This window comes from Crocodylus siamensis, chromosome 3 (genome assembly GCF_052110815.1).
Source record: "Crocodylus siamensis isolate JL-2025a chromosome 3, ASM5211081v1, whole genome shotgun sequence".
Classification (NCBI taxonomy): Eukaryota; Metazoa; Chordata; order Crocodylia; family Crocodylidae; genus Crocodylus; species Crocodylus siamensis.
Window position 1 is genome coordinate 154,439,714 of NC_143397.1, and position 72,089 is coordinate 154,511,802.

Sequence of the window (72,089 nt, forward strand, 5' to 3'; positions counted from 1 at the left end):
ACCGAAGCCCGGAGGGCAGCATGACCCACAGGTGGGGTACTGGGGCTACGGCGGGCGGAAGCGGCCGCACCAGGCAGGAGAGACTCCAGGAGAGCCCCAAAGGGATGGGCTGGGGTGGGCATCGCCGCCAAGGTCCGAGGCAGTGAGCCGGAAGAAGGGCCAGGAAAGCAAGGGGCCAAGGACGGCCTAGGAGGGAACCAAAAGTGTGTAGAATAGGCTGCTCAACAAGTACAGTAGCTGAGCAGTTAGCTTTTCCTTTTAAAGTTTAAATTATTGAGTAACCCTGGCTGAAGGAGCAGAGCTGGGGCAGTGCCTTTATAAAGTAAGGTTAATGGGGTCTCGGTGAGACCAGAGTCTGCATGAGAAGTCCTGCTCAGTCCAGGACTGGGAGTAGGCGAGGAGGTCCATGGGTCGTGCTTGCAAGCGAGCCCCATGACTGGGGTAACGGTCATTTAGAAACAGACCAGATGGTATCATTCTACAGCTGGGGAACAAGGACCAACGGAGGAAGGAGGTGCTAAAGGTGGCGTAAGGTCGGGGTACAGGGGTGGTGGAGCCCCGTGGAGTGACCATCGGGGGATCCTGGGCCACGGAGTATACTGGGAACCGACCCTTAATACTGAGGAACACCAAGTCGTGGCGGGTGAGAAAGAGGTCGGGGACACGGGGAAAAGAGAACTGCTCCGACACATAAGAGATCCCCACAGGTGTGTGACATCTACGTACAGGACCAGAACTGCCTGAAAGTGGGTAATCGAAGCCCAGCAGTCACAACCTGTATTGTTGGAGTTGATGTCCTGTACCTCTTGGTGCTCTGGCTCAGACTTTTATGGCTGCAGGACAGGGGCGGTATTTCTATCCCGAGCGCTTCCTATAGCCCCCTTTTCCTTCATTTATACATTGTCCAGCTTTGGTACTGTTACATCCCCTGGTGTGTTGCCTCTTTCCCGGGTTCAGTACTTGCCGTCAGTCAGCCGTGTCTGGATTCTAGTACTGCTGGGTCCTACCGGATTTCAGTTTTCATTGCAGGCTTCCTCTGTCCACATCAACCCTGTAAGTAAATCCTTAGGCCCTCTCTGGCCCTGTGGTCTCGTGGAGACCCCTTCCTGGGGTAACCACCAGGTCTCCTCATTGGGACTGCCTGCTGGCTCTGGCCCCTCTCGGCCAGTTGGAGACTCCACTTACAGTCCCCTCCACTTGTCTTCTGCCTGGTCTTTTATCCCAGACTGGGGGGTCTGGCTGACCAATTGGTCCCAGCACACTATTATAAAGCATGCCCGCACCAATGAGGGAGCTGGTTCTGGCTCCTTTGGGCTCGGACTTTTTTTTCCGTTTTGGCTTTTACCTACAGCTCCGCCCGCTGTGGTTTCACTTTTGCCACATTTGTCTTCTGGTGCAGTGTCCCACCGCCTCCGCTCCTCATCCAGTAAGTGTTTTCCACAAATGCAAACACACGTCTATTGCCAGCTCTAGTTCTCATGTAAGCTCTGTTGTGATCAGATGTGATATGGAGTGACACCTAAACCCTATGAACACTCCTAGAGTAGCCTACTTATGTCAGGATGCTCAGAGCATGCATGATGCACACCAACTAAGCCCAGCAGAAATTGCAGCAGTTGGGCTGGCCAAGGTAGGTGCTGCCACCTACCTCCTGTAAAACAGCCTACTGATTACAATGCTCACCCAAGAAGTGGGACAGCTAGCTATCAGGCCCATCTTAGAACTAAACTCTTCTTCCATGAGAAAGTTCCAATTAAAATAAACTAACCCAACCCTGCCCCTCACCCCCATTCCATGAAAAAAAACATGTCTATATCTGATTCTGGAGGGGCCAAGGTATCTCTTTTGAATTTGCCCTTAATCTTAAAATATGTTGCTATTTGTAAAAGGAAAAGCCCACATCCTTTTCCAAAAGATTTTATATACAAAAAATATATATATTAAAGTTGGGGCCTGGGCTCCTCTTGTGGTGTTTTATATTTGAGATGTTCTTGACTTTAATGGAAATACTCCTGATTCATGCCAGAACAATTAAGAATACTGGGACTTTTATTTCCAGTACCAGTTACTGGAGGTTGTGGGTCTTGGCTCCTATTCATTGTAAAAACTGACCCTTTGCTATAATCACTTGCGAGTTTATACAGTCATAAGTCAAACCCTCCTACACATAACGAGTATTAATTCATTTAAAAGATATATGCTGCCTCACAGTAACTGATAAAGGTTCAGGAATAACTTTAAGGAGAGAATATATTGAAAAGCAAATAAGCATTTGCAAACACTGCATTTGAGTATTCCACCAGCACAACAGGAGAAGAGTAAGATGTAAAAGAAAAGCTAGCAAGCAAGAGAACTACATTGTATCAGAGCAAGGCCCTTTGGGGCCAGAGTCTCAGGGTGCATACTAATATTCTCTTCACTGGGTCTATTGTCATGCAGCTTTAAGCTGTGTTAGCATAGATTGGAGCATCATGTATAGGCTTTTGCTGGTGCCAAGAGCTGTGTGGGAAACCCAACGTAAGAAATGCAGAGTGGTGGGAGAAACTGACAGGGGCTGGTGTGTCCGCAGGGGGATTGTTTGTTTTAGTGTGTAGGGGCTTGAGGGGGCTAAAAATAGCCAAGTCAGCCTCGGGGGGTGGGGGGGGAGGAATAACATAGTGCCAGGCCTGGAGTGAATGTCCAGGCTTTCTCAGCCCAAGGGTTGCCCTGTAAATGTGTGCAGACACTCGTTGAATTGGGTTAAACCTACTCGGGTAAACTAACTTCAACCAGGCCTGCCAGTCTCCCACCCCACCCTGATTTAACCCCCCCGAATGTCTGAACAGACGGACATTTAGATCAAACCATCCCTAGTTAGGTCCATCTAAATGTAATGTCTGCATGTACCCTCTGGTACAGTTTAGTACAGTACTAGACTTTAGGCCATCTCCAGCAAAACCTTTAGAAGCCTTATATTTTGAAATCTTCAAGATAGTTTTCCTTCAATCATGTGTTGGAACAGATGATACATTGCTGAAATGTACTCTTGATCCTGCTTGCAGCATCTGGGCACTATTGTCATGTAATGCTGGAATTAAATTAAGTATAAAAATTTTTATAATGCTAAGGCTTACATCTTAGCAAAAGTGAAACTGGGATTTTGAGCACTGTGGGTGGTAGCCACACATGGGGCCAGTTCCCTGGCTGCAGTGGTGTTGTTATTGGAAGCACAGCTGCTGCTCTTTTTGTGCCACCGTACCCCCAGCCAGGGTCCATAGCTGAGGCTGGTGCTCTAGTTTCCCCACCCCCTTTATTGCGCTACTGCATCTTGGAGTCAATGTCTTTGGTGCCAGGTCCTCACAGTCGCACATAGCCACAAACACAGATGCTGCATATTGTAGTACAGGCTTCTTGTGAGGTACAGCCATGCCTAAACTGCCTTGTTTTTGAAACTGAAGTGGAATTATTGCATTGCATCTCAAGGAAAGATAATCAAATGTTTGATACAGGCACAGGATTTGGTCAGGGCCTAGGTGTGATGGCACTACACGGAGCAATGATTATAAGGGACTAGGCATGTTTCTAGCAGAACAAAGTAGAGTGAGAATGTTCATCTCAGGAAATGAATCCGTCTTAAGAAACATAGAGGGATATGAAATAAACTGCTTGAAAGAGAGGGAATGCATGCCAACCCAACATCATTTATGCTGAAGCCAGAAGCTAGATTAACATGTTATTTAAGCATTTTTATTTAAACAAACATTCTTTAAATACTTTTCTCTTTATATATATCTTTTACTCTTCCATTTGTTGTGCATGATGCAGGATGTACACTTCCTTCAGATATGATTCATACAATCTGCCGCCCCGACCCCTTAGCCCGGGAAGTCTGCTGCTTCCCGGGGGCCCACATCCGAGACATTGTGGAGAGGATCCCGCAGCTCCTCCGGCCCACAGACCACTACCCCATGCTCCTTATTCATGTGGGCACCAATGACACGGCTCGGAGCACCCCCAGCCAGGTCATGAGGCGCTACAGGGAGTTGGGAGTGGGGCTTAGGGGTCTGGGAGCTCAGGTGGTGTTTTCGTCGATCCTCCCAGTCTCGGGCTATGGGCTGAGGAGGGAGAGGAGGATCCACGCGGTGAACCAAAGACTGCAGCGCTGGTGTTATCGGGAAGGCTTTGGCTTCCATGACCACAGCCCACTCTTTGGCGAGAGAGGCAGCGAGCTGCTGGGAAGAGATGGCCTCCACCTCTCTCCCCTGGGGAGGAGGCTCTTCTCAGCCAGGCTGGCTGACCTGCTCCACCGGGCTTTAAACTAAGCCCGCTGGGGGATGGGGGGACTACTGCCCCTGCTGGCCCACTGAACGGCCCTTGCAAAGCCAGCGGACCAAGGCACTTAAGGGGGCACTTAAGGGAGCCCACCCCTGCCCCAGCCCTGGCACAATCTGTGGGCAAGGCAAGAGCCCCCAAGGGCACACTTGCCTGCCTGTACACTAATGCCAGGAGCCTGGGCAACAAGCAGGACGAGCTCGTTCTCCTGCTCAGTGCAAAGAAATATGATGTCATTGGGATAATGGAGACCTGGTGGGACTCCACCCATGACTGGACCACGGTTATAGAGGGCTATACCCTATACAGGAGGGATCGTGTTGACAAAAGGGGCGGGGGTGTAGCTCTCTATGTGAAGGAAAGCTACATGTCCCTGCAAGCTGATGTTGGCGACTGGCATGGACAGCTAGAGACCCTCTGGGTAAAAATTCGTGGGGAATTCGGCACAGGGGACACAACGGTGGGAGTCTACTACAGATCTCCCACTCAAAGTCCCGAGCTTGACCAGGAGATCGCCCGGGAACTGACTGAGGCTGCTTGCTCCAGGACCTTGGTCGTCATGGGTGACTTCAATTACCCGAACATCTCATGGGAAGATCACTCAGCTAAATCTGAGCGGGTGCAAAGCTTTCTCTCGTGCGTGGATGACCTCTACCTGACTCAAGAAGTCTATGGGCCAACGAAAGGCAAAGTGCTGCTTGACCTGGTACTGGCTACGGGGGACGATCTAATCGGCGACCTAGTGATCGATGGGAAGTTGGGTGACAGCGACCACGAGCTGATCACCTTCACCATCCGCCATAAAGCTGGCAAGTCAGTCAGCAACACAGAAGTCCTTGACTTCAGAAAAGCCGACTTTGACAAGCTCAAGAGGCTAGTCGGTCAGGCCCTCAGGGACCATGACCCCAGGGAGATGGGAGTTCAAGAAGAGTGGTTGCTTCTCAAGGAAGCGATCCTCAGTGCACAAGCTAAATCTATTCCAACACGGAGGAAAGGCAGCAAGAAGGCACAGCAGCCCCCCTGGCTCTCCAGAGACCTAGCGGACCTACTGTGGCTAAAAAGGAAAGCCTACAAAGGATGGAGGACAGGATTCACCTCCAAGGACGATTACTCCACGCTGGTCCGGTCCTGCAGGGAGCAAACCAGGAAAGCCAAGGCTGCAACTGAACTCCAACTAGCTTCAGGCATCAAGGACAACAAAAAGTCCTTTTTCAGATATGTGGGGAGCCAGAGTAAAAGCAAGGGCAATGTTGGACCCCTGCTAAACCAGATGGGGCAACTGACAACTGACGCCCAGGAAAAAGCCAAGCTATTAAATAGGTACTTTGCGTCAGTCTTTCATCAGTCACACGGGATGCCCATGCATGCTATGGGACAGGGAAATCTGGGTGAGGGGGATCCCCTACCCTCCATCAATGCTGACCTCATGAAGGAACACCTTGAGAAGCTGGATACCTTCAAGTCAGCCGGCCCTGACAATCTGCACCCCAGGGTACTCAAGGAGCTGGCGAGCGTCATAGCCCAGCCCCTGGCACGGATCTTTGAAAACTCCTGGCACTCTGGTGTAGTGCCCGAAGACTGGAAGAAGGCCAATGTGGTGCCGATCTTCAAGAAAGGGAGGAGAATGGATCTGGCTAACTTCAGGCCCATTAGCCTGACTTCTATCCTGGGGAAGATCTTAGGAAAGTTTATTAAGGAGGCCATCCTTGATGGACTGGCCCAGGCTAACATTCTAAGGGACAGCCAGCATGGGTTTGTTGCAGGTAGGTCTTGTTTGACCAATCTCATTTCCTTCCATGAGCAGGTGACCTATCACCTGGACAAGGGAGAAGAGATTGATGTCATATATCTTGACTTCAAAAAAGCTTTTGATCTGGTATCCCATGATCACCTCTTGGCCAAACTGCCCAGTTGTGGCCTTGGCTCCACCACGATCCGCTGGCTGGGAAATTGGCTTCATGGTCGGACCCAGAGGGTTGTGATTGATGGCAGTCACTCATCATGGTGCCCTGTGACCAGTGGGGTCCCTGAAGGCTCTGTCCTGGGACCCATCCTGTTCAACATCTTCATTAACGATGTGGACATTGGAGTCAGGAGTGGACTGGCCAAGTTCGCCGATGACACCAAACTTTGGGGCAAAGCATCCACGCCAGAAGATAGGCGGGTGATCCAGGCTGACCTGGACAAGCTCAGCAAATGGGCAGACGAGAACCTCATGGTGTTTAACACCGATAAATGCAAGGTTCTCCACCTTGGGAGGAAAAACCTGCAGCACCCTTATAGGCTTGGCAGTGCTACGTTGATTAGCACTACAGAAGAAAGAGACTTGGGGGTCATCATTGACCACAAGATGAACATGAGCCTGCAATGCGATGCTGCGGCTAGTAAAGCGACCAAAATGCTGGCGTGCATCCATAGACGCTTCTCGAGCAAATCCCGGGACGTCATTCTCCCCTTGTACTCGGCCTTGGTGAGGCCGCAGCTGGAGTACTGCATCCAGTTTTGGGCTCCACAATTCAAAAAGGATGTGGAGAAGCTTGAGAGAGTCCAGAGGAGAGCCACGCGCATGATCAGAGGTCAGGAAAACAGATGTTACGATGACAGGCTGAGAGCCGGGACTCTTTAGCCTGGAAAAGCGTAGGCTCAGGGGTGATCTGATGGCCACCTATAAGTTTATCAGGGGTGACCACCAGGATCTGGGGGAACGTCTGTTCACCAGAGCGCCCCAAGGGATGACTAGGTCGAACGGTCACAAACTCCTGCAAGACCGTTTCAGGCTGGACATAAGGAAGAATTTCTTTACTGTCTGAGCCCCCAAGGTCTGGAACAGTCTGCCAGCGGAGGTGGTTCAAGCACCTACATTGAACACCTTCAAGAGTAAATTGGATGCTTATCTTGCTGGGATCCTCTGACCCCAGCTGACTTCCTGCCCTTTTGGCAGGCGGCTGGACTCGATGATCTCCCGAGGTGCCTTCCAGCCCTAATGTCTATGAAATCTATGAACTCTATTCTTTAAATCACTTGGTATTTTCTTTTGAACTCAGATGAACGCTGCCATGCAGTATGTGGCATCTCAAACATGTCTGCGGCACCACATACCTCACGTTCAGTTCTCTGTGCTGCAAGGGAACAGTGGAGAGTGCTTTTCTGACCCCTGGATATTCAGGAGGCAAAAAAACCTGCAGGGAAAAAAAACCCAGCGTGAGCCACCCAAAGCCAGAGACTGGCTGGCCGAAGCTGCGCTCTGCTTACAGTCAGGCTTCAAACAGCAGGATTGTCACTGTTGCAACCCTGGGAGGTCCTCAGGACCCCAGGTAAGGTTTCTGGGGCCAGCCCAGTGCTGGCCCCAGTCTCCCCTACCCCACCTGGGCTAACTTGCCACACACCAGAGGGCACATGGCATAGGCATTTCCCTGAGACAACTAGCAGCGGCAGAAGGTGTGCTGTTGCTAGTTGTCCCCACTGAACGTAGCATCCACACATGTCTGGACATGGCCACAACTCAGATGTCCAGTCACTGTACTAAAACTTACATAGGACTCTATTCAGGTGAAGTGAACTATAGCTTAGATTAAGACTGCCCTCAGAGAATCTAGGTTTTCTGGGTTTGAAGGAAAAAGAACGGAAAGAAAAAATTGTCCAGTCATACCTGTGTTTAAAACAAAAAGTCTAAGCACTTCCAAAGTCAGGATTCTTCTCTAGTTTACCTGCAGGAAAGGCCATGCTAGGAGAGGAAGGAAAATGGAAAGGCAGCTTTTATTTGCAAGTGTACAAATAAACCACAAAACCAAGCTTGTTACTGTGTTAGTATTTTATCTCAGGAGAGACTTAATTGTCTAGTGAGAAGACTCCTTTATAAAGTAGTCCTGAACCTTAAGGATGGGAGCAATTAGCTGTACAGTAGTATTATTATTAAGGAGGAAATCTTTCTGATTTGTAATAGAAATACCTTATATTTTCTTTATGCATTCTTCTACATCCACAGCCTAGATAGCAGCCTTCCTTATCTTAGATTTCTTTGATTTTGTACATCCTCCTTCTTCCTGCTAACAAATTAAAGCAGGAAAACAAGATTTGTGTTGAGTCATGCTTCATCAACAGCTAAGGTGGCAATGCTAGAGAAACAGAAAATATGGCTACAAGGGACTAGTCCGGGGTGGCCAATCTGTGGCATGCATGTCACTGTGTTTGTAGCACACAGGGGATAGGGGAGGGGCAGGGAGCAAGAAGCTAAACAGCAGATCAGGGGAAGGAAGGCAATTCCTCTAGTCTACAGAAGAGAAGATTGAACAGGGGTTTGATAGCAGCTTTCAACTACCTGAAGGGAGGTTCCAAAAAAGATGGGGCTAAACTGTTTTCAGTGGTGGCAGATGACAGAACAAGGAGCAATGGTCTCAAGTTGCAACAAGGGAAGTTTAGATTAGATATTAGGTAGAATTTTCTCACTAGGAGGGTGGTAAAACACTGGAACAGGTTACCTAGAGAGGTGATAGAATATCCATCCTTGGAGGTTTTTAAAGGCCCGGCTTGACACAGCTCTGGCTGGAATGATATAATTGGGAGATGGTCCTACTTTGAATAGGGAATTAGGCTTGATGACCTCCTCAGGTCCTTCCCAACCTTAATGTTCTATGATTCTATGACTCGGGGAGGGCATGGGTCTTAATTTGTGGCATACCTGGGGGTGATATAGTCCATCCCCACTGCACCAAGGAAGAATAAACTATACCTTTAATTATAGCAATTTTTATTGTCTGGTAAAAAATGAAAAGTTAAAACGCACTTTAAATATATGACAAATTACTTTTGATGGATCTGTGTAAACAATATTCAAAATGTAGGAATAATATAATACAGTGGTAAAAAGGAAGATGAATTTTTAACTGTTGGGCAAGCTAGTAGCTAAGATTTCCAAAAACAACTGGTCATGTTTGCAACCCTCAATATTTGGATGTCCTATTTGAGATTCCCTAAATGGAGCCTAATTTTCAAAATATGGGCATTTAACTTGACAGTGTGCATTTGGCAGGGAGGGAGAAGGGGAAGAGGCAGGGTGTGAAGAGCAGGGCAATAACTGTCTTCCTAAAACAGAATGCTGGTCCCAGAATAAATACAAACAATGATAAATAATAGGATCCCAGTTATTTAATATATTAATAGTTTGGAAAAGGGAAAACATATTAAGGTGACAACATGCTGATGATGCAAATTATTTTGGATGATGAAACGTGTAAATGACAAAAGGGAATTTAAGAGGGATCTCAAAACAAGATTAATGGGAATGAGATGGCAGGTGAAACTTACTGTTGAAAAACAAAAGCTGAAAGGAACAATTTGAACTATTCTGTGTATTTCTAAATCCTAATCAGTGGTTTTCAACCTTTCTTTGTACCACTACCCATTTGTAAACTTAGATGGCCAGTCCCAACCCAGTGCCCTTCACTCCCAACCTGTTGCCCCCTGTGCCCAGGCCCTAGCCCCCATATCATGTGGGGCAGGGGGAATCCCAACCAGCCCCTTGCAGGCTGCACCTCTGCCAGCCAGCAAGGGAAAAGCCACAGTTTCCCATAGTTTTTCCTCCTTTATAGGAGAATCCATTCTTAAAGTTTGTTCATGATCCTTTCATATATTCTTGTGATCCAGTTTTGTGACTGGGAAATCTCACTGCAAATTCTTAGAGGGTAATGGATCCCAGTTGCTTGAGGAAGAATACAAAAGGGTTAAAAGGAAGTATGGGTATGTCTTATCTGCCTTTAGCTCCCTAAAAGGAAGAAAACTTTTTGGGAAAAAACAGTGTTTCCAGTAATTTGCGTTGTGTTTGTTACTATTTGTAAGATAATAAACACACCTAGGTGAAAGAGCCTTAAAATGACTGAACTTTGAGACTTACTTTTGTTCCCTAGCTGGTGAAACTGACCAGCAACTTACAGACACTCCAGATACATTCAATTTGTTAGAGTGCAACAAGAATGAAATGGAAAACACAACTAGAAACATTATATACACTACTTCAGAAATGTGAGGCATACCATCACATTGCATACTTTTTTCTCCGGTCATATATCAAAAATTGATATTGTTATACAAATTGACTTTTTGCCTGTTGCTTTTAATCTTACATATTTTCTTGAGTTTCGCATTGCCTTAAGAAACTCCATTTTATATTGTTCTGTAGCTTGACATAAGTGCTCCACCTTTTACTCTTTTGTATGCTGTATGGGTGAGAGTGTGTTTGCAGAAAAGGAAAACATCAGCTGGAGACTGGCTGCAGAATGCAGCCAGGTAAAAGACCAAACAAGAAGAATCTGCCCCTGAATAGTGATGAAACAATGGCAATTGACCTTCAAGAAAGAACACAGTGATAACCCAGCAAAAGCCCAGAGAGCTGGGTGAATTGACAAGGCTATAAAAGATGGGGTGAGACATATCAGTTTTGGGTCTTGTTCTGTATGTCATCCTACAGCATCAGTTTGTCTGATGAGATGGACTGGCAGAAGCCCGGCTCTTACCCATGGTCAATTTGGCTGGCCACTAAATTAATCTGAGCACTGATAAAACTGGTAATGTATACCAGAGCAGAACAGAAATTAGGGTACGACTGTGGTGTGTGTATGTGTATTAAGTGCTTAATCAATAAACGTGGCACTTTGCCTTGTCCCCTGCTTATAAGGTCTTGTTTGTGATTTGAGCAATTGGCAATTTGTGTAACAATATCATAAAAATAGAAGTGGTTCAGAATAAAGTGAGATTGAAAAGATTAAGAGGGAGGGAGGGGAGATGGGGACAGTGGCTTTGACTCCAACCCCAAGTCCAGGGAAGGCCAAAGTCAGAATCACAGCAGGTGCCTTCCTCCTCCCACCTCCTCTTCCTTCACAAGGCATGTTAAATAGGGAAAAAATGTTGTCTTGGATTTGAGTACATATGCTATACCACCATTACCAGGAGGTTTAATGAATCACAATTAAGTTTATATTCCTATGAATGTATTTTCCTACACTTTTTTTTAGTGTAGAATAAGAAAAAGCAAAATATACATAAATTAAAGAGAACTGTTAACCTTTTTAGTTAATATGTGTAGAAACTGATATTGAATTTCTGAATGAGTGTTTCAAAATGTTAGAGTTGGCAAAAAAAAAAATTCTGAACCACGCAGAAATGAAATTAAAAAAATGTAACTTCATCAAATGGTCAGGAGTTGGTAAGAGACTTTTTGCATTTCCTGTTTTGTAAAATTAGATAGTATGCTGAATTCAGAAAGTATATATTTTCCTTCATATTGCTTAGTTCAAATCCCTGTGGATGTTATTAAACTTTTCACCTGTTGTCTTTTGCCACATCCTTTCTTTGAAACTTCCTTAAAGTGAATCCCTCCTTTGGAGTAAATCTGCTTTGAGTCCACTGTTTCGTACTGCAGAGGGTCTGTCACTGTAAACATCTTAAAATAGAAAATTTGGTCCTTCATTAAGTAAAATATACACCTATTGCAATTGTTAGAACAGCTCAACTTCTGATTAATGTTTTTTTTTGCTGGATCTCACCATTATAATCCATCCTAATCTGTAACTTTTATTGGCCATTAACACCACCATGAATTATGCAGTTAAATCTATCACTTGCTGTCCAAAGAACATACCACTATCTGTTGGAATCTTATTTTATTGCTGCTCCTCCCAACACTAGCAGCAAAGCCGTGCATGTGACAGTACTAATAAGCCAGAATCCCACATTTCTACAGGCTTTGACATTTTAAAAGACAATAGAAATGAATGAAGAACTGTGGAGAAGACAAATGTCAAGCTATAAAATCTTACAGTCTACCAAACTGATCCTTACAGATGAATTAGATCTTTATAGCATATGTGAGAAATACACAGTCTATCCGGTACAGCTTTAAAGAACATACAACTCAAATAACCTCAGTTTAGATACAATTGGGAAGTACTAATAAGTATTATTTACTGTACCTGCTCACAGTTTAATTGTGAGTGATGACTGGTTGTCTTAGCATTATATTTCTTTGATGGTTGCAATGATTCTCGATGTTCTTCCCTTTTGACAGTATACATTGTACTATTTAAATCCAATCTGTGAATATTTGACTCTACTCCTTTAGTTTGGCTCTTTGTTTGATGCTGCAATATCCTGGAATTCGTAATTTTTTTGTCTGACTTGCAGATCGGCAGATATATTTTCTTTGACCCAGGCCTTTCACCAAGAATTTGTGTGGTCTTTTGGTTTACAAATATTTTTCCTCTTTTTGTACAGGGGTTAAGGCCTACAGGTATGTTCAATTCTAGATTGGCACTTTCTGTTTGAAGTCCCAATTTGACACTACCAGACAACAAATAGTTTTGCTTTCTGAGTTCAGCTTCACTTGAATTACTATCTGATGCTGAGCCACTAGAAAGAAGAGAATTCATCAGCTGCCTTCCAGGTTCTGTTTTATGGTCACACAAAGATCCACCATGCTTTACTTTGGCACTTGCAGCCGCTCTCGGAGGAACATTGCTATTAGTAAGACTGATTGACATATTTTGGACAGATTTATATACCTGAGGTAAACTGGGTTTGACTACAGATATTTTAGAGGCTGTTGCATCCCTTACAACCTTTGGGGAATGTTGTAAAACAGTCTGCTTTTTATTTCCATCAATGGCTCTTGTGGAATTTATATTCATTTGCAGCAACTTTCCTTTAAAAATTGGTATAATTCTGGTGGCACCTTTCCTTTGAGACTCCACAGCTGAATTTTTAGACAGTTTTAAAGACTCAGCCAAGTGAACTGGCAGCTCTGATGTTCCAGGAGTCTGTTGTGGTTGCCTTCTATGGATTGTTTTCTTCATGGCCTCAGCAATACCTTCCTCTGTACATTGACTGAGATTTGAGAAGATACAAGTTTCTGGGTGATTGATCAAAAGCTCCATCCTGTGGTTGATTTCTGTATTGCGTGATGAAGAACTTAGATTCAAAGTCTCTCTCTTTGAAGGAGCCTGAGTCGGAGAGACCTTGCAAATCCTTTTACCAGTCAGAATTGTGGGCTTGGGTTTTGCTCCCTGCAACACATGTTTATCAGAGAAAGAATGCCTTACAAGCAAATCACAAAGCTCACTGCAAAATATATATAGGATTACTTCAGACACCCCGTAAGTGGAAAATACATAATCAAGCCTGGTAGTAGAGACCAGAACCCAGAACTCCCCTCTTTATGCATGGCATCTTTCACTGCACCACAGAATCATATACCCAGTTTCTGCCTCTGAACTGTTTTATACATTTTCCAGAAACAAAACAGAAATAATCTCGGCACAAAGGAGTCAGAATCCAGCACTCCCCTCTGCTTCCAGAGAAATGCCACTACCACTGAAGTAGGAGTCACACTTCCTCTTGCTTGCTTTGCTTGTGGCCTCATGAATCTTGCTTTTGTGACTTCCCAGGGTCTGCTTCAAGAGAAGGGTGGACAAAAACCTAAATGTGAAACTCTTATCCAGCCTACCCCACAGCGTGGTGCTTGGGGGAACTCTATCAGAAGTAGAAGATCTCCTCATAGTAAACTGTACCTAGAACTCTACTTTCTGACCTCCTAGGTAAAAGTGAACAGGTGGTACTGTGCTTTATTTTGAACCAGTACTATTGTCAGTTAATACAGTGGTGCTCAACCTCCCAGCCCCCTGGCCAAATGCAACATGGGATAGGTGTACAGGATCTGTATTTGGGTATGGTCCCATATGTCGGATGTAGCCATCTGCTTGCCTCATGCACTGGTGCATGGGACTTTCATCTGGCCTGTTGGGCTCCTTACAAGACTAGAAAGTTGCTGGTGGTGGAGTGGTAGTAGTGTTATTTGCTGCAGCTCTGGAAACCACAGCAATTACTACTCTCAGTGCTGCACAACGCCTGTGGAGAGACTCATGGGATGGATGACACCACCTCACAGGCCACGGAATTAGGGTTTAATGCAGGGGTGGGCAAAATGCGGGCCAGGAGCTGGATGCAGCCCACGAGGCCATTCTATCCAGCCAGTGCGGCCCCCCCCAAAATTTAGAAAATTAATATTTATCTGCCCCTGTCATGCGGCCCTTGATATCTTGCCAAAACTCAGTAAGCAGCCTTCCGCCCGAAATAATTACCTGCCCCTGGTTTAATGCTTCATGTAGCTATCTTCCGTTTGAGTGATCTGGAACCCAAGAAAAAAGAAGCACTTTCCATGTAGCCCAAAGTCAGATGTTTAAACTCCAAGGAGAAGTGGGAATTCAGACGTTCCCTGTGCCTGTTTCCTACTGGCTACCCATAAACACTTCCTTGCTAGGTGACCAAGCAATCTGGACTGCTTTCAGAAACCACGTAGGTCTCCCCATTCACTTTATAGGAAGTTTAACCATCTAATTTGTAAATCTGGATTATCCTCCTGGAGCAAGTTGCTTACATTTTAGGCACTGGGGTGCATCAGAGGAGGCACATTAGAGGCTTGTTACGATCTGTCCTTTTATTATCTTAGTTTAGTGCTTTCAAAATTTAAACTTATAAGAAGTTGGCAGATTGTCCTCTTTGTCTGCGGTGACTTCTACAGACATCATTATACATGACAGTCCAGATAGCTGTAGAAACTGCAGGACCAGGAAACCAGCCTAACCTTCCTCAGTAGAAAAGAAACAAACAGAAGCCATGTACGGAAGCCATGTTCAGAAAACAGAATATAAAATTTTTAGAATCTCTCAAATCTCTATTGAATTCTACATAATTTCAGCTTTTGTATTTAAATTTGTTTCTCCCCCGCACCACATCCAGTATAATTCTCAAAGTGTGAAACTCAAATTTTCTACAACCCATTTATCTAAACTAGCTATGAATTTTGCCTTGCTCAAGTCCCATCAACTCTTAAGTGTGACCTTTAAAATTTGATTGGAACTATTTAAAGGCTTAAAATCCCAAGCCATTTATTTTTCTCTGATTTTTCTTTTTAAAAAGAAAGAAATTAAATAAAAATTTTGATGTAACATTATGATACTGAGATAGGATATGTTTCTGAAAATGGAAAACTCAGGTCCAAAAGAATTATTAACTTGGCTTCATAGCACATCAATTTACTTTCCTATTTAGTTATATATTTGTGGCAGAAAACATACATACCAAGCTCAAACTGTATTGTACGAAGCTATACATTTTCCTAAAGTATTAACAGTTGTTCATTGTAGGACATACATTTTTATGTTTTCACAATGTTCTGAAAAACTCCATGAGATGGTACACTTCTTACCATGAACAACAGGCTATTATATACATGTAATGATTTTCACCATTTAAAGGGGACTGAAGCTGTCACTTAATACATGTGGGTGGCTTTAGAGTGCTTTTAAAATGCCAGGAATCACCTTAATTAAAGCTGTTGCATGTGTTTTAAATGCAAAGCGAAATGGGGTAGTGGTGTCAGAACACCTCATTTGCCTTTATTGCATGTATATTTAACCAGGGCTTTCTAAGTGGTAAGTACTAATTGCTACCACCAGGTGTAGCTAGCTCTACAGTCAGCCCAGTATCAGCATGGTTCAAATCATTCTTCTTCTTTTGTGTAATTAAAAAAAAATAAGTCAAAAATAAAAATAATCAGCTTTGTCTATGTGGGTTTTATTTATTTATTCAAAATGTACTATTGGGTAGAGGGAAGAGGGTACAAAAGGGGATAATAGAGGGCCAATTTCCCCATTGCCACCCAGGTACTACAGCCAGCACTGCAAGCTCTGCCCTGCGTAGCCAGCAAGGGAAGCCTTCTGTTGGGTCCCTGAAACCCTCCCACCTTAATCACTTTCAGACCCCCTGCACACCTCCCCACATAAGACCACCTACAGCTCTCCCAGACTCCGGGCAGCATGGATGACAAATAGGAGAGGCATGCCCTCCCAGATCTAGTCTGCCAGCACAAAGGTGTGCTCCATGTTGCTCATAAATGCCGCGTGCCCCCAGAGGCTGGGGGGGCATGGTGATCACCTGCAGGTGGTGGCAGTGTCAGTGGTATGGCACCAGGGAGCTCCCACAGGCAACAATGGCGGTGTCGGCAGCAGGCTGAGTGGGGAGCTCCTGCAGGTGGCCATGGTGTTGGAGGTGTGGCGGGGTGGCAAGCGCTAACCAGTGCTTGGCAACCCCCCACAGATGCTACCGGCAGTGGCAGCGGAGGGAGGGGCAGGGATGTGGTGAGTAGTGACCACCCACCGGTGCTGCCAGCAGTATCAGCAGCATGTTCCCCTGGGGTTGCACTGCCAATCTCAGGGGGTGCATATGCACCTGCATGCACTGCCTACACATTGCCAGTGATGTTGCTGCTGCCACTGTTGCTCCAGATGGCAGAACTGAGGCTTGCTCAGGCTGGTGCCAAGGCTTACATCTCAGATCCTCTACACTGCCCCTTCTCTCCAGCTCCCATGTGTGCCTTGCACAGCCGGAGGCAGCCCCCAGCAGCTCGGAGAAGCAGGGAGTACTCAAACCCCAGGGAGAGGAACCCCTCCCATGAGACTGCCTCAGGTCCAAACACCCCAGGGTCCCATAAATGTTGTAAGAACCAGGCAATGCCCCACCCCCCGCATCACTGCAGGGAGAGCTCAAACCCCCGTAGGGGAGAAACCTCTTCCCACAAGATGCACTGGAGCCCCAGAAACCCCAAAAAGCCCTCCCCCTCCAGGGTCCCATGTATATTAAGATGCAAATTTCTTACATGCATTAGAGGCTTGGCAAGTTCCTGTGTAGCATATAGTTGTTTACTTGTTATCTGTACTGGAAATCCACATAGGTGAGGAAGATTAGACTTCAGGTCAGAAAGAAAGGTATTTAATATACCTTCTAAATGTACTCTAGGAAAATACTGTACTGGTTGGCTTCTGATGCAATTGATAGGGTACTTGAATAAGTGTTAAGGACAACATAACAAGACCTTTTGTATTGTGTGTAATGAAAGTATTAATCCTTTTATTTAGAGGATGACCCTATTAACACATTAAGAAGTCTTCAATAGCAAAACAAACAAACATGCCTATTTTTGCTATTTTAAAAAAATATTTTAAAGTTTTGAAATTTTTACTCTACTTAGACAATATTCACCTTCACTCCCTCTGAGTAATACTTTACCCCTTGGGCAGCCCTGCCCCCAAATCAACAAGAATTCTTGAAAAATAAAGATAATATACTTGGTATAAATCGAAGCATTGAAACTGGCTATTTTTTTGCTATAACTAGGTAGAAGCTTAAATATTTATATTCTCTTTCAAGCTGTGTTCAATTTGTGGTTATTTAAAAAAAAAATCTCTCTCTGGAGGATCTCCAAATTAGGCCTGTGCAAAGTGACTAGTATTTGCTTCAGATTCGGATTCAGCTGATTTGGGGGACAGTGTTCTATTCAGTGATTCGAATCACTGTGCCGAATCGATTTGGCTAAATCTGATTTGGAGATTTGGCGACCACTGAATTGGCTCCATCCCTACCCACTCTCCCAGCTCTTTGAGAAGAAAAGCCCAGCACTCACCAGCTGCTAACTCCCGACCCCTGCCTGCTCTCCCAGCTCCCCTACCACCACTGCAGCTGCCCTGCCTGCCCCAGCTCCCAACTCTTTAAGAAATTTAAAAAAAAAAAGCTTGGCACTCACTGGCTGCTGCCAGGGCGGGGGGGTGATCACCACTGCCTTATGCTGCGTGGGGACCCCCAAGGGTGCTACAGCCGCCAGTGAGTGCAGGCTTTTTTTTTGTTTCCCTTAAAGAGCTGGGAGCTGGGGCAGGCGGGGCAGCCATGGGGAGGCTGGAAGAGTGGGCAGGGTTGGGGGGCTAGTGGCAGAGCCCCCATGCAGCACAGGGCAGTGCAGGGCATTGGAGATCACTCCCTGACTGACAGCAGCCAGTGAGTAGGAGCTTTTTTTTAAAGAACCAGGAACTGGGGCCAGGAGGGGCAGCCATGGGACAGTCTGGGAGAGCAGGAGGGGGTTGGGGGGTACTGAGGGAGGCTGAGGGAGCAGGCAGGGGATGGGGCCTGGCAGAGGTCCCCCCATGGTTCTCTCCATCCTTCCTCAAGCCCCCACTCCCCTGCCTCCTCCAAATCTTTGAAGTTCTCCGAATCTTGCCCGAATCGATTCAGAGAGCTTCGAATCAGTTTGGATCTTTTCATTGGTCTCCTTATTCGGTACAGATTTGGAGATTCAGCTGCCAAATAGGGCTGAATCGCCTCTGATGCAAATCAGCTTTGCACAGTCCTAATCCAAATATGTTATCTTCCTTTTTTAAATTTTTTTTTAAATTATTTACACTTCCTTAAGCATCCTTAATTAGGTCAACATGTTTCTCAAGGGTTTCCTAATTGTCCTGACTACCCTCTGCTAGTAACCACTTCAGACAAAATAAAATATCTGAAATAAACATTGCCGATCCCTGCTATAAATACTTTTGGCCAGTGCCAAGAACACCCCAACCCTAACCCATGCCTTGACTTGGCATGCCAGGGATAGATCACAGAGGCCTGATCCTTACTGCTGGTGGTGGCTGCATGCACACATACTTCCAGGTGAATGGCGGGTGATGGGCCAGCCTAGAGGCTCATTTGTAGCTGCTGCCACCGTGGAACCCAGCTAAAGGCTCTGGAGCCCAGTGCAGGTGTTTGCAGCCTTCCAACAATTTACCATAGTCAGCCTGGGTGCTGGACAGTTTTAGCAGCTGGTGGGCAGGCTGCAAACAGCTGTGCTGGGCTCTAGAGCACTGGCACCAGCTCTGTGGTGGTGGCTGCATGCAGGTCTTTGGGTAGATGGTGGGGGAGGGGCCAGGGTTGCACTGCCCCAGAACCCTCTTCCACTGTCTGTCTGGAGGTGTGTGTGCAGCCACTGCTGCCACTGAGCCAGTGCTGGGGCTCCAGAGCCCAGTGCAGCTATTTGCAGCCTCCTGGCTGCTGCCGGCCCAGGTGCTGGGCAGGTGTTGCCAGCTGCGGAGCCTGGGTTGGTTGCAACAGGGCTTGCAGCCTCCTAGCTACCTGCTGCAAGCAGTCCCAGGCTCAGTAGCTGGCAGCAGCTGTTCACAGCTCATGCTGGCTGTGGCATGCTGAGCAAAACGACCTTGCATGCCATGCTCTGGCATGTGTGCTGGGTGTTGCTGATCCATGATTTATAGTATATATTTTGCAGTATCTGAATAATTGATTGGGGGATTTAAAAAAATGATATACAGAGTATGGAGGATTCTTCTTATCAGATTACAAAGATTGCAAGGCAAATAAAAAATGAGATCTTATCTTAGATGAGAGTGCCCTCTTTAAAGAGTGGGTTGGACAGAAAAGAATTCAGTCAATACTATTTATTTTTTTCCATAGGTCTGAAATGATTTATTTTTTTTTAAAGGGAGTTTTTGTGATTTCTTTTTTCAGATTAATTATGATGTTCTCTATCTTGTTTTCATGGATGATTATTGAAGGCTGAGGAACATGTAGGTTTATAACTTCATGGGTATTATGGAAATAAATCTGACTCCAGTTCTGATCTTGCAAATACTTATGAACGTGCTTATCTTTAAACATATGTACATGTTTAAATGTTTGCAGGATCGATGCCTGAGAGGAGAAGTAATTTTTAAAGACTGTACAATTCTGTTTTGTTAAAACTGATTTAATCCAGTGGCTGTACAACGTGAAAGAAAATCTATTTCAGTTTTCATGACCCAGTAAGAACTCCTATTCATGTATCAGCACTACTCAAGAAAGATCTCCAGCAAAGCAGATTAGATCAGATCTGATATCACTCATTAATAAAACCAGGTTCAGAATAAAACAGGGCTCAGAATAGATATTTTGGACTAGATCCTCTATGGAAATAATTCCACTGACTTCAATGAAATTACACCTGCAAAAAATTTGATGCTTAGTATGGATTAAAGTTTGTATCTTGACCAGCATACTAAAGGAAAAGGAAATGAAACATAAGTAAATTGTATTAAAAGGATATGTAAAGAGCTGTTCTCCTATCAATTTGAAGTAAACGTTGCAATATGTTTTTGTTTCTCCATGATCCTCTGGAAGACTATACCCATACTAAAAAGAAAATGCATATAAAATGGCATACTGTATAAAAAATTTGGCAAATATAAAAACATGTCTCAAAAGCGAAACAAGATTAAGAAAAGCCCTTGTGTTTTTTCTTACCAGACTCTTCCAGTGCATCTGGAAGTCTTTATATGAACGAAAAGGAGACTCTGGTGGACTTACGTGGCTGATACTAATGATCTGACCCATTTTCAGGCTGTATGCATGAAGATAAAAAAAAGTGCCATATATCACTAAGATCACATACAACATATTTAATAACACTTAGAATGTTTTAAGAGCAAAGTGCAGAAATGTCACTTGGTTTGGTATGGAAGCTACATAGTCCGTGAGTCTACACAAGGCGCTGACTGCGCATTATCCTAATAACACTGCACAGTAGTGTGGTGGTTAAAACTGTGCTCATAGCCTACTGTGCAGTGTTATTAGACTAATATACAATAAGCATCACAAAATAATTGTGCACTGGCATTACTGTGCAGAAACTCTAGTTATTGAGTACTAAAACTCTAGTACTTTATTGAGTACTAAACTACATATACAGCATCTAAGGCACATTAATGAATGTGTAGATGCACTCCCTGATTTTATTTATAACTTTATGGGAATTATAGAGACCAAATCAACCTGACACTAGTGCAGGATGGGGGTCTGATAGGGGAAGCAATTTTATTCAGCTTGTATACAACTTTCTTTTGGTTAGAACTTGTTTAAACCACTGCCTGTACAAACTATGGAACTAGGACATTTGTGCTCGGAATGTCATGATGACAGAAGTTCATTTGTGAAACAATATCAATTTTAATACAGACCATTTGTTTCTTAGAATATAAAACAATAGTTTGGTAAAAGTGTGACCTACAGTTTTGTATTATTATTTGCAGCACAATTATGGTGTGTGCAGAATAAATAAAACAAAAAATTAAATTGTACCCCTCCCCCCGCTTTTTTACAGTGATATAATGAAAGGGGCATGTGAAACAGGAACAGCTTGAAAAAAGAAGTGGAAATATTTTTCTTTTAAGTAGTACATTCTGGTAAAACAGAGGAGAAAACATTTTTTCTACATCATAACCATGCATTACTAAAGTTAAAAGGTTAAAAAAAATCCAATTTACCATTCACTTTCTATATATTGCATACATACATACATACAATATTACTTTTAACACTGAATCATTGTTTATATGCTTTATTTATAATCTGTATTTTTTAATCTAAGTAAGGGAAATAGATTGGTCAGTTTCACTTTTGTTTAAAGCTGTTTCCCAGGTTCTAGTCACTAATTCTAACTTCACAGTTTTTGTTGCAAACAATGCAGGTGGCTGTTTGACTCTGTTAAAATTTAAATAAAATCCTACCTTGGTAAGACATAGCACCAATTACTTAAAATGGAATGTCTCTGAATGACTGAATTTTCATTATTGCTGAATATCTTTATGACTTGTGTTGAAATATCAAAGTCTTCCAGCTTTAAAAATAAAATATTAATTATTTTTAAAAAACCTGCTAAATTTATGCAAATGGAAACTTAAATGCCTATAAATATGAATATATGGTTATTCATTTACTACTCACTTAATACTTACACTTTCAGGAATTCTAAATGTTAAAAGTTGAGGGGCAAGTCTTATGGAAATTAATAAGTAAAGATACTGAACTCTGCATAAAGTTCTGCAGATAAAGAGCAGTCCCATATTATCTCATCAGTTCTTTTAAATGCAACTCAGAAAATAACATGTTCTAGCCTTAGGCTACCTGGAGACTTAAATAGATAAGCATAAAAGCCAAGCAAAAAGTACCCAGCAACTATGTGCCTTTGCCCCTCAGGAAAATCAGCACCCAAAAGTCTTGCTAAAGGACAAGCTGAAGTTAAACACTTTTTTAAATAAGGAGAGTTATTGAGAGTCAGCGCACTGCCTGTCATGGCTTGCATCCATCCAGGAACAAGGAAGTCCTTGCTATCAGCATGATATTTTCAGTCTGTAAGGAAAAAAATCTCCCACGCTAGGATTGTACTGAGTTAGTAGTGTAAGTAGGGTGGGATAAGCAGGGCACCAGCCCTGGGCAGTGACTTGGAAGGGGCACCAAGACTCCTCAGGTATGTTTTCCACGGCAGGGGTAGCACAGCCACAGGAGCCAGGCAGACGCATCCCCACGCTTTGTAGGGTATCTGTGGGAGCGGGGAGAGAACAAGATGAGTGGAATGCAACCTCACCCTCCCCCAAGTAAGACTTTGCCACAAGAGGCAGTTGTGCACCAGAAGAATATCCAGGCAGAGGGGGGCAACAAATGGGGCACCAGGAGTCGCCCCGTGATGTCTGTGCTAGCCAAGATGCTACACCAGCATGCTGTGAGCCCATTTCTCAGCTGCAACAATTTAAGCTCACTGCCTCTGCTCCTCAGTGGTCAGCATAATTCCTTGCCTCCCTAGCTGTGTCCCAAGCACTGAAATATTTTCCCACACTTCTGTACTGCATCCATAGTTAATGATGAAACCATACCCAGACAATTTCCATCACTATTGCTTCTGTCTTTTTCAAGGTCAAATTGTATGTTGCTCAACAAGAGGAAAAAGTGGAACCCCTTTCTTCTGAGAACCAAGACTATTTGAGAAGACAGAAGTTTCGACTGCAGTCTAGTAATCAGTGCACCAGATGATTAAGTATGCCAAGCTGGATTCAGCAAAGGTGATATCTTTGTCAGAACCAATACTATTTTTTTATTCTGAAGCAAGATTGTTGTTAACCATATTTAGAGTACAGCCCACACTGCTCCGATTTTGGGGGAAAACAGGACCTCTTTGGTTGTTCTTAATAAATGACTGAGGATAAAATGTTACTTCATGCTGTTAATGGATGAAAGTGAAGGAAAGATTATCTCCTGGGAAATATAGTCTTGTAAAAATACCTGTGCCTGATAATCATGGTCATACTATTTTTTTCTGAAGGTTTCTTTAAGCAATAACTCAAAGAGAATCTTCCTCCCAGAAAGATCTGATTGGCATGACTGTGGCACTTCTATGGGTATAGAGACTAATACATGGTATATTTATTTAGTAGAAGATGAGAATAATGGGACAAGACTAGGAGCAACTTACCCTCCTGCTAGCTGACACCAACCCAGACATAGTGGGGCTCACTGAAACGTGGTGGGACCCAACACACGACTGGGCGGTAAATATCAAGGGCTATAGGCTGTACAGGAGGGATAGGACAGGTAGGAAAGGTGGGGGTGTGGTGCTCTACGTCAAGGAGAAATACACATCCTCAACAAATAGCACAGGGTCAGAGGAGGGGCACACTGAAGTGCTCTGGGTTAGAATACAAGGAAGTTGAGGGGAAAGGGACTTAACGGTGGGGTCTACTACAGACCACCCAACAAAGGGGAAGAGCTAGACCAGGAATTCTTAAGTCAGCTCACAGAGGTAGTTAGGTCAAAGGACATGGTCATCATGGGTGACCTGAACTTTCCAGACATCTGCTGGGAAGTACAGTCAGCCAGGTCTGACCACTCACGTAGGTTCCTAGCTGAGATACAGGACCTCCATCTAACCCAGGAGGTACACAGCCCCACCAGAGGCCCACGCTTGTTGGACCTGGTCCTGGCCACGGGTGAAGACCTGGTGAGGGGTCTGCAGGTGCTCAACCACCTGGGCGACAGCGATCATTGCCTGCTGGAATACACCATCCAGTGCAAGGTGGCAAAGGCCTGCAGCAAGGCAGCAGTCCTGGACTTCAGAAGGGCGGACTTCAATGAGGTAAGGAGACTAGTCAGGGAGGCACTGAGGTCCCGGAGGGGAGAGGAGTCAGGTATCCAAGAAGAGTGGTTGTTCCTTAAGGTGACGACCCTCCAAGCCCGAAGTGAGGTAATCCCAACACGGATCAAAGGGGACAAGAGGGTGCAAAAGCCCCCATGGCTCACCACAAGCATACAGGAATGTTTCCTAGCTAAAAAGCAGGCGTACACCAAATGGAAAAGAGGGGCTATCACCAGGGAGGACTATACCTCGGTTGCTTGGGGCTGTAGGGGGGCAGTCAGGAAGGCCAAGGCAGAGATGGAACTGGGATTAGCTACCCGGATCAAGGGACACCAAGAAGTCCTTTTTTAAATACATAGGGTGTAAAAAGAAGGTACCAGGTAATGCCAGGCCTCTGCAAGATGCACTAGGAAATCTAGTTGTCGCACCAGACAACAAAGCTAACCTATTTAACAATTTCTTTGTCTCCATTTTTATGAGCAGGAACCAGGTCACTCCCCACATCGGGACTCCTGTAGGCTCTGGGGGTGTGCACCCAGGCCCAGAGTCAGTGAGGACCTAGTCAGGGAACTTCTGGAGGGACAGGATGTATTTAAATCAGCTGGTCCTAATGATCTCCAACCCAGAGTGCTGAGGGAATTAGCAGAGGTCATTGTGGGACCCCTGGCACAGCTTTACGAGTATTCGTGGTGCTCTGGCATGGTGCCAGAGGACTAGAAAAGGGCCAATGTGGTTCCCATTTTCAAAAAAGGGAGGAAGGAGGACCCAGGAAACTAGACCAGTTAGTCTTACCTCAATCCTGGGTAAGCTTTTTGAGAGAATTATCCTGGCACATGTCTGCAAGGGGACAGCAGGGGAGATTATGTTTAGGGGCAACCAACATGGGTTCATTAGAGGCAGGTCCTATCAGACCAACCTGGTGGCATTCTATGACCAGGCCACAAAACTCTTAGATGCAGGGGTAGCAGTGGACATAGTATTTCTGGACTCTAGGAATTCCTTCAACACTGTCTCTCACCCCATTCTCATTAAAAACTAGGGAACTGTGGTGTCAGCACCTACACAGTCAAATGGATCACTAACTGGCTGGAGGGCCGCACCCAGAGAATGGTGGTGGACGGGTCTTATTTGACCTGGCGAGATGTGGGCAGTGGGGTTCCCCTGGGCTCCGCCCTTGGGCCTGCACTGTTCAACATCTTCATCAGCGACTTGGACGAGGGGGTAAAAAGCACCCTGTTCAAATTTGCAGATGACATTAAGATGTGGGGGGAAGTGGGCATGCTAGAAGGGAGGAATAGGCTGCAATCAGACCTAGACAGGTTACAGGGGTGGGCGGATGAGAACAGGGTGGGTTTCAACACTGACAAGTGCAAGGTACTGCACCTGGGGGGGAAGAACCAGCAGCATACCTACAGGCTGGGGAACTCCCTTCTTGTCAGCAGGAGGAAGAAAAGGATCTTGGAGTCATCATGGATGCCAAATGAACATGGGCCAACAGTGTGGGGACATGGTCAGGAAGGCAACCGTACCTTGTCCTGCTTCCACAGATGCATGTCAAGCAGGTCCAAGGAGGTGATCCTCCCCCTCTGCGATACTGGACAGGCCCCAGTTGGAGTACTGCATCCAGTTCTGGGTGCCACAATTCAGAAGGAATGTGGACAACATGGAGAGGGTCCAGAGGAGGGCCACTCACATGATCAGGGGGCAGCAGGGCAGGCCCTGCAAGGAGAGGCTAAGGGAGTTGAACCTGTTCAGCTTCCATAAAAGAAGGCAGGGGGGGCATCTAGTCACTGTTTACAAACTGGTCAGGGGGACCAGCACGTATTGGGGGAGTCCTTGTTCCCCTGAGTGCTACCAGGAGTGACTAGAAATAACGGCCACAAGCTGGCAGAGGGTAGATTCAGGCTAGATATCAGAAGGCGCTACTTCACTGTCAGGGCGGCTAGGATCTGGAACCAACTTCCAAGAGAAGTGGTGCTGGCTCCTACCTTGGGGGTCTTTAAGAGGAGGCTAGATGAACACCTTGCCAGGGTCATTAGACCCCAGTACTCTTTCCTGCCATGGCAGGGGGTCAGACTTGATGATCTGCTCAGGTTCCTTCTGACCCTACCAACTATGAAACTATGAAATGGCCTCAAGCTTCAGGATGGGAAATTTAGGTTGGAGATTAAGAGGAACTTTCTGACTATGAGGATGGTCAGACATTGGAACAGACTACCTAGAAGTTGTGGCATCTCTATCCCTGGAAACTTTGAACAGCAGGTTAGACAGACACTTTGCTGGGATGGTCTAGTCAGGGGTGCTCCTAACTTAAGCAGGGGGCTGGACTAGATGACCTGATGAGGTCCCTTCCAACCCTACTTTCCTATGATAAGAAAATAGTTTGAGTAATGTCCAAAAGCAACAGGGAGTAAACACATTTTCCCTACTGGTTATTCTTAAATAAAGTATTGTAGATAAAATAAGACCATAAAGAAGCATACAGGATGAATGAAATGATTGATAAAAGTTCTGTACCTCAGGTGGCGGTAGTCGAATTGTGAAAGCCTCCAAACTGATGCAAACTTGGGTTTCTGTTACACTGAGGTCCATAACTGTATTAAAAGTAAAGCCCCCAAAACTGTTTACTAATGTAATTTTCTCAAATGCAAAGCCAATGTGCTTATATTAAAGGAACCACTTATGATTCTGCTCATTGTAGTGGTTTGAAAATCTACAAGGTAAGAATTCCTTAACACTGAAAAACAATTAATTGCATTTCAAGTCTTAAAAATTAAAACAAACTGTGGTCTCTATTTTCTAATATCAATGATTAAACTGCATCCATAAAATTATGTACACACACATAAATCCATCAATAACTTAGTTTTGTGCACATGGTGGTGCTTGGATACAAATGCCTACTTGTACAAGCAACTCCGACTTCTGAACATAATTCCCTCTTGCAAATTTAGGTGGCAGCATTTGCAAATGTAGTCTTTAGTGAGGTTTTGAAATATAGGGGAGGTTTTGCTAGAAACTATTTTATTCCTATGTATTCTTTCATAACAGGTTAATTAATTAACATATGACCTGATGTTTTGAATACTGTAAATTTAAATGAATGGGTAAAAAGGCTCCCCTCTGTTTCCCTCTTGATATGAAAACTCCCGCCTCTACATGTGCAGTAAAGGCACAATGGTATCTAATACATGATCCACCCAATTGCACTTTCTGCCATGCCACATATGCATGGCAGGAGGCATGATTGTGGGATCACACATTAGATCCCATCATTCCTTATTGCCTGTGCAGGGGGAGCCTGATCATGGGCTCCCCCTGCACTGGCAGGAAGCAAGCTGGGCAAGTTGAGGGGGCTCCCAGGGCTGGAGAATCATGATAGCCACTGTTTCCCAGGCTCGGGGGTGCATGAAACCCCCACACCTTGGGGATTGTGGTTGCCTCAGGGCTCATGGGTTTCACACACTCCTGAGCTCTAGGGACTGTAGCTGTTTCAGTCCCCAGGGCCCGGGGGTTTCATGCTGGACATGGTGCACCCCTGAGGTTGGGACTTTCAGCCCAGGGGAGACCCTACTACACGTGCCAATGAAAGCTCGATAGCAACCAGCTATAGAGTTAGTATATGTTTTTGAGGTCTAACTTTATGGCTAGTTGGAGCTTTCTATTGTGTGATAAGTACTTTGCATATGTAGCTGGTTTTAAGGTAATTAGTCAATCAGTTAATTAACTGGTTATGTCCCAGTTAACCAGTTAATTGCACTATAGCTGTAATGAGTAGAGGGGGCCATAGAGACATACAACACAGGGATTATGTGATTGATATTGCTATTCCCATATTTCAAAATAAAATCATAGCAGCTCTAGAAATAATGTATTTTTGCTTAAGTGCAAGCATACTTAATATTTTAACAAAATATTCTACTTACCAACAGCATTTTGTTTTCCCTTATGAGACATGAAATCTCTCCCTTCATAAATAAAAGAAATGTACATTATTTTTATAAAATATATGTCCAAAGCCTTTATTTAAAAATGTCTTTATGTACGGAAGGAGAAAGTGCCTAACTTATTTTGCTTGTCAGATTTGTTATTCTTTATACAAAAAGAAAAATGCATATCAATTAATTTTTCATTGAACTACAAATAAAATAGCATATAAACAAACACTGAAATATGTATGAAAACATATTATGAACTACTATTTACATGAGTGGTTTTTTCAATGAGAAATTTGTATATGAATTATTTTTATTGGGTAACCCTTAACAAATTCCTCAAGCTCAAAAGAGGAGTTGGAATGAAATATTACTCTAGATTCAATCATCCATATAAACCTACTGATAGAAACAAAATTTTAAGAATAAATTTGATTTTAGATGGTACTATAAGAATTAAGAACAAAATTGTTACTTTATTTGCACAAGGGAGCACAAAGCAGAAACATGCAGAATACATAAGAAAACACCATGTCTTTGGGGCAAAATGTTCCACAGTGGGTACATCTACATGTGAAACAAATGCAACACAATAAACTCCATATAAAGTACATATCTCACTGGAGTCTATTGCTCCTGGACACTGTGTTTACATGTGTGCTTGGACTGCAGCATATTGAGCTGGGTTGGAGGAGCCCTGGCTGGCAGGAGGCCTGGTGGGGGTCAGCCTGCCAGCCTGGGGCTGCTCCAAACCGGTTCAGCGAGCTGCAGAGGGGCTGGAGGGGGCACAAGGGTGCTCCATTGCGGGGCTAGCTGGCAGGCAGCGCCTCACTGAAGCACCCATGTGCCCCAGCCAGCCCTGTCAGAGTCTCCACATATGTGGAGCATGAAAGAATGCTGCTGTAGGGCAGTACTTGTGTTTACAAGTACTAACCTATGGCAGAGTTAGTTTCCTGTGGCCTAATACAGCCACATGTGTAGACGCTGAGACTTTACTGAAGAGCTAATTAGGCTAGTGTGTAATATTTCTCTTCTGTCTTTGGGACCACAAGATTTTTTGGTAATACCATGTGTGGGGCATGTGCAGTGTAGTTAGTGGAAGGAAAGAAAACTCTTTGAACCCTATTCTTCATTAGCAGAACAAGCTACAATTTAGTCCTTAAATTGTAAAAGACCTTCTGTAGATATATATCGATAGCTCTTTGCTACTGTTAAATGTTTGCTTAAATGAAACTAGTTCTCTCTTTTACAATTTTTCTTATTGGGTTTTAAATCTGGAATTAAAAAAATAATAATAAAGAAAAAGTGATTCATATTAAAGAGTCCGATAATATTGTACCTTAAAATATAAAACATCAGTTTTATATCAGTTTAAATGGTATAATATTCTATACATTTCTTCAGTGAGAATGTGAGCAGTGTGCAGCTGTGTTAGAAATGTTAACCAACTGTATCTGACTATACTTTGCTACTCTGGTAGGTGAGTAGACTACTGCCATAAGTATGATGAAACATAGTGGAATGAGATTGTCTTCAAGCATGTCCCTTTCAGTTTGGATAAGAGAAATGTGATCTCTCTCTCTCTCTCTCTCTCTCTCGGCACCATATCCAAACAGGACATTGGCAACTATGGTCTTCCACAGTTCTCTTCTCTTAAGGCATACAGAATTTCCAGTGTCAATACATTCATCTATTTAGATAGACTCTTGATGTAAGTCAACCTCTGTCTTCCACGATTTCTCCTTCCTTCAGTCTTTCCAGTTGCAACCAGACTTTCGGTTTCCTCTTTCCTCATAACATATCCGAGAAACTCCAACTGTCTCTTTCTAAGGTTAATCATCAGCTTCCTCCACAGCCTGCTCTTGACAAAATATCTTAATTGGAGATATGACTTGTCCAACATACCTTCAAGATGCACCTTAAGAACCACAACTGAGTTGCTTCAATTCTCTTTTCCATACTTGGCAATAGTGTCCAGCATTCTGACGCATACATGAGGACTGGTATAACATAGCAATCCAAAACGTTAAGTTTGTCCCCATAGAAATGTCAATATCTTTTTCATTTTCAGAAACGCATCTTTTTCAATCCCTAATCGCTATTTTATGTCACGATCCCATTTACCATCTGATGTTATCCAGCTTCCCAAGTAGTTAAATTTATTGACCTGCCTTATCTGTTCCTTATCTACTTTAATGTTACACACAGGGACAATCTTCTTCTTTGTTATTACTGTACATTCTGTTTTTCTACAGTTGATACTTAGCCCCTTCTTCTCACTTTCACTAACAATTTTATCTAAAATTTCTTGCAGCTTCTTTTCTGAATCAGCTATTAACACTGTGTCATTAGTATAATGCAAGTTGTTCAAATTCTGTCCACCAGTGATCACCCTTGGTAAATCTTCAATCTTCATCAGTATCTACTCATTATACAAGTTGAACAAGTCAGGTGAAAAGATACAGCCTTGCCTCATGCCTCTCTAAATTTGGACAAAATCACTTAGTTCATTTTCTATCTTCACTGCTGCAGTTTGCTCCCAATAAAGTTTTCTTAAAATGCTCAAGTTTTTATCATCAATATCCAGGTCTTCTGGCATTTTCATTAATTCCTTATGCTTGACTCTATCAGAAGCTTTGGTATACTCATTAAAATATATGAAAATGTCTTTCTTCGTGTCTATTGCCCTCTCTGAACACATTCATACCATAAAGATAGCATTTCTTGTACCTCGATCTTCACCAAAACCACATTGAACTTTTGCAATCTCCAGTCTATTCTACTTCTAGTTCTTATCATCAGCACCTGCAGGAGGATCTTTGTCACATGGCTCATTAAACTGATGGCTCGATGGAATTCACATTCAATGGCTCCAGGTCTTTTGGGGAGCCCAATAAAGATTGATTTACTGAGATCCTCAGGTATTTCTCCGCTTTTGTAAATCTCATGGATAACATTTATTAAGTTTTCTATACCAGACTCTTCCAAACATTTTATTTGTTCTACTGCAATCTCCTCTGGTCCTGTAGCTTTATTATTTTTCATTCAGTTGATAACTGTTTGTACTTCTGACTTAAGAATTTTCAAACTTTTCATGTTCTTCTTAATAGATGGCACTTCTTCTCAACTGTCATGGAATAAATCTTCAATATACTTTGTCGATCTTTTCAATAATTGTTCTTGTTCCATGATCACGTCACTATTCTTGGCTTTTATAGTCTCCCAGCAGTGCATCTTCCTTTACCTGTGATGTCTTTGATATTCCTATACATCGATGTAATATCTTCATCCTTTTGTTTTTCTATCTCTGTATATTTTTCATTAAGCCATTTCTCCTTTTCTCTATTGCATGTTGATCAAATTCTTTTATCCAGTTTCGTATACTCTGCCAAACTACAGGTTTTCATCTTCCTTTTTTCTTGCTTAAGTTCAAGGATTTCTTCAGTCATTCATTTCTGTTTCTTTTGCCTTACTTTGATTGAATAACCTCCTTGGCTGTTTCAGTGAGTGCTTCTTGGAAAATGTCCCAGTTTGACATATTTCGTTCACCTTCAAGTTATTGAAAATGGTTTTTGACTGCAACTGTATACGTTTCTTTAATCAGAACTTTTTCCATTAGAATTGAATAATCAAGCTTCTTTGTCACTTTTGGTTTCTTAGGTTTCCTCAACCTTATCTTGTACTACAAATACATGATCAGTTTTTGGTAGTTAAACTGCATTTCTGAATCTTTTGTTGATGGTGATGATGTAATCAATTTGGTTTCTATCGTTATCACCAGGACTTTTCCATGTATGCCTTCTTCTCGGGTGGTGTTCAAACCAGGTGTTCATAATGACTTGATCATTTGCAACACACCAATCAATCCATCTCATTCCTCTTTCATTTTTCTCTCCATGTCAATGAGGTCCAACAATATTATCCGCTCAGTCACAACCAATTTGCATTTAGAACTCGCATAACTATGACTGCTTCTTGAGGTTTGGATTGCTTTTTCACTTTATCAAGGTTTTCATAAAAATGATCAATGTCCTCTTCCCCACTTTCAGCTGTCGGTCCATAGACTTGTATTACTGCAATATTGAAAGGTTTAGCCTTTATTTTCACAAGCATCACTTTATCAGGCCCAAAAATCATGCAAACATTTTGAGGTTTCTTCATCCAAAATCAACCCAAATCCTCTTTTGTGCATCTGGCCTCCTGAGTAAATGACTGTCACGCCTTCTTCAATAGTTTGCCACTTCTTGTTGCAGTTTCCAGTGTTCAGCTAACTTGAGCAAGTCTCCTCTATTGTTGTCCCAGTTGTACCAGGCATCCACCAAATTAAATGATCTACCGTCCTGCGCACCCAGTGGCTTCAACTGTAACTCTGGTAAAGGAGGGTGGGCGCAATGCCTTGCCTAAGGGGCAACCCAGAGACTGCAGTAGCTAGAGAGTACTTGTCTCACTATGTAGGCCACTGTATTCATTGACCTCTTGGTGACCCTGCAGCTTGCAGACAGTGGAAAAAATCCAGATCTAGCTCTCTAAGGCTGAGTCTGCTCAGATGCAGAAAGGGTGGTGCATAGATTTTGGTGCCGTGGGAAGTGTCAGTTTGTCTTGGTGTGTTGTATGCAGTTCCTGCGAGAGAGTGGGATTTTTTTTTTTTTTAAGAGTGTTCAGGAGGAGGTTTCTGAGGGTAGCCATGGTGCACAGCCCCTGGTGTCTGAGGAGTTTGATGTTTAATTGAGTATTGTGAATCCTGGTTGTCTGGCTGAATGGTGAAGAGTGGAGTGTTTGTTGGTTAGTGAATAAGTATTCAAATTATATTGTGGATTCTACTTACCTGATGCTGTCGGATCTAACAATAGGAGAAGTTCATCAAAGATACTGCAACAGGATGTTGTTGGAGCCAGTCCCAGAATATACTTACTTTCCCTCTGATGGTATTGGTTCACAACACCTGAGGTAAATATTACCCTTTGCAAGTGTTTTGTGTGTGTAGGTGCGTCTTGTGTTATTGTTATAATTTGTATATATGTATGTTCTTTTAGGATTAGTGTAAGCTAAGTACAGTATAGTTGTATAGGCAATTATATAGCCATTGTAGTAATTATAATTGCTGAATTTAGATATTGTTTTAATAAACTGCTGAATTCATTAACTGTTACCTTGAGTTTGTGGAGATTTTTACTGCTTAATTATCTCTGATCTCCACTCAGAGTACCTATAGGGTGCAGCTGATAGACGCTGCACGTTATAGGTAGGTCATTAATCCACCCCACCAAATCACTTAAGTGGCTAGAAGTGGAATCTTGTCCAAACTTTGTCCAAACCATAAGCCACCTGCATTGATTCTAGCCAGCAACTATTATCCTGACAGTCAAAACTGTCCTACTGCTGGATGCTGTTTAATGTTATCCCCAGGACTGTTGGATGCAATTTAACGTTATACCGAGGACAGAAATGTGCTACTACTGTATAAAAATATGTTCATTATGAAATTCCAATTTTGAAAAATACATCCAGTGTTTGAAGAAGATATTTACTGTACTACATATTAATGTGTATGCTATGGTCAATTTAATTGTGTATTAAATCAATTCACAAAGTAGAAGGAAGATAGAAACAATAATTACTAGTCCTTTTACATTATTCATTAAACGGGGATAAAGGAACAGATATGCAAACATATTAAAAGAACATAAATAATCAAAAAATAGACAGCATACGCATAGATAAAACACTGAAAATCAAAGGGTCAGTCTCTGATTTAGTAGAGTCAGATACCTTGTACCAGAAGATGACCAGCCTTATTCCAGCTTGGGGCAAGTCTGGCTATAAGAGTGTAGGAGAGGCAGAGTTGAAGAATGGCTCGACTAACTCTTTGTGGAGTTTCCATCTAATTAATATGAAAAAGAGGGGAAATCAGAAAATCTTGTGTGCAGACCAGGAGCACACACATTTTTTAAAGGTCATAGATTTCATAGATATTAAGGCTGGAAGGGAGCTTGTGAGCTCATTGTGTCCAGCCCCTGCCCAAAGAGCAGGAAATCAGCTGGTGTCAGATGACCCCAGCACGGTGAGCATCCAGGCATTTCTTGAACATCTATCTAGAGTAGGTGCTTGCACCAGTTCTGGAAAGAATCTATTCCAGATACTGGAGACTCGGATGGTAAAGAAGTTTTTCCTTATGTCCAGTCTAAAATGGCCTTTCAGCAGTTTGTGACAGTTAGGCCTTGTCTTCCCTTGTGGTGTTCTGGTGAACAGATGTTCTCCCAGTTCCTGATGCACACCCCTTATATACTTATAGGCTGCCACCAAGTTTCCCCTGAGCCTTCTCTTCTCCAGGCTGAAGAGTCCCATGTCTCAGCCTCTCCTCATAAGGCCTGCTCTCTTGACCTCTAATCATATGTGTGGCTCTCCTCTGGACTCTCTCAAGCTTCTCCACATCCTTTCTAAAGTGTGAAGCTCAGAACTGGATGCAGTACTCCGGCTGCAACTTCACCAAGGCCAAGTAAAGCGGGAGGATGACTTCCTGCGTCTTGCCTGAGATGCATTGGTAGATGTAAGCCAGAGTTTTGTTTGCTTTGTCAGCTTCAGTGTCACATTGGTGGCTCATGTTCATCTTGTGACCCATCATTACCCCCAATTCTCTTTTGGTCATGGTGGTAGTGAGTGTAGCACTGCTGAGCCTATAAGTATGATGTAGGTTCTTTCTCCTGAGGTGGAGCACCTTGAATTTCTCTATGTTGAATGTCATCAGGTTTTGATTTGCCCACCTTGCGAGCCTGTCCAGGTTGGCCTGAATTGCCAGCCTATCCTCCAGTGTGACTGCACTTCCCCATAATTTGGTGTTGTCTGTGAACTTAGCCAGTCTGCTACTGACACCCAAATCCAGATCCAGGTCTCGATGCACTGGGGCCAATCACATCAGTAGCGGCAGGTAAGAGGAGCACCTGCCCCAGGCATAAAGTTAGGAGGGGCCAGAATTGTTCCCCTAAAGAGTCTGTATTGCAGCAGCATACTCATGCCAGAAACTCCAAAACAGCCCCCAACTGCTGCTGCTTTAAGAGGAACACCTGGATCAGGACGAGTGGCAGCAGCTGCTCATCCAGAAACTGTTTAGGAGTTCCCAGCATGGATAAGCCTGCTTCCTTCCGCTCTTGGAACTTGCTTGTCCCGCCACTCTCAGAAATGTGCATCCCCCACACTCCTGCAAGATCTGCCTGGCCACCTGCTCTGCTTGTTATGCTGCTTACTGAGGCTCCAGGACTGGGGACAGGTTCCCAGAATCCAGGATCCTCATGTGCCAGGGATGTTAAAAAAACATGTTTTAAGTGTAACATCTGCCTGGAGTCACAGAAACATTAATTTTATAACTTGCAAGTTTTGACAACAAGAAATGTAAGTATAACAGCATAAAAAATCATGACATATTTAATAACTTACTGTAGCTTCATGTTTCTCTGTGTAAGCCTGACATTTTCCTGTTTTGTAAAGAGATATCTAAATCAATAAGAAAAAAAAATTCTTTCAATGTCTGAACATAGAAGGAGTATATAAGAAGCACCTGATAGCACAACCTTACATTTCTAACCTGTATTAACCACTCCACTGGAGCAAAGTCTTTGATAACAGTCTTAATTTATTATTACTAGTTACTTTTATTGCTATAATAGACCATTAATTATGGAGTAGGATGCCATTTGTGGCAGAGGCATCAAATAAAACTAACTGCTCAGGACGCTAAATGTCCTAAAGCAGTGGTGTCAAACTCAGCCTGTGCCCTGGGCCAGATCTAGAACATGAGGCTCCTTGCGGGCCAGATCTGCAGGGCAAGCAGCAGAGGTAGTGAGGCCAGCAGCTGCAGCAGAGCAAGCAATGGTGGCCAGAGGGCAAATAGAGGTGTGCTAAGTGGTTACAAGTCAAGCAGCTGTGTGGCATGTGAGCTATATCAGACTACCTGTCTGCCACTGATGGTCATGCCCATTGGGGACCTATATCCCTGGAGACTATGTCCTCCTGGCAGCCCCACCTCAAAATTCACTGGCCTACTCAAAGCCCAGAAAGCCAGATAAAGCAGGTCTGCAGGCTGGATCTGGTGCATGGGCAATTGAAATCTCGGTTCTAAAGTACAGATAGTATCCCCCAAAAAAACAGAGGACAAAGGATAATTGCTTTCAGTCTGTTACCTGGGCTGACAAGTCCGTTTTCAAGTGAGTCACGAAGAACTATTTTATTCTATGTCCTTAACTAACCACCAAAGCTAAATTAATGCAGTTGTGTGGAAATGTTTTATTGACAAGCTGATTTTATGTTTTGTAGAGTGTTAAAAAACATATGAAATGTAGGTTATCATCTGTAAATGCTTCAAACCATTGTTCTCTTCACTCTGCCCCTGCTTATTATTATGCTAGGTTATATCCTACCTGCTTTGAGCCACAGTGAGTCGATACCACACACATGCACAGAGTATAAAATGTATAGTTATATGTTATATTAAATAACATGGAAATTTAGTTTACTATGGGCATGTCTACCCAAGATGGTTACTGCAGATTAGCCTAATAACAGCACAGTAGCACGTTACAACACAAACTGTGTTATTAGCTTACTGTGCAGTGTTATATTAAGCTAATGCACGGTAAGCATCACTAAATTACTGTACGTTGGCACTTCTGCACAGTAATTCTAGGTACTGCGCATTTAGTTGGTACTTCATTAAGCAAGCACTAAACTAAATGTGCAGTGTCTAAGGAGTATTAATGAATGTGTAGACATGCCCTGTGAAAGCTATTTAAGAAATCAGCCTTATCAGACAAAGGTTGCCCCAGCATTTTACATGAAATCTTAAGTTCTTTGATTTCAATATGTCCACAGGTACATTCAGTACAATTATTGCTATAATAGACCATTAATTATGGAGCAGGATGCCATTTGTGGCAGAGGCATCAAATAAAACTAACTGCTCAGGACGCTAAATGTCCTAAAGCAGTGGTGTCAAACTCAGCCTTGTATTTCGCATTTAAGTGCATGTGGAAAGTATATCATCATCACTATCCTTTCAAAGAGCTATTTCTTCAACAGAGGAATAATATGCCATATATACTGTTAGTGTTCAGTTGTTTGTTTCACGTGAGCACACTTATACTTAAATTGTATCACATATTTTCTGATATTAGTTTTGATAAATAGGCCTCTAAAAGGAGCTACATATATCACTCTCTATATATGTTATGCTACTACTGACCGCCATTACAGCTAAAATTTCATTCAGTGTTCCAGGTACAGGTGAGGAGAGGATGTCTTGATGAAGAAAGAGCAATTGCCTATGAAGATAAAACTTTCAAAATTAAGTATAAAAATAATATCCTTTAAATTGATCTTGTTATCTCAGCACTACATTACATTCATTTTAATTATTTCTACTAAAGCATAAGTACATTTTACATTAAGTTTCTAGTAGTTTGGTAGTAAATGCTGGACAGCTCAGGTTACTAATTTATATTTCATCCAGATTGGTCAGAGTCAAAAGCAGTCACTCGCTATCCATACTAAAATTAGCTGTTGTGAAATTAAACAAAATCCACAATAAGGGCCAGCCTAATGACAATTTACTGAAATGAAATATTTTGCTGGTTTTTCAGCAGCTATTGCCTACCTCAAAAGAGGAGGTCCAGGAAAAAAATACATAGTAAATATCCCAAGGTGACTAAGAATTTCATTGATCTTATTTGTAATAACTATTACTACTTATGAATTATTTTTATCAGAACAATTACTTCTGAAAATAGCAGCTCTCAAAATTATTTGCCTTTACCTGCAAATCTTCAACTGTGTATTTCTAATCTGAGTTTTTGACACAGCAGAGATCAGTGTAATCTTAATGGCATAGAGTTTTTGTAGATCAGGCAGACTGATAAAGAACAGAGACTGGTCTCTAGTGTCATTCATCTTCTTTTATTGATTATTCCAACACAGCAACCTAGTTTTTAACAGAAAAATATTACTTAATTATCAAAACAAGGTGGGTGTTACATAAATATATGAAAGTATGCAACCAAATTAATCAATACAAATGTATTTTGGTTAATGTTAGGTAGGCTTTTATAACTTTTAATAACTTGGTAAGCTATTATAGATAATTTGTCATATTTATAGCTACTGCAATGCATAAATCTCCAAAAGCAATGTTAAAGTAACGTTATGGGCCCTCTCTTATAAGCAAATTCAGGTTTAAGTCAAGGATGACACTCTCCGTAAGTTATTCTCTTATGCCTAAGATAGGTCTGATCATGTAATCCACTAGGAAACACATTTTTCATCATCTTCTCCTCCTATATGAATATGAGATTTAGCTACCTGTGCATTGCCCCTTCTCCTTACACCAAAATCTCAGTAGGAATTTCTCCAGTCAGGCAAGGGCAGTGGGCAAATTGTGGAGGACAATACAAGCCATGGAAAACACTTAGAGAGATCCCCATCCTGCACCCCTGTGGGATACCTTTTGTACTACACTTCTATCCTTTTCACCAGATTTGTATCAACCTGTATGGAACACTGTATTCTATATAGGTTCTCATACATCCTCATTGCCCTATTATCTGAGTGCTTTCCAGCAGTTAAGCAACATACCTAACCTCTGGTATATATAATTTGTTTTATCATCCTCCACTCCGAGCAAGAAGTTTATGCAACTATGTATTTTGTGTGGGGGGCAGAGGGCTGCATTTTCTTAAATATCTCTGCTATGATGCATGCCTTGTCACAAAACTGAACAAACTATGACTGGCAATAGGAGTGGGATGAGTTTTGTGATGATTTCAGGCCACCCAAAAAGCTCTCACCCCACACAGTGTCTACCCCTATTGTAGAATATCCCAGTTATAGAGAAGCAAAATGATTGACCATGGTTTTCATCCTGGTGCTTTATGCCTTCACTTGGATATCTTAGGGTCAGGCCATCGAACACCATCAAGATAACAACTAAGACATAGAACTTGATATGCTATTGAAAGTCAGTATAGAAAGTAGAGGTCAGCACTGTTGAATTCACTGTAGGCTGTATTACTGAAGAGAGTTTTTGTACTAGTTTGAGTTTCCCAAGTGCCAGAAGCCACATTGAATCAAAGAGTTTCATGGTGAAAATTCCTTCTTTTTAAGCTTATTCCTGCTAGTTTTCTCACAGGAGTAGAGAGTTAAGGGCCAGGTCCACAGCTGATCTTAACTGTTATAATGGCTCCAATACAGCCACAGATTACAAGAACCTATGACAGTTTACACAAGCAGAAAATCTTATACCCTTATTTTTTGCAATGCAGCTCAGCTAATTGAGAAGGGTAGTGTATAGCCTGCTTGAAACTAGATCACTTATGGCACAAAAAGTTAATGAATAGCTTTTTTACTGCTCAGAGAAAACTTATTCTATATTCTCATTAATATAAATATTCCAGAGAGAAGAAATAAAAAGACTGCTTGAATTTAAGCCTCAAGCCCAACACCACTTAACAAAAAAAGCTGATTCTCATTCTCCTCTCCTCGTTCGCATGAATAGATATAATATGAAATCTTGCATTTTCACCAGAGCACTGAAAATAGTAACCAAAATTATGTGGCATCCTTGCTCAAAATGTGCAGGCAGTATTCATTCTTCTTAAAAGACAATTTTGTAAATGATGGTAAATCCGGACGAATATTTACCAGGGAACAAACATCAAAGATGAATGTTACTACAGTAGTCTTCATTTGTCTTGCTTACAATAAGAGCAAGTATATTTAAGTTTTAAGAGTAAGAGAATCTGTGGCCAAAAGCAATCCTATGTAAAATGAGAGCAGAATGAGATGTGGTCCTGTAAATGTTATAAAACAAAACTGAAGTCAAGTCACAAGAATGCAGAACAAAGTACATAGCCTGTGCAAGTGTTCACATTACCTGAATCACCTTCTCTGAAGCCACAAGACTGTCTTAAGCTATGAGAGTTAAAATTCACCTTCTTTTTATTTATCACTGGCTTGTGTAAGATATATTCACTTCACATTGTAACCCTTTCTTCTGCAAGCATGAGGGCAAGAAATGTTCTTAAAACATGAAAGCTGCGATAGTCACCTAACCATACGATACTAAGAACTATGGCCTTTAAGAAAAACATCAAGTAGTGGAAGATGCATCATCATCCCATATAAAAGAAAAGAAAGGGCCAGATCCTCAGCTCTCATAAGGCTTGTCGTGGTACTCAGTGGCCAGTTGGGATTTTCCCAGGCAAAGATGACATATAGCCTGCATGGGAGAAGTGTGCTAAGGGCACTGTCCCTGATGTAGGGAGGTTCAGCAATCCCTGGTTGACACAACTGCCTAGAAACAGTTGTATTCAACTGTAAATTAAATCCTTATCAGCCTTCAAAAATTTGGATACTCTGACATGGCACACCACAGGGACCTCAGAGACAGCTTAGAAAGGTCCTGACTCCAAATGTGACTTTTGTACTCCTTTATCAGCTGTTGCAGTGTGGACAGTACCCGCATTGCCGTCCCCTCCCAATGCACCAGCATTGAGATCTGATGACTGGAATGAGGAGAAAGGAGTCAGAGAGCAGTCATCACCTCCCTTATACAAACACTCCCAATTCTTGTCAAAAAAAGTTTTAAAACATATCACAGAAAATGTTTTAAAGCCCATTTTGGCCAGATAGTCACCCCTACCCTTAATTTTCAGTTTTATTAAAACAATAATTAATTAATTAATAACTATACAGTGTGTATTGGAAGACTTTGTAAGAAATGGGTATGGGGGAACTTTTAAACAGATACATTACCTAACTGGATCAGACCATGATCTAACCCTGGGGTCAAACATAAGACCTGAAGACTGGATCCAGACCATGGTCATTTAGCCTGCAGGGCTTCTCATGGGCTAGACCACCTACTTCTGCAGGCCAGATATGGCTCACAGGGCTCATCATGGGGGCTGACGGGAGCCCCTGAGACAGCAGCATTAAGCCTTGTGTCTTCCAGAGTCTCTGTTTGGTTGCAGGTCTGGCATGCAGGGAATGACCGTCCCTCACCTCTCCCCCTTACCCACTCCTGAAATGCGGGTTTTGGGTTGCCCTCGGCAACTAACATTGGCAGAAGAGAAAAATAGGGAAGCAAGTAGTATTAATTCCCTGGGATCTAGGCCTGCACTGACACAGCTGCTCCAGACAGCCATGGAGATGAACGCCACTGCCACTGGCAGCTTACCTGGCCCCAGGGATACCCTTGCTCTCTGGATTCAGTCTACGGGCCCAAATGGGTAGACACCCTGGTCTACACACCCTTAGTTCCCTGTCTGGCACCAAACACCACACACCACAGAAAAAAACAGCCCCAAAAGCATGAAGCCCCCTAGTGGACAGTTCAAGGGCACATTTCCCTCAGAGACCTGTGCCCTAGCCGTGAGGGTCTGGCTCAGAGTTAGACGAAAGGAAGCCCCTGAGGTTTTATTCACAATGCCCCCTCTGCCCAGAGGCCGCCTCAGCGGGTGCTGCCATCCGGGAGGTGGGTACTTCTCGCGATCCCACCCACATATGCACCTACCCTGTGGGGACAGCATCTGCCCTGTGACTGCTGCCCTCAGCCCCTGGATACCCTGCCCCTGCTGTGACACCAGTACAGGGTGCTCAGCTGCTTGCATTAGCTAGGCAGGTGCTGTTTAGTTCTCCCCCTGGATGGGAGACCTGGGACCTGTCAAATGTATAGGTATGAAGGAGGTGGCAGATTGGAAAAGCTGCTGTAGCTCCAGGATTCATTGTGCTTGGGTGCAGGAGAAAGCAGCTGACTTGCAGATCAGAGAACACATGCTGGGGCATGTCCTTTGGGGGGTGTCAGGCTGAATCCCTGGCAGAAACCTTGTGCAAGCCCAGTGAAAGGTGGCCTTTTGCCTCCTCAAGTTGCTGCTTGCTGCTGCTGTGAGTCACTGAGGAGTGGGAGGTAATGAAGGTGATGTTACAGATTGACTGGAACAAGTGCTCTGCACCCTCAGGGCTGGGTGTGCATGGGGCTGAGTTAGAGCTAGCATTTTTTAATTAAACAGAAGCTCTGTCTGGGGCAGAACAAAGCCAGTTCACCTATATCCACAAGGAGGAGATGTCCAGCTAAATAATTTTTGAACTTGTGCTCAATTATTCTATTTGAAGGTCTACAATGACTGTGCACTCATTTTGGAAAACTGTGAAGTGTTGCAACTGAAGGCCTGGTCTGCACTGGTACTGTAAATGTGTTGAGTACCATTGCATTCCTGTTGGAAAGGTTTGTTTGCTGTTAACTGAAGAGAGGGTGTTAGCCCTGATAGTCTGAAGTCAAGGAGAAGGCAGGATAGAGATGTACCTTATAGATTCACTAAATCAGAGATGCATAAGCTTTCATGAGCCCCAGCTCCCTTTGTCAGATGCTGTGAAACAGCATGTTTAGAGCAGTCTATTAACTAAAGAGAGTGATGTGAATACAAAAGTGTAAGAGTGATGTAGCTGTGGCAGTCCAGAAATTACGCATGAGGCAAGGATTTCTCAGGGTGATACCTTTTATCGTACCTCACAAAGAATGTCTTGCATCCAAAAGCTAACCTAACTTTATCCCTACTACATAGTCAGTTCAATAAAAGATATCACCCTAAGAAATCTTTGCCTTTCTGAATACGAAAGACAGGAAACAGGGGAGAAACAAACCAGCAACAAACCCATAGGGCCCAAAGGGTCACCGAAACTAATTCAAGTAATGGGATAAGAATCTGTAGTCTCCATACAGATTCTTATCCCATTCAGATTCAGTAGTTCATACTTAACACAATCCAGTTCATGGATGATTTCTTGTTCTGCAATTTCAGGTCTTGTATTCAAATCATTCTACCAGATACACTGCATCTATTAGATGCGCAGAATCTGATGAAGTGAGCTTGGGCTCACAAAACCTTATGCATCTCTGACTTAGCTAGTTTGCAAGGTACATCTCTACCCTGACTTTGTTGAAACGGAAGCATTTTGATTTCAAAGAGGCTGCAACTATCAAACTTTGGTGTTGCAATCCATAGGATTGAGGCCAGAGGCCTTGTCCATACTTTCCTGCCTTGGCTGCAAGAAGTTTTGGTGAGAGATAGCAGTTGCCCCAACCCAGCAACTTCATATCCATGTGCAGCTCTGATGTGCCATCAGGGTGCAAAGGCAACAAAATCTGAAGGCCTTGCAGCAGCTGGCAGAAAGCTGGGAATCTCTCTATGTACGTGCTGGCAGGAGCATACAGGTTGATTCTCCCCCCTCCCCCTCACCCCAGCAGAGGTAGGTTGAGGTAGCTTAAAGGAGACATTATTCAGTCTTAGATCAAAGGATAAAAACAAACATAATTATGCAAATGTGCACTAATGTGCTAAATGCTATAGAAAGTCTAAAAATGCACAAACAAACTGGATAAAAAATAACCAAAAGATGCTGTGCTATTAGTCCCAGAGTCATTCTAGTTAAATGTGCATTTCCCATTTGGATTCAACCTCCAAAACCTAGCCTTCTGGAAGGTTTTGACAGAGCCTCCAATATTTCAGCATCACTCATTTTGATGCCTGAGTTCATATGACCAGACTTGAGTTCAGGTTTTGAGCTAGAGTAGAAACCAAGTGAGCAAGGCTGTGAAATGGAAGAGACAGTCCCAGAAAGGGCAACATTGCAGGAGAAGGGCTAGTTTGAGGGAGTGGAACATCAAGACCATTAAAAAGGAGAGAGGGTGGCTAACACAGATGGAGTAAAGAGAGATTAGCAGGAATCAGGAAGCTGAGAAGGAGCCATGAAGTCAGTTATGCCAGAGGTATAATTCTCTAGCATCATTTATCGCGCATAATGTCTCTGGTGCACTTTCTTGACCTTCAGGGCTACAATTTCCCTCTTCCACTGCCATGAAGTCAACTGACTCAGTGGGTGAGTGACTGGAAATGCAGCTGCTCCTGCCAGGCAACTGGTTTTGAAGTCTGGGTGGAGCAGGAATCAAAAGGGGAGAGGGGGTGCAAATGTGCCACTGCACACCCCTCCCTCCAAATCTGCCCCTGGAGCACAGCATGGGGCAGTTTCTGAAGCACCTTTAACTGAGGAGGACCCAAAGGGCAGGTGAGCAGGGCTAACTCCCTTGGTCAGTGCATGAGGAAGAAAGGGAGAGGTTATGGCAGTATTGCATGGCCTTAAATATTAAATGATCATATTGGAAGATCAAAATTATCGTATTTGCTGAAAAACTATTGTACGCTGAAACAATATGCAAATAATCATGCAAATAAGTATGCAAGTAAGTTGTCTTATTTACTTTATATTGTTCACTATAAGTTACCAGTGAGTGAGAACTGGGTCATCTAAACTTAAGCATTTATTTCGAGTCAAGCAAATAGGGGGCTGCACCCCAAATTAGGGGGCTGGATCCGATGATCTTACAAGGCCCCATCCAGCCCTTATGTCCATGAAATCTAATGTCTATGAAAAAGCAATCATAAGAAAGTGCTGACAGCAAGCTCAAAAGTCGGCCCCTTGTGAGCTAAGATCAAGTGTAGTCACCATCCCCTTCGAGAACCGGCGCCAAGCCTTCACCGACGCCTGGGCTCGCAAGCGGGAGAAGTACGCCCTGCTGGCCAACACCCTGAGGGGCCATGGCTATGACGTGACGGTGGATGCACTCATCGTGGGAACGCTCAGAGCCTGGGACCCCAGCAACGAGAGCGTCCTCCACGCCTGCCGCCGCTACGCCAAGCTGACGCGCTGCCTCATGGTGTCTGACACCATCCGTTGGTCCCGTGACACCTACGTGGAGCACATCACGAGCCACCGCCAGTACACCGACCCCACCAGACGAACCGCCACCAGACCAGACCTGGATGGCACTGCCTGAACCACCCCGCCACCTCACTTCACTTCAAGAGGATTCTCCCACCACGGACAACCCCGCTCCACCCAAAGAGGACCCCCACGATGAGACTGTATGGACTGAGACGCTTCCTCCGAGCCACTTCCTCCACCATTGCGGACCATTGTAACGGGTTTGTGTGTATCTATCTCCTTTCTTTCTCAGCATTGCAAACCCCCTCCCTCCCCTTCCCCCTTTCCCCACCCCCCACCCCCGGGCTTAGTCGGCTAACATTGTATCTCTTGTAACCTAGTTGCGTTCCCCTCCTCACCCCCATCCCTCTATTGTTAGTCCCTCGCTGGGGCTCTCTGTATTTCCATATCAGCTTTGTCATCTTTTTTCTGGATTCCCAATCCTAAACATCTACTAATAAAAGTCAATCTGTTGCCTGGACCGAGATGGATTTGAATGGCACTGTGTAGTGGAGGGTGCAGCCATGTGGTGCACTGCGGACATGACACCCTAGTGTGTCTTGTAATTAGCTCCCCAGTGGTCATTTTCCAGTGGGAGGATCTCGGCTACACGCTGACTTTATGGAAATGGGGGACTCCTCCCTAGCTTGCTTCTGTAACCACAGCTGTTCCTAGGGGTGTGCAGGGCCTGGTGCATATCAGCCTGTGCAGGGCCAGGGGGTGGGAGGTAGCGACTGTCCACACAAGCTGGTGGCAGCCATGGTGGGGGCCATGGTGGGGCCTGTACGGCACTGTCCACAGGGTCCCCGAAAGTGCGGGACCTGGGGCGGTCACCCTGATTCGTCCTCGCAGGGACAGCCCTGCCCATGGCCGTTGCCTAAGGACAAGTGAGACCTGGGGGCATCTGAACCCCAAGACCTCTGGGCTTGGGCCTGCACAAAGGATGGCTGCCAATGGATTTGGGAGCATCGGAAGCCCCAAGCTCAAAAGTCCTGGGTGGAGGATATTTGCCCATTCTAGCATCGCATATGGTGCTTGAACGATTGAGTTTCACTCAGCTGAGAGGATTTGGAACTGATTTGGCTGATTTGACCTGGCATATGAAACATTTTCCCACAAAAAGGGAAAAAAGACCCCCCCAGTATGATTTGGGATTTGCATACGCTGCCTCATTTAGCTGCCTCAGAAATGATCCTAAGTGTTGAACCATTTTACTATGATTGATCATACATGCTAGACAGGTTGCAATTATTGTACAAATATCATAATTATTGTACTGGGCTGTGACCAAGGCTTAGGCTCCTTCCTGCCCCGGGGGGAATTGATGACCTCCAGAAATCAAGGGCTCAGGGGCTTTGTTTTTTTTTTAACATGTAATTATATACCGTTAATTTATGTTAATGTTGATTTATGATCAATGTTGGTTACCACCCCGCCCTTTGCCCAGGTTTGCAGACGGGTGACCTTGCGCATTGCCCCCTCCCTTGTTGACCCGGGACAATCCCCGCAGGGGGGAGGGGCTGCGAGAGCGCTGGGGGCGGAGTTCGAGCGCGGTGACGTGTCCGAGCGCCGCGCGACGGCGAAGCACGCGTGTAGGGTGCTGGGGGGGAGGGGGGAAATAGCACGAGGCCCCCCGCAGCGACACGCCCGACTCGTGACGTCAGATTCTCAGAACTAAAGGACACGCGGAGGGGAGGGGTGGGGAGATCTCCCGCTCCACCAATGAGGAGCCGGCAGAGGCGGGGAAAAGAAAGAGGTGACGGATGTTGATTGGCTGTTGCGGCACAGAGGAGCGGGATGGCGACTGCTCGGAGCCAATGGGCGCGCGCGCGAGGTGGTAAGAATGTGCCCGGGCCGGCCCGGCTCGGCGGAAGCAGGAGGGATGGAGGAGACTGAGAAGCCGAGTGAGTCCTGGCGGGGTCGTTACTACCGGCTGGAGGAGCTGCAGCAGCACAACCACAGCCAAAGCACCTGGATCCTGGTGCACCACCGCATCTATGACGTCACCAAGTTCCTCGAGGAGGTGAGGTGACTGGTGGCTGCGCACGCCCTTGGGTCCGGCACTGCTCCCCACCACTTGGCACGGCCCAGCCCAGCTTCCCAGCGGTTTTTTCTTTTGTTTATATCATATTTAATATATCATATGTATTTATTTATGTATACTTTATAAGAAGGTGCTCTCCCTGTAAAAGACAATCCAGTTTTAAAGTTTGTTGCCCCATTTTTAAAGCTTGTTCATGACCCTTTCCTGCTTCCTTGCCACCGGCTTTTGGGTTGCGGCCCATGGGTTTGAGAAATGCTGCCCTAGAAGCAGCTGCGGGCTGGCAGCTCTTGGGTAGTGGCAACCTCAGTGGCTTCTTGTGGGGGAGGTGGGGTTTGCAGGCAAATCTTGCAGGGTTTTTTAAAGGTGAGAACCAGCACCCTAGGCTTTTCCTCACAGGCTGGCAGAGTTCCAGCCTGCAGGGGTGCTTGGGGCCCTCCATGCAGTCCTCTTCCCCACACACTGGGAGGCCTGGGGGCAGTGGGTTAAGAGTGAGGGGCACTGGGTCAGGACTGGCCATTGGTGTTAACAAATGCCTCCTGGTACAAAAAAGGTTGAGAGCCACTGCTCTAAGGGGCGAGTGGGGTCTAGCACAATGTGGTGTGGCTAATCCAGCTGTGATGCAGCCCTTCCAGACTGAAAGATCTCCCTTCTGAGATCCCCAGCACAGGAACTTGGCCAGACTCCCGTCTCCTGAAAGTTGGTGCGGTTGTGCAGATGGAATAGGTTCCCTTGGTCACCCGTGATTTGAAACACCTCGTTTGGGTGTCCACGGGCTCTTCCCTTGTCCTAACATCTGCCGCACTGCTCCAGACTTACAGGCCCACCTGTCAAAGTGTAGGGCCTTTAACTGTCCAGTGAGCATGTGCTGCAGAGGCGTTTAGTTCCAGTCAAAAGCATGCAGTGCTGAAGTTCCGTGTGCCTTTGTGCTCTCTGGTGGACGCGGTCCATGTAGGAGCTCTGCCTGAAAAAATTGTTTGCCTGCTGTTGTTGAGAAAAACTTCCAAGGTTCCAGTACTGCACCGGAGGCAATCAGCTGGCTGCAAAATTTAGACCTAAAATTATGAATATGTTTTTCTTTGCTTTGTGATCACCTTATCACATAAGTTACATAAAACTTTCAAGGTTATTAAAACCTAATCATTAGAAGGAGGAAAATGACTTCCTGGCCTCTAAGCTGGATGGATCAAAGGTTAACAGGGCTTTGACACTGCAGATGTTTTTGCCTTGCTCTGGATCAGGGGCATTTTGTAAATCTCCTGAGTAGGGTTGAATGTTGTGGCAATGCCAACATCTAAGGTGCTTTCTTCTATATGGTGCTTTCTGCTCTTGCTGAGTGCCACCTGTGGCATATTGACTCATGCTCCTACAAACAAGATGCATCTAACTGATAATGAAATCCTGGGGGTGGAAGGAGCTTTGCATGCAGAACATGAAATCTGTGTCAGTTCTTTCAGACTAGATAAATTTGGCATGCAACAGTGTCAGAAACTCTTGTCAGATAAAGCCAGTGAACTTTTGGCTACTAGTGGAATGGTTGCTCAGAAACAAAAAGCTTAAAGGATTTTCTTGTGGGTTGAGAGAGTGCAAATGCAGTTAGTAAATACTGACTGAGTACTGAAAGAGCACTGCTTTGTGTGCAGCTGTTCCCAAGATGGATTACCTTTTCAGTTTGTGGTTAAATTGCCTCATTTCTGATCTTTATATGACCGAGGAGTAAGTCTCAGAGAAGAAGCTTGTATAAAAAGCAATAAATACATTTTGTGCAGAATGTTTTAACAAGGTATAAATACTGGTCAGGCACTAGCAGAAAACCTCAAGTGCTCTTGTATTCATTGATCAAATTGTGATCTTAATGCTGGTGTTAATGAGCTAATTTTGGCTTACTACATAACCTCCTTAGAACAAAAGGAGGTTTGATACATTTATTCATCAAGAGTATCCTTTTAAATGGACAGACTTGAATACAGCAGCACATCATTGTATCTTAAAGGAAAGTGTTTAAGAATGATTTTTTTGACCAGCAAAAATATTGGCTTTAATACTATTACATCTTCTCTATGGAAATCAGGCTCTTTCTGCTATTTCCCTTATGCTTTGAATTTTTTAAGTAATTAGATCATATTTATAGGTAGATCCATATATTTATATCATTATCAATATGAGAGAGAGCAGGTGTCTAGCCCACATGAAGAAATTGTTTATTTCTAAGATGCTGCAACCCTTTTTACATGTAAACCATATTCTAGATGACCCTATGACTAGATGACCATATACTAAAAATAGAGTTTGATCATGGATCTACATGTACGCTGTTAAATCCTTCAGAGTTCCTGCTAATATTAGTGTTAGGGTAGATTACAGGATTTGTATTTCTTTTGAGGGGTGAAAGACTGGTGACCCCCACAACTGCAGTTTTAGGAGTATTTCATGTCACACACTTTGATAGCTGCAGTGAGTAAACCTTTTGTCTGGCATAATGCTGTATTTGCTTATATTGGAGGAAATTGAACAATTTGGGTCCTGCTTTCTGTAAGGAGAAGGATGAAACTCATGAGTTCTGGTTGTCACCCAGGCACTTTTAAGTGGCTAACACATTTGTAGTGATTCCGTACACAAAGTAAAGGGAGCAGCATAAACATCATCAATATGGTAAATGATAAATGGCAGGTTAAGTGTTCTTGCTTTGTTGCTGACCCATGTCACTGGAGCCCAAAGACTACCAGTTTTTTTATGGCAGCAGTGAAGTAAATGGAAGTACCTAAGCCTGCCTGTAGAAAGCCTAATGGAGCTCCCTTTGAAGTTTAAAACAGAGCTTTGCTGTTGATTTCACTGGGAACTGGATCAGACACTGATCAATCAGATTAATCAGAGAAATTGCAGAGCAGAAATTAATATGTATGTCTAAGATTTTGGATACGATCTGTTCAAGAAATACACTACCACAGTATTTTTAATGAAGTATGTCTAATTTAAATCTCTTGTTTTAGAGAGATTTTTCTACTTAATAAAATATGTTGAGCAATAGCTTAGTTTTAGAAATACAGTTTTCAAAAGTAAATGGCGACTCTGACTGCTGATTCCAGTTGGTTTTGCACTTGCTGTAAGGTTACATTTTGGGGCCAGTGCAGCTGAACGAGAGGCTGAACAGCTGCCTCAAAAGAATTTGGAGAAAATTTCAGAAGAAAAATGTTCGTAGAGTGAAGGAATATGACTTTATGATGTCTGGGTATCAGATCACTGTATGGTTGTGTCACTTCATTGATTTCTTCTGGGAAGAAAAAGTGAATTCATGTAATACTGTACATTTGCATCAGGCTACAGTTCTGTGTTTTAATCCTCTTCTGGGCAGGAAAGATCAAACAGTGGTCCAGCAGGGCACATTGTATGTCATGATGACAAAACTGAAGTTGAGTAAACACAAGTTTGACTTCAGAACCTCTACATTTTAAGATAGGGAACAGTATTCTCTGCTATAATAAAATATTGATGAAGTCTGGGGAGAGTTTGGAAACATTTCTAATAACAGTAGTAGAGGAGCATCAAAGTAGTGGTTAGTGGGGCTGACAGACTTGTTCAGGTTTTGAGAAAGGCAGTAATTAGATGTCTAGTTCTTGCTTGCTCTCTAGAGAGAGATCTATCTATCTATCTATATAGATAGCTATCTTACTAGGTAAAGCTTTAAACGTAAAAGCAAGCGCTATTCTCTTTGCTCCCCTGATTACAGAAAATGGGCCCAAGGCAGAAATGACTTCCACAAGTTTACAGAGTTAACCAGGGATTTCTGAAATAAAGAGTTGCTTTAGGGGAGTTTAGTTTGTTTCTCTTTGTACATCTAAACTACTGTTTCAGACTTGGCTCAATGCACAACTCTTTTTCTCATGGTTTTGCTATCGCATACTTTATTTCGGAAAACTCCCCAAAATAAAAAAAGCAGTTCTGGGAACCCATGGCTGAGGTAGGTAGTGGTAGATAAAGCTTAAATTATCCCAACCAAAGAGCCTGCAACAGATCAAAGCTCCCAAGATGTTCTGGCTCTTTGCCACTGCAGTTTTCCATTTCTTATTCCCTTAGCGAAGAATGAAATGTTCTGTAGCAGTGACCTTCTGCTGCATCCAGATTTTTCAAGGCTGAAAGCCCACTTCTATCTCTGAGCCTAGATATGCAGATTTATGGATTTTGCCTTACTTTACCCTGTAAGTAAAACTTGGCATATCAAGGTGGTTAAATGAATAGAGCACTGAACTCTGACACAGAAAAAAGAATAGTGACTTGTACCTTTTGGAGGGGTTCAGAAATAATTAACTGTAGACATTCAGCCAAGCTGAAAACGATGGTTTCTGAAGTTTGTTAAACTTGTGCTCAGTTATTTTATCTGAAGCTATAATGAGTGTTCACTCCTGTTAGAAATCTTGTGAATTGTTGCACCTTAAGGCCTATTCCACAGTAGAAACTTTCCTTTTAATTGGTGACGTGTGTGATCTTGGGTTTGTTGTTTTAGTAGGGGCAAAAGTTCTAAAATAGATAATTATGAAGATGTTTTTGCTATTAAAGCTTATTTTACTTAAAGCCATTGTAAGTGTAGGAAGCACACTTCTGCTTGTATAAGCTGCGTTTACATGCTGAGGTGTCCTGGTGTATGTAGATGGGTTTATTCACTTTACTGTATACCTGGTCAAAGATTCCTAGGGTCAAGAGATACTAACATATTCATTAAGGAGAAAGTTATGGTAGTTAAATGTTTTAACAAAGTATAAACAAATATCCAGTATAATCTAAACAAAATACAGAGCTTGAAAAGGGGCTTAAAATAGAACGTGCAACCTTGATTTTTGATGCTTTCTAATGAAAAAGTAACTTTTAACATTTGGTTAGTGGCAGCAATGATGTCTCTTTCATTTCATAGATTCATAGAAGTTAGGGGCTAGAAGGGACCGCACAAGATAATCAGGTCTAGCCCCCTGCTCTAAGGCAGGAAAGACTGCTGAAGTCAGATGACCCCAGCAAGGTATGCATCCATTTGTCTTTTGAAAATCTCCAGGGAAGGTGACTGTACCACCCTTGTGGGGAGTCTGTTCCAGACTCTGAACACGCAAACTGTAAAGAAGATTTTCCTTATGTCTAATCTGAAGCGATCTATTGGTTTATGACAGTTATTCCTAGTCTTTGCCTGGGGTGCCTTGGTAAACATGTTCTCCTAGCCCTTCATGTTTGCCCCTTATGTACTTCGCTGCCAAGCCTCTCCCCCCGCCACCCACCCCGAGTCTTCTCTTTTCCATGAAGGGGTGGAGTTTTATGATTAGTTTTTCACAGGGGCCTGAACACTTTGACAAAGGTGCCATTAGCTTTCTCTGTAATTAATGATGCTGATGACATACTCTTACTAATAGGAAAAAATTTGGAACACTTATACATGTTTAATTGGTGGGGGCGGGGGGGGGCGGTGTGCGCATGCTTTCCTGGCTGTATGGCCCAGTGATTGGCTGGAAAGTCAGTGTTGTTGCCTAAGTCTTGTTCTGCATGTAGCTTTGCTAACATATACTTAGAAAAATTGTTTCCTTTGACATGCAGTTACACTAGAAGAACCCTTGAGATTTGTTCCATTTGAGAAACTGGTTTAGCTTGAAGCAGAAAAAGCAGGCATAAGCTGTATTCGTGGTTAGACATGGATTGCCATAGTAATTTTTACTGTGTCAGTCTTGGCAAACAGTGAAGCGTGCACAAAACCTAATTTACTTGCTTTAGGCAAGGAGCGTCTGTTTTGGGCCTAGTCTGACAGCCCATTGAAATAACTGTCAGTCTTTGCATTAACTGGAGTGGACTTTGGAGTAGGCCCTAGTATGTGCATATATGTAAACATGTGGTCTAGCTGGGTGAATGAAGAGCAGCATAATCTCACTTCCCTTTTGTTGTTTGTTTAATTGTCATTGGAAAATCAGTTCCATAAAAAATGTTTCCAGTTCCTTCTCAGGAAGTTATGGCCTAGAACAGGGGTCAGCACCTCATTGTCTGCAGGCTGGATCTGGCTTCTTTGGTAGGAGAGGGCTTTGCCTGCACTTGTAAGTAGGCAGAAAGAAGTGTCAGTGGTTGGGTCCTAGCATCAGCCTGTCGCCAGAAACCATTGCTGACTAATGGTTTAAGCAGTACCATATTTGCTTGCATACCACACACTCCCAAATAAGAAGCCTGCTTGATTTTGGAAGGTGGAATGTAGAGAATTTGGTTTTTTTGTTGGTTTCCTGGAGTTGTAGCATACAACCAGCTTTTCATGGAGACACCCTGCTTCAGAATGTCTATCTGTTTCTCTTTTCCTGCTAGCAAGAAGGAGAGGTGCTCAGTGCCTCTCTCAAATTGGAAGCAGTTCTTGCTGTGCCCCTCTTGCTTGCTAGCAGGACAGGAGAAGTTGGCAGCCTCCTTGAAGCATAGTGTCTTGAAAGCTGGTTTTCCATGTTTCTGCCTTGGTGAAGAAATAAGGTTCCATGCTTATTTCCCTTATTTTTTCAGGGCTGATTTTTGGAGGGGGGGATGGGGGAGGAGCGAGAGGGACAAGGTGTGTAGGTGTGATATGGCAGTAAATAGGCTATTTATCAGTGTAGTACTGCAGTTAATAACTGATAAACTGTTCATGGCTCTGGGAGCCACTGTGGCTATTTGATGCGTGTGTTGTGATATAAAAATACCAGTAAAAATAAATTTTTTGGAACTGAACTAATCCTTTCTGAAGAATGAGTTATGCACACAACTAGCACAGTCTCATGGACAGCAAAGTTCAGTCAGTTAAGTAGGCTGTAAATCTCGTGGCAGTGACACTTAGTGCTGCTCATTTCTAGACCTTTGTCCTGTCTCTTCTCTGAATAGTTATCAGAACTGATTCAAGGGCAGGATTTGGTATGAGTGCCATACTTGCACGTCAGTTTGCATAATCTCTCCCCTGCACGCACTCCCTCAACTTTTTTTTGGCACAGTTACTCTCTAATCTTTACTACTTGCACTTTTTAAAAAGCTCCCTCTTTTTGCTTAGTCACGGTGGATATGGTCTGGGCTGTTTGCTCAAGGAAGTTGTAACTTAAAAAAGACCAAAACCCCAACCTTTTAAAGTTGCATGTGTAAACACTTGTTTACAATATAAGAAATGAGTTCAGCTGTTACGCTTTTTTTGATTTTTGTAGACATCATTTGAAACTTGCAACAGTGGCTTCCTTTTGATTTCCATGAGCAGGGATATTTGATTTATAGTTTGGGAAAGGATATAGGCAGTAAAATAGTTATGAGAAAGTGGGAGTGAGAACTCTCTAAACCTCAGAGAAGTAGCTGATGTTTCTTAAAGCAGTGATTCCTGTTTCAGACTCAGCGTAAAGAAGGCCTTGCCTTTCATGTTGTGAAACATTGGCTGAATTTGGCTAGCAGCAGGAAACTTTGTCTAATAATTGATTCAGTACCTAGTGTTTTTCCCCTCTCAAATGCAGAATTCTCTCCCAAATGTTAAAAGCTCATTAAGGTTGCAAAGTGGAAAATTTGGAAGTGAGGAAACATTACCTTATGGTGCTAAAGTAGTCTGTATTAAAACATTTCTTACCTGTAAATGCTTGATTTTTAGTTCTTTGAATGTAGTGCATGTTATGTTGATGCACATGGTACATGACATCTTGATGCACATGGTGCATGACATCTTGTTTCCGTTCCAGTGATTAAAAGTGGTAAGCCTTGCCTTTTTGGACAATATTTGCTTTCATAACTCTGACCCAGGGCATTCATTAAGCAAATGTAATTAAGGTGCATTAGGATCCAATGTCTGGTATGGTATCCCATTAGAAGTATGGTATCCCATTTCCAAGTCTAGAGCGGGAGGGAGGCTTTTTTGGCATGTTGCTGTCTGACTTGCATTGCCATGTGTGACATCTTAGTACTAGAGAATATAATAGTTGTGAACTAGAAAATGTTGGATCTCTTTATACTTTTGGCGTCACTGTTGCTGAGTTCCATCATACATGTTGTACCAGATCGTGGGGACTCATTGCCACTACTTGGAAAGTACTGAGCTTGAAGAAACTTGGTAAATCCTTACAAGTTTGTCTCGAGGAAAAGGAGTAGTTAGTTGGCTGGGTTGGTGGAGCGGGGAGGAAGCCACCTAGATTCAGTGTCATTTTGCAAAGCAGTTATGTAGCAAATACCTTTCAAGGTAATGCTCCTTCTTGTCCTCTGTGGATCATGCCCCCCAGAGAGTTTAAATGTATGTTGGGGGGAGGAGGGGGTATGGGGTAAGGTATTACTTTTTTCCTCTGGTTCTCTCTGGTGTCATTCTCAGTGACCTAGCGCTCCCTTCTTTCCTTTAAGAGCAGGCAGCCAATCTTTGCTTCCAGCAAACTGCTGCTGGCTGTTCATAGGTGCTGGTAGTTTTAAATGTCACTTGTTTGATTATTTTACTTGTTATAGTTGGAAGAAATAACTGAAGCACAGTATATTATTGAATTTTAAAAATCATTTTAAAGCATTTATTCAGCTATAATGGACTTGTTAAATTGTGGTTGAAAACTACGGTATGGGGAAAATTAAGTAGGTATTAAATGTTCAGTGTACCTTTAAGTTATCTTATGAGTTCCAGTAAGAGTTAAAATAGAAACTTGCAAAATAACTGAAATTCTATTCATTGCAAGTTTTCAGATAGCTGGCCTCTGTTTTAGGTTGCAGATGCTAGGGAAACTAGATATGTAAAGCTTTTCATAAAATTAAGTAAAAGTCCTTATGTGTCCTAACTGTTGTAAGAGTCCCCACTATCCAGTGCATTAGGATTTGTTTGGGCTGTTGCCAGAGGTATAAATAATGCCCACGTGTTATTGATACCTGCAGTATTTAAATAAATAATGTTCTTTGTCATGACTGGTATAGTTCTGACTAGACTATATGATGCTGTTTATAGCAAATATAGTTACCCAGGTGGAGACTTTGAAGAAACTGTAGTTAAAACATAGGAAAGAAATCAAAGGTAAGGGTGAATTTAAAAGCAAAAAGAGGGTGAATTAAAACAACATCCCTCACATTCTGATTTTTTTGAGAATATGTAAGTTATAGGGTTTTTTTTTTTTAATAGAACGTCCTCTGAAGGCACAAACCAAACCCATCCACAATCTTATTTGACTTCTAGAAAATCGTGCAACTGGATTTCCAGGATCAAAGACTGACTTCTAAACATTTTTCCTACAGCATCCAGGTGGTGAGGAAGTCCTAAGAGAACAAGGTGGAGGAGATGCCACTGAAAGCTTTGAGGATGTTGGTCATTCCACAGATGCTAGAACACTGTCAGAGTCATTCATCATTGGGGAGCTTCATCCTGTGAGTACATCATTTTACCATGGTATAGACACTCACCACTACACACAGATCATCCCGTCTAGGGTTCAGAAACTTCTGTAATAGTCCGTAAAAATACTGTGAGTGGTAAGTTGCTGGTTCTAGCCGTATCTTTTCCCAGCACTGGCCACCTGTAGATGAAACTAGAACAATCTTTCCTGGTCCAGCAGAAGAAGAGATTAGAGACCTGTGAAGCGTGCAGATGACCTGGTGTAAAATTCTGTCATATATGTGCATTTGCTTTCCCTAGGGTTGACAGTTTTCCTCATATTTCATAAGGAATATGATGTCCTGCTTTCCCCAGTCTGTGTAACAGGAGATACATAAATATGGTGTCTGATCCTTGAAGCCAGTACACTTGTGAATTTGTCTAAATCTTCTGTAAGGTTCAGAAAAAAGCATTAACTGACCAGCAGTTGCATATCTGCACTGTGGTTGTAACCTTTAGGAACAGCAGTCCTAGAAATCTATTCATAATAAAGCATATGTTCTGAAGTATGTCCATATTCCAAGAAAGGATTGCTATGGATACAAACTGTACAGGGTGCTTTCCAGTTTGATTGTGCAAAGTGTGATGCCTATGTTTGGTTCATGATATCAGCCTCTCTGCATAATGAAACTGGAAAGGACCCTGTACAATCCAAGGAAAAAAGCCTGATCTGTGGAGTGGTGGTTAGAGTATGGCATGGGGAAGACACAGGTTCATGCCCCTTTGGGTGATGGGGGACACCTGCTCTTGTCTGGAGTACTGTCATGGATGGGTATATCTTGCTCAGGAAGGTCAGGCAAGGGGAGTGAAGGACAGTGGCGTTGCTTCATAACAGATGTGTTTGTTCTGAGGTTCCATGCGAAGAGGGAGGTAGAACTGTTCAGAGTTTCTGGGTTAAGATCAGAGGGGAGAACAGGAGCATACACCCATCATGCTATCACCTCTCTAAACCACCAGACCTGGAGGAAGAAGTGAATGAGTTCTTCTTTAAACAACAAATTGCAGGGCATCTCTAGTTACTGTGATACCTGCCAGGAGGAAAACACAGCAGTGCAGAGAAAGTCCAGTAAGTTCTTAGGGAGTATGTTAGGGATAATTTGGTGTGTGGGAGCGGCGCAAGGGAAACTCTTCTTGACTTGCTGCTTACAAACGGGGAAGTTTGAGAATGTGAAGGTGAAAAATACCTTGGGTGACAATGACCATGAAATGATACAGTTCAAGATCCTTAGAAAAGAGGAAGGAAGAATAGCTGCAGAAAAAAAGAGACACTGCATTTTGCAAAAGCAGATTTTAACAAACTGAAGGAACTAGGAAAGACCCCTGGGACGCAAGTCTGGTGAGAGAAGAATCTAGAAGAGCTGGTTATGCTTTGAAAAGATCTTATTAGTTATGCAGGGACAAGGTATCCTGATGTGAAGAAAGAAAAGTGCAGCAGGGGACTTGCTGGGTTAAACAGTGAACTCTTCAGTGAGTTGAAATTAAAAATGGAATCCTACAAAAAGTGGAAACTTGGCCATAATGTTAGGTTAGAGTGCTGTACAGGCTTGATGGGAGAAGGTCAGGAAGACTAAGGCATGTTTTCATGTGTAACTAGCCAGGGACATAAAAGGCAATAGAAAGAGACCCTCCAGGTATGTCAGGAGTAAGAGGAAGACCAAGGTATGTGTATGGCTCTTAGTTAGTGCAGGGGATCTACAGTACCAGATGACACAGTTGGCAGCAAGAATAGGAATGAAGACAACCAGCCTAAAGTAAGTAGAAAAACAGGTTAGAATTAATGAAGAGAAGCTAGGCATTTTCAAGTCAGTGAGGTTACAAAATGCATGCTACAGTACTGAAGGAATTTGCTAAGGTAACTTAAGAACCATTGGCAAGTCCCTTTTGAGAAATCAAGGAGGTCAGGTGAGGCCCTTGATAACTAATTATAATATCATTAAGGGGAAGGAGGAGGATCTGGCTATTGCACACTAGTGGGTTTGACTGAATACCTGGAAAAATTATGAAATAGGCCATCAAGAAATCATATTTCTAAGCACCTGGAGGAGACCAAGGTCATCAGAACAGCTAGCCTGGTTTTATCAAGAACAAATTGTGCTTGCCCAACTTGATTTCCTTGTATGAAAAGGTAACAGGGTCATGGATTGGTGGGGGAAGGAGAGGGGGAGCAATGAAAGTTATAGACCTGGAGTTTAGTAAGATAAGAAAATACAGTTGATGAAAATTACCAAAAGGTGGGTATAACTATTTGGATCATTGTTCTCAAATAGTCATCAGTGGCTGAACATCTAGTTGGAAGGAGGAATCAAGTGGAATTACTTAGAGGCCTACCCTGGGTTTGGTATTATTTAGTGGTTTCATTAATGGTTCAGAGGATGAAAATAAATTCATGTTATACACCAAGTTAGTTGGAGTTGCAGATACTCAGAAGAATGGAGCTAGATTCCAGAATGACCTGGACAAACCAGAGAAATAGTCTGAAAACAATCGAATGTAATTCAATAGGGACAGGTAAAAAAATCCTTCACCTGGGATGGAGCAGTTGCTTATATAAATATAGTCTGGGGAATGTTTGGCTATGCTGCAGTACTGCAGAGAAGGACCTGGTTGTTACAGTGAATCTTAAGCTAAATGAGACAACAGTGTGTTCTTGTTGCAAAAAAAGGTCAACAACAGACTGGGCCATATTGATAGACGTGTCACAATACAAGGGAAGTGATTCTACTCTATTCAGCCACTCGGTCCTCATCGGAATACTGTGTCCAGTTTTGAGCATCGTACTCCAGGAAGAATGTGGACAAGCCAGAGTCCGGCAAAGTCACAAAAATGATTTAGAAAACTGGGAAACACGATTTACAAGGAAATGCTGAAAGAACTAGGATTATTTAATCTGGAGAAGGGAAGGATAAGGGGGAATTGATAAAAGCCTTCAAATACCTGAATGGTGGCTATAAAAAGGATGGAGATATAGGGTATTCTGTGGCTTCAGAGGACAGAGCAAAGAGCTATGGTTTTAAATTGCAGCAAGAGAAATTTAGATGGGGTATTAGAACTTTTTCATTTGCAGGCGGTCAAGCACTGGAATAGGATAACTGTAGCATCTCCATCCTTGAAGTTTTTAAGAGCAGTTAGACAAACTTGTCCAGGATAGTTTAGACAAATGCTCCTTCCTCAAACGAAGAGTTGGACTAGGTAACCTCCTGAGGTCCCTTCTAGCCCTACTCCTCTACAGTTCTGTATCTGTGCCATTCTCTCCTTGGAATAGAAATGTACTTGAGAATTTATGCTTCATTCCTTAAAATGAAGGTTTCTTCATCCTTAAAACGTTTCTAGGATTGTGGTTATTAAGGATTCCTGTGGATAAAAATGCTCTTTGTGACTTCTTCCCTGACCACTCTTTAAAGATTGTTGAAAACATCACCACCTTTGTGCTGGTAACTGGGGTGTTACCAGCACAGGTTGTCTAAAGCTCTCTGAACCTTTCTGTGTAGCATCTAGGATATTAGCTTTTCTATCTGTTCAAAGAGTTCACTCGTATGATCTTGTACCTTTTAGCTGTCCAAAATGGCACAGCAGAGAGAATTTTCCTAATCTGCTTTTTTTTTTTACCAGTTTTTCTTCATTTGACATCTGTTTCGTGGCTCCCCTTTCTCTTTTGTATTAAACATAAGGTATTTTGCTTTGGTTTCAAGGCACTCTATGGCCTCTCTCCATCTTACCTTAATTCTCTCTTGCTACTGCAATATTGATACCTGTGTCCAGACTATGTTGCTAGTCTCCATGCACACTTAGAATGAACATGCTTGTTAGATATTCATTCTTATGCTGCCCCACATGTATTCCTTTGTATTTCTATGCATAGACTAGGAGCCTGTGTCTTCTAGGGGCAAAGAGAATGCAAATATGTTGGCCTAGGGAACCTTGGCCTATATTGGAGAGCTACATTCCATTGAATAAAGAAACATGATAGGAATTTTGTAAGCAAGCAAGTATATCTTGATAAAATCCCATCTATTAAAGTAACTTAATTGTACAGATGTCTTCAGTTATATTTAAACTACTCTCGCAGCAGACTCGCTGGCTCCCTACCCCAAAATCAAATGGTTATGTACAGTATGGGAGGACCACGTAAGTGAAATGAATAACTTGACGACTTCTGTTGTGCATTTTTATCTAACTTTCATTTATTTTCTTTCAGGATGACAGAGAGAAGGTTCAGAAACCAACGGTAAGTGCTATTCATTTTGAACCTTCAAATCCAGTATTTCTTCTGAATGCCAGCATGTCTTTGCATAGTGTGCCAGAAACCTCCTGCTACCAGGCTGGGGTGGTTAATACTACTTAAACTTAGTACTTTAGGTCATTTACTTGTCTTAAGATCCCCTGACTTCCTCTGTTTTGGTCAAGATGGCACCATGCTGAGTCCTGGCTCTGCGGGTACCAGTTATTAAATCACATTTACAGGGAGCTGCTACTGGGACACGTGTAGATACTCATATGCAGCATGGACATGTGGTATGTCAGTATTTGTGGCTTTATGATCAGTGTTTCAGGTTGGCCTTTTTTGGGATTCTCAGACAGCCAAAAAGATACTTCAGCCCTAGTTTTGCTACAGGAAAAGTGCTATCAAGTACACAAACTAAACTGTTTTCTGGTCACTTAAAGTCTTGGATACAAATATAATTTTTCAGGTAGAAGTGATTTTAAATTTCTTGCTAAAGTTTGATGTCAAGAGTTGAGCATAGCTAAAGGTTTTCCGAGTGCCTTGATATCTGCATTGTGGCGCTTAGGAATACTTCTCAAATACTATAACAAGCGTGAGATGTTTAGGCACGCTTAAGTAGTAAGGATAGAGAGTAGGAATGAAGTTAGGATAGAATCATCAAAGAGCAGGGCTGAAATGCATCTCCAGTCATTAAGCTCAAGCTCTCAGCTCAAGGCAGGCACATCCCTGTTTAAACCATTAGATGTGAGATCACAGTCTAAACAAGTGATTCCTAATCAAGTGCCTTGAATTCCTTTCAAGGGTGCCACTGTTAGGTGTGCAAGCATGACTCGCAGAGTAAGCCTTAGGATTTCAAATAGGAGTCCGTAATGATAAAAACCTTCTGTGATCTTTCTGAATTATTTGGATCAGAATAATTGCTCTGTTATTTTTCTGTAGTCAAAAACTGAGTGAAAACTAGGAACTGGCTTCTTGGGGTTTATGAGGGGTACCTGGAGTCTAAATCTAAATCATCAGATGGGAGATCATGTACCACTCACCTGTTACCATTCATAAAGAATTTGTTATATTCATCATCCTACCTGGATTTTGCTTTTAAAGTTTTAACCCTACCATGGTAGAACATGCACCCATAATCTTTGGATGTACTTCTAGTTTATAAAGAGTTACATTAGTTGATCATGTGGTACTAGTAAGTTGGAAGCAGTGAGTTACTGGTGCCACTTGTTTAAATTTCAACACCTGTAGTCCTGTTGCTGTCTTATAAACAATGGCTTCCTGAGTATTTTATGATGCAGTATTGAATCATAGACCATGGGTAGGAGTTCAGAGAATTGCTGCCCTTGTGGTAGAAACCACTAGCACAAGACATTTGCTTTTTTGTCTTGAAGCAAAAATGTCTGCTCCGGAAGAAAAATAACTTGTTTAAAGCAAGGTAGAAATCGCTTCTGGGAAACTGTCTGCATACTTTTTCCCTGGCTTAACTTCCCCCAGGGATCCAGGAGGAGCAGAGCCAAAGGAAAGCCTCCCCTGCTTTCCTGAGACAGGGGTCACCCCAACCTGGAGAAGGTGTGGAGGAGGTAGTGGTTCCCACCTGTCATATATAGACTAGGAGGTGAGGGGAGAAGCAGCTGCCAGTTAGTCCTTAACTGTTTCTTACACCAGAGTCCCTGGTATAAGGATCAGGCAGGAGGCTTTGCCCTGCTGCTCAACTCCCTGGGGAGAATGGGAGGACTACAGCAGCCCACACTTTACCTGGACTGGGATCACTCTAGTCTTGAGAAGGCACAAGGAACAGGAGAAGATGAGTGGTTGCAGACTGAACATCTGTACTGTTTCCTCTCAGAATCATTTCTAGCATTGGAAAATTTCCACCTCTAGAGTTGAACATTTGTACATGGCCTTGATGTGCTCCGTTCTAGTAAGACAAACCCTAGTTTTTTAAAAACTTGTTATATAATGCACGTTTTGTTGCACTAATCAGACTCTATGCTCTTTGAGGGATTACTGTGAAACTGGTAAGAATTACAGTATTTTTTTTAAATATCTAAAATAGTTTTTATGAGTTAGTTTGCTCTTCCTGTTGAATCTTAAGATTCATGTTGCTGTTCTGCTCTTGTTGCTTATTTAGTAGAATTTCAAATTTGATATGGATTTTTCTTGCAAGTTTAGTATGTAAAGTTTAGTATGTAAAATTTGTCCTTTGAAAAATACTCGTTCATTTAATGTTTACTCTAGACGCGGCAAACTAACATAAATAAGGAGCAAAATTTGCTAACCTCATGTACCAGCCTTCCAAAAGTCAAGAAAACTCAGATACTTTATCTAGAGTATATGCACTGTTTTATAGTTTAAGGCCACTGACTTCAAGGAGCAAGTCTCACTTAGGCCTGGGTGCACATTACACTTGGGATGTGTTAACTACACTTAAACCAAAAGCATCCATGTGTTCAGGAAAAAATGTTCCAAGAGCTATCCTATGGTAGTAAAGTTAGGACTTTTTGGGCAAGGCGTATATCCAGGTGGTGTTAAGTAATACATGCTTTGCTATCATGAGACTGCTCCATGGAGATAATACTAGTAGTCTTCACTGGTACAAGTGTGGCGTTGGGACTGGGACCAAAAAATACCTGTTTATCAGTTCTAGCCCCGCCCCTGCAGTGGAGCCTGTTCAAGATTCAGGTGTGGTACTGGGGAAGAGGCGAGGTTCTCGGTCCAATAATTAGCTGTTTGTCAAGTGGTTCCAGTGCTGTCCAGAGGGCTGAGAATGTAGTAAGCATTACTGTTCCACTTCTCAGAAAACTTCTGAACTCGTAATAATGCATACTACAATCTAAATAAAAAAACATCCTTAGTGTAATGTGACAAGGCCCTTGAGCTCCTAACTTTGGCCCAAGAGAGAGATTTAAGGGCTGGGGCATTTCACAGTAATTTACATGTATTGGAAGTCCAAACAAAATTGCTGTAGTATCCAATATATTTTAAATGATAATATTATAAACATGATACATAATCTCAGTGTTTTAAAATACTTATGTACATTCTTAGCTTGAAACCACAATATGACCTATGGAAAAAATGATATTTGTTAATCAGATATTTGTTAATCAGAGACTCAGTCCTGCCATATCTTCTGTCAGTGGTATGTTCAGTCTCTTTTAGACTCAGAGCACTCTTGGGTAGATTTGAGTCATCCCTTGGAAAATACCTGATCTTGGTTTTCACTTTCTCTGTCTTCTTGACTACAGAAAAACAATAGAGCTGTTATTCTGTTACAAAGAACTCATCACAGCTATGGTTTTCTATTTAAAATCACTGGATTCATCTTGTGAATCATCCTTGCATACCTAACTGTGTAAACATTGTGTGGTCACCCCATGGCTCTCTTGAATGGATCTGAAGGAGAATCCCAACCCCAGCTAGTACCCTAGCTAAGAATCACTGATCTAGTTCTTGCATGTTACAAGAAGCCGTAACAATCGATTATATCTAAAAATCTGTCTGATTTTTGAGTTCACAGTACAAGTTTTTCTAAAGTTGGATTAGCTTTCAAATTATTTTTAGAACTTTAGAACTTTGACTTCATGTAAATCAGTTACTTTAATTTTTCCACCTGGATTCTCCATGAATATGTATATACAAGTTTAAAGTTATATTTAGATGGAATTATTGGCAGGCAAGGCATCCTGATCTTTAAAATGTGTGATGTTTTCTACTTCAAGTAGTTGAAACGCTTTTAAAATCATTAATCTGAGTTAGAAATGAAGCATGGAAAATTTTAAGTACCAACAGATATTTCACATATCAAAAACAGTTTATAAAGAGTCTGATGTAACCTTGACTACAGCAAATCTCTGATTAATAAGAAACTAATGCCAAGTAGGTTTTTAATGTAATATCTATGTTACAAGTATGGTTCAAATGGTAGCAGGGAAGCATGCTCTCAGAATAATATCTGATTGGAAAGTGACTACAGAAACTTGTAACCATAAATCTGACTTTGCTAGTGTGAGAGCTAAATATGTATTCTTCCCTTGGCTACATACTGGAAAAGGGGGCAAGCTGAGCCCTTATGTCAGACCCATTTTATTAGCTAGGCTTCTGGGGGAAACAAAGGAAAAGTGGCATCTTGAATTAAGTATCTGTTATGACTTTGTTTTTCAGGACACGCTTATTACTACAGTGCAGTCTAATTCCAGGTATGGTATGGCTCTGTGCATGTGTTTTCACAGCATCTGCTGAAGTCAGCTCCAGTTCACAAAAGCTTGTGCTGTATAGATCTCTCTAATTTAATTAGTCTATAAGAGGCAAATCCCTCCTGCCTTCTGCTTGACATCAGACTAACTAACATGGCTACCTACATCTCTCTGCTCATGGCTTCTGTTGTAATTAAAATAAAATATCGTTTTTCATGATACCCTCGCCTAGTTCAGTGAATCGGGTGGTATTTTTGTGTGCAACTGTTGAAAAGTTGGACCTTAGAAGGTGAGGCAAACTATTGTGCTTATTTTTAAAATCTGTGTTTGCATCTGAATCTTTCACAGTATGAGAGGTTTTGTAGTAGGTGGGCAGGGGGTGGGGCACTGGTGTCACTGCTTACCACAAGAAGTACTACTAATCTAAAATATATTTAGTGATTTTACTCTAGTAAGAGGTAATTGTAATAGTAAAAGAGAGTAATTGTTCTTCTGTCTGGCTCACTGACATGCAGCAGCTCAGATATAAAATGGAGGATGCTGAGCTATAGTAGTTTGTCATAATTGGCTTGTACAGATATTTTAGTATTCCAGCACAATCATAAATTTATAGAACAATATCATTTATGTATAGTAGGAGAATTTAAAAGGGAATCTTTTTAGTTAAGGAACATTCTGCAACTTATTTTGGGTAGGACTTACCCAGTCTATCTGCTTTTCAGCTGATAGGCATTCTGGGCAATACCATGGCTTTAACCTTGACTGGAATCTTGTCTTCAAGTGAGCAGACTTCAGAGCTTAGCTTAGGAGAATCTTACATTGCCTGGCACATGCATATCACTTGCATTGATATTAGACCAACCCAAATGCTCTGCAATATTCCTTCTGTTGAATGGTGGAGAAAGATTACCAAGCAGATTCTTCCAGTCTGTCAAAATGTTTAAATTTATCAGCTGTTGGATGTGACAGAAATAATTCTTATGATTTCTTCTAGTTCGTGGACCAACTGGGTGATCCCAGCAATAGCAGCATTAATTGTGGCCCTAATGTATCGTTTCTACTCATCGGAGTAAATCTTCCAGAGAAGTAATGAAAGGAGAGACTGATCTGGGGGGAAAACAGAAACCATCCTAACCCACTGCATTTCTGATAACAGAAGAGCCTGATGACGAGAAAATTTTAAAATGCGACTATTTCAGAAAACCAAAACTATTCTTCAGCACGCTTTTTTTCCTTCACGCTGCTTTTTTATTTAAACTTTTTAAAGTAATAAAGGTAGTCTTTCTCTTTTTGTATAACAGTTTTCTCTAATGAATCACTTTAAGATTACTGTACTGATTTCTGTTAAAGAACACTTACATTACGTATGTACCAGCCTGAAATTTGTATCCTTTCTTCTTTTAATGCTTTAGGCTTTATGTGACTTTCATATAAAACCTTGAGCCTTAAATGACCATTTAAACCGTGTGTGTATGTGTTCATGCATGTGCCTTTTTTTAACCCACAGTCTTGTGTTTGTCTTCTAGTAGTATTTCAAATGGCTTTGGTTTTTCATACACAAAGAACTCGTAACTAGTTGGATTTAAAATATCTTTTTATTAAGAATAAAATGGTGGAGAATGCTGTTAGTGGGATGATGATGTGATATCTGTAAAGCTTTATATGTATATGTAGAATCTAACTTACACAGTATGTGGACATATATAAGCTGCAGAATGTTCTTAGTTAATTCCTCTCTGCCATCCCTGTCTCTGCCACTGGTATAGAGTACTACCATCAGAAGGCTTTTTATTTAATTCTGTTGTCCTTAGAAAACAAGTAATTGAACCATAAGAAAAAGAAACCCCACTGTTTTCACTTCATGAACATCCCCTGTATGTTTTGCAAAAACGCTATCAGATAAATTCTGCGGTGGGAAACATGGTGCCAGGTAGTGCTGTTCTCAGCCAAGCACTCAGGTAATTCTGTGATTTTTTTTACAAAATTGTTTATAAAGATTTAAGTCCTAGTACCCCTGTGGATAAAATGAATAACATAAATCTGCACTAACCAATTAACTGACTGTGCTCTTTCTTTATGGGTCACTTGGAGAAAAAGGTAACATGCAATGTACTGACCATGATATACAACTGGAAGAGGAATTTTGCTATTTGTGTTATGTAAGAATTTAGTCTAAGTACTTGCATGTACAATATCATGAATAAAAGTTTAATCTGTGATGTATCTCATCTCCTCAGATGTGATTGTTTAACTTGTACATGTACAATTTACTTGTCAGTAATGCTCTTTTTCCTTGGGTCTTCAAAACATATTGATGTATCCAATGCTATAAGCATTCCAATCAGTGGGGCTTTTTTAGCACTGCCAGCTTGCATTAGAGGTCCGGGTAGTGTGGCATGCAGGGAAAAAAGAAACTTGTGAAAGGATCCTTCCAAAGAGCTGCTACTCTAGATTGCCCTGAATGGTATATCAGCTATATGGTACATCAGTAGCAGCCCAAGTCACTAACCTGCCTCACTGGCGGTTCAGTAGGAGTTTTAACATTGGTTGAAGGGTTTCTTTCACATTAGCAGTACAGAAGGGGTGCATTGCCCTAGCTTATGTTCTTCAAATAAACAACAGAAGGCCAGTACACTTTTTATTAGATCCTGCCAGCTTCTGTTGGTATCTTGTGATATTTATACAGTTTTTACATTTTGTCTATACCAGGGGTATCAAACTTACCTTCGGCCAGTTCTAGATCACAGGGGGTTCCTGGACCAGATCCATGGGTCTGGGGGTGGGTGCTGCCATGAGTCTTGGAGCCAGCTGCAGATGGCCATGTCCATTGGGTTGAGGGACCCTGACTTCTGGTAGCCCACCAGACTTCCAGCAACCAGAAGGAATGGTTCTCTGAGGTGCATGTTTGACACCTTTGGTCTGTACTAGTCCTTGTGGTTGGGTCTCTCACTAGCTTTAATCTGAGATGCTCTATTTGGGACTTCTTCAGCCGTGTTTAAAGCTGCTTTGTTGAACAGGTAGGGCATAGTGACTGGGTAGCTGCTCTAAACCTTTCCTCTTTGTATGAAAGTCTTTGCTTGGCATTAAAGCCTATGCAGCTTGCTCCATAACTCTCCATGTTCATAGTGAAGAGATGGCACGATGTAGCCTGTCTGTTTTTTCTCTGGTCTGTTTTAACGTTCCCCCTTTCTTCCTGCATCAACTTCAGACTCTACAGGCAATTCTTCCCTCTTGAGAGGGAAGAGAGGAATTAGTATGCCTTTTTGTGAAGAGTTAAGGAAATCTGTATGCGTAGGATCTGTCTTGCAGATCTAACAATGAATTGTCTCTCTTATTGGGCTGGGAATGCACACCTCCATCTCTTCTTTTTCTGGATAGGTACTCCATATAGAACATTTTATGCAAGTGTGATAATGCATAGAATTGCTCTTTGGCATAGTGAGCAGCATTCAACTGCCATTTCAGATCTGTAGTCCATGTTTTTCATTTTCCTGTATATTAGCTTTGGAAGGATGAAGCTTAAAGGTCACTTGATTAGGCAAAAGCCTAAAAAAGATTTTTAGAAATTGAATATGTACAAAATGGCTGTCTCCCTAAGCACACTTGAGTAATGGTATGGATATTGTACTAAACTATTAATCCCTTCAGCACTCCAAAGTTTTCCTTCTAGAACTCCCATCTACCCTAAGGTAATTTTTAAACAAAGTATACGAAGACAACACAGTTTTTGATTTATATTCTTCTGTTAGTGGACCTAACTCGTGTATGAATTAAATTTATCTTGTTAAATTATAGGCACATTTGTGCTGACATAATGAATTTTATTTGATTCCTAGTCCTACTTAAATATTTTGGTAATTGGAATGAAAATATAGCAAAACCTTTGAGTTCACTCTGCTTCATTCCTTATGCCTTTAGATTTCCCTTTGGTTGCTCTTTTAGTTGTTTGATTTGTTGAGATTTTCTCGTGACTCAAGTATTATTTTTTTTCCCTTTTTTGGTGTCCTGAGTCAGGACCCAATACCCTTTCTGTACGTTGAAACACTCCTCTGAGTTTGTGTTGAATTATTATTATTATTTTCCCCATATCAAAGGTGCAGAAGGATGAATTGGGGAGCTAAGGGTGAAATTTTTTAAACCCGTGATACAGCAATTCAGAACACAATGGTACTGATGAAATGGACAGGACATTTGAGTCCCTGAAATATTTCATACTTGGTTCATAACAGAGATTTGATACTGGATTTCCTGTTCATTCTGGACATTGGCCAGACCTGCTCTTTAATCTTCCTGTATTTAAGAGTTTGACAGCAGTAATACTTGAAAATGCCTTAATCTTTTTCCAGCTGTTTTTCCCCTACAGTCATCAACATAAACTGATTGATTGATACAGCCCCTGGTTTCCATGACACCTGACAAAATACAGATGTCAGTCATGCTGACTATGCTTGGAATTAGATAGTCCCATCCTAGACATTTTTATGTTCATTCTCTGATGAGCTATGTCATTTGCCCTGTGCTTGTGCAGACTATGTACCCAAAAAGGACATCATTGCTTGGTATGTTGGGAGAAAACTAGGAAATACAGAGCACTGCAAGGTAAGACGGCTAAATCATTTAAATGGTGAGCAAATAGAAGAAGGTTATGAGATAAATGGGCACATTGGTATGGCAATCAAAGAAATGAACCAATAGTCATTTTTTCATTCCCCCGGGGGCCAGTGTATGGAGTAATCAGCCACCTCTTCCAGTGGTATGAATCACTGCCTACAGCTGAGTGGCTAATTGGGTTTCATCATAAGCAGAGACAGCTCCAGGGCCCCTGTGAAATTCTACCTGCTTTTGTCAGCTGAATTTGGTTCTTTGTTGGTTACTTGAGCTAATATTTTATAGCTTTGGAAGGTTACTGTCTCATTAACTAGAGCGTATTTCAGAAATAGTGCTTCAAGAAATAGCAGAAGGTAAATAGAGTGCAAAAAAGCAAGTCGTGCTGAACACCTTGTTTCCCTCAATGTCGTCGTTTCTAGTATGAAATTTAGATTCTTTGCTCCTGCCATGTAATTCCTAACTATAAAAATTTCCCAGGCTAAATTATGCTCTCAGTTACACCTATGCAACCTTGTTAGACTTCAGTGGGAATTGCATGCATGTAACTGAGAGCATAATTGGGTCTGTGGAACCTTTATTAATGCCTGTGAGAGACATGAAGGAAAAACCCAGCTTGGCCCTGACAGCCAGAGAGAATTAGTAGGGTTGAAAATTAGCAAAAATATCTTTTGATTTGTAAGATGAGTAACTTTGAAACATGAGCAGGCCATTTTTCTAGAATCACTCTTCAGAGTAGAGATGCACTTAACAATCTCCTGCATACATATAAAGGGGGAGGGGAAGGAAAAATTTTTGGAATTATTCAAAATAAGGGAAGCTGGGACTCAACCATAGCTTGTAGAATGAGTGGGAATATGAGTGATGATTTGGAAAGGTCCAATGTGCTTTAAGTATTTCAAACAGAACAAAAGGAAACAAAAGAAGATATTACTTGAGAAATAGCAATTATATTGTACTTCACTGTGCTGGGTGCAGAGTTTTGAGAACTTAATCCTGAATGCATCTAGTTCCTTTTGAAGTTTCATGTTTCTTTCTGAAACAGAATTACAGTGTTCTAATCCATTGTTATCAATTTTAATAGCCTGTTAAAACAAAAAGAACTTCTGTGACTTGGAAGATAGAATTCCTCTTTCCTCATAGAGAAGTGAGGGCCTGACCCTTTGCTGCAGCCAAACAATGCATAGTATAAATCACAAGAGGTATTCATAAGACTGGGTTTAAATAATGAGACCTAAGTGGCCGCTGGGAGGTAACAGTAGCCAGGCTTTCACAGAATGCTGGGGAGCCCAGGTCACAAATGCAGTATCCCGCCATGTGAGGTCTGTAAGAAGAGCACTTACGTTGTATCAAGAGTACCTTTGTACTGAGATGACCCCTTCTGTGACCAGCTATGTCATTATGAATATTCCTTTGTGTCACCTGGCTGTGCAAGGTAATCCTAAAAAAGAAATCTAGATCTGAATAATTCATGTAAATAACACATCATATTTAAATCCTCTGAGATACTGAAGGTAAAAAGTGTTATCTTCCAATAAAATTAAACTCTTCAGTGCAAGGAATAGTCCTTGCATGTGTTTTTTATCGTACATAGTAGAAAGACTCTTTGTTCTTTCTGGGGATGCTTGAGATCTTCAGAAACACTAAATATGGATGGTAATACAAATCCTACTGATAAATAGATGTTTCTCAGAAGCAAAGTTAATAGTTCTAGAATTACTTTAACTGATAAATATAAGCACCTCTTTGTTAGAGTGAAAATATTTTCATTCTATTCACGCTAACAAAAATATGAAAAATTATGGAAGAAATGAGAATAACCAATTTCAACTTGAAGAGTACTGAGTACAGGATGTTGTACAAAATATTCATATTGAGCACCCTGAACAAACAACTTACAGAGCATAATTGATGTACTATTTTTGGGAGCATTAACTTCAGTGGTGTGAAATATCTGCATCATAGACTGCATTATCATTGGTAAGATGTAATTTCCCAAGCCTGTAGTTGTGTTTTTTCTCCCCTTCATAAAAAATATATATATATAATACTTCTTTCATTCAGATTGACTTATACAAAATGATTGGAAATTCAGTTAGTTAATAAGCTTGTAAAGTGCCCCAGAGGTTTAAAGCATCATGTAAGTGGTAACCTTGCACTTACGGAATTACCATAGAGGGTCAATGACCACGAAGAAAATAGGATGTCCACAAGGAATAGAACATTTTTCAAAGTGAAAACAGATGTGCTTGTCTAGCAGCCTTGGGCAGAGATATTCCATGTTGATTTGTTGTTTCATAAATCAGCTCCATGGTGACCTTGAATCAAGACAGTTTACAAGATATGCTAAAATCAACCTTCCACATTATTTTCTGATGGTTAACATTTCTTTTCAGTAAAAGTGTGATAAAACAGGGATTCTTCTTATCATATAGCTAAAGTCAGAAAAAATTAAACATAAGACACTACTAAAACAAGATTTAGACATGATCCTGGTAATTGGTGAGCAAGGAGTTGCCAGCAAGGATAGGGGGAGGATGTAACAGACTGGTATAGAGAAAGAAAAGAACAAGTTAGGGATTATTTAGGGGTTTTTAAGTGTGTAGGGCAGGATAAGTACTCAAGGTTTTGGCTGAAGTAATTGCAGAACCACAGACTATGGCCATGTGTAGATGAAACGAGAGGTGTGCGTGCACAATACTTTAAAGTGGGCTAAATACTTTTGCACTGCTTTAATGGTGTTGGTGTTTGCACACCTCGGCGGTGTATTGCGCATTAATTCCAGCTGCTGTAGGAAATCAGTGGCGTAATGTGCCTTAAATGACTTGG

General features: G+C 42.4%; 2 protein-coding genes across 2 annotated transcripts; one reads left to right on the forward strand and one right to left on the reverse strand.

Moving 5' to 3' along the window:
* Window positions 1-11,596: 11,596 nt before the first annotated feature.
* C3H18orf63 (chromosome 3 C18orf63 homolog) lies at window positions 11,597-37,995 on the reverse strand. Its single transcript, XM_090037682.1, has 12 exons — window positions 37,862-37,995; window positions 37,292-37,370; window positions 35,491-35,547; window positions 33,829-33,940; window positions 28,051-28,092; window positions 26,642-26,718; window positions 21,726-21,835; window positions 20,464-20,560; window positions 20,267-20,352; window positions 17,015-17,198; window positions 12,276-13,364; window positions 11,597-11,746 (listed from the first exon to the last, which is right to left on the reverse strand). The coding sequence occupies exons 1-12, from the start codon at window positions 37,993-37,995 to the stop codon at window positions 11,597-11,599; spliced, it is 2,217 nt and encodes a 738-aa protein (XP_089893808.1).
* Window positions 37,996-46,691: 8,696 nt separating this feature from the next.
* CYB5A (cytochrome b5 type A) lies at window positions 46,692-66,878 on the forward strand. Its single transcript, XM_090039577.1, has 5 exons — window positions 46,692-46,882; window positions 56,102-56,230; window positions 60,433-60,462; window positions 64,624-64,658; window positions 65,650-66,878. Exons 1-5 carry the CDS (start codon window positions 46,703-46,705, stop codon window positions 65,726-65,728), a joined length of 453 nt encoding a protein of 150 aa, XP_089895703.1. The 5' UTR covers window positions 46,692-46,702; the 3' UTR covers window positions 65,729-66,878.
* The last annotated feature ends 5,211 nt before the right edge of the window (window positions 66,879-72,089 follow it).

Excerpts from the sequence above, each read along its gene's own strand:
- CYB5A (XM_090039577.1), top strand. The coding sequence starts at position 46,703 with ATGTGCCCGGGCCGGCCCGGCTCGGCGGAAGCAGGAGGGATGGAGGAG. Across the intron at positions 56,231-60,432 it reads TCATTGGGGAGCTTCATCCT|GATGACAGAGAGAAGGTTCA; the intron begins GTGAGTACATCA and ends ATTTTCTTTCAG. Across the intron at positions 60,463-64,623 it reads AGAAGGTTCAGAAACCAACG|GACACGCTTATTACTACAGT; the intron begins GTAAGTGCTATT and ends TTTGTTTTTCAG.
- C3H18orf63 (XM_090037682.1), bottom strand. The coding sequence starts at position 37,995 with ATGAATGACACTAGAGACCAGTCTCTGTTCTTTATCAGTCTGCCTGAT. Across the intron at positions 35,548-37,291 it reads AAATTTTAGCTGTAATGGCG|ATATCTCTTTACAAAACAGG; the intron begins GTCAGTAGTAGC and ends TTATTGATTTAG. Across the intron at positions 17,199-20,266 it reads ATAGGAGAACAGCTCTTTAC|GTACCCTATCAATTGCATCA; the intron begins ATATCCTTTTAA and ends ACACTTATTCAA.